This window comes from Melozone crissalis, unplaced genomic scaffold (genome assembly GCF_028551555.1).
Source record: "Melozone crissalis strain CALT ecotype California unplaced genomic scaffold, PUWL_Pcris_2 ptg000027l_1, whole genome shotgun sequence".
Classification (NCBI taxonomy): domain Eukaryota; kingdom Metazoa; phylum Chordata; class Aves; order Passeriformes; family Passerellidae; genus Melozone; species Melozone crissalis.
This window is the reverse complement of record NW_026535805.1, coordinates 76,850,955-76,923,043: the sequence shown is the minus strand read 5'-3', so window position 1 is coordinate 76,923,043 and position 72,089 is coordinate 76,850,955.

The window sequence follows — 72,089 nt, the reverse complement described above, 5'->3', positions numbered from 1 at the left end:
TATAACATTGCTCTGTCTTCCTTTGACAATTAATATGTTTTTGAACTAGAATGTCATGCAAGATCTGTAATTTATTTCTCATGGTGACTTGTACTGATTTCTGTACATCAGCAGCATTAGATTTTATTATGCCATCAGTAAGTAATTGTTCTACTAAATATTGTGTTCAGTTTGCTAAATATGATTCACTGAATCATCATTGAAAACTCAGGATTTGCTAACAATGCTCTTATGAGATCAGAAAGCATTTTCTATGCCATCACAGGAGCATTATTTTAAACTCACGGCTCGTTATGAACAGTTTTAATGTAAGTCTTCCCAGTCATTTGCAAAGCAGATTTTCTGAAGATTTTAAAGTTTGAAATCTCTTGAGAGTATATGAATGTTAATTTAAAAGTTTTTGTTTCTGACTTTTAAGTTACTCCTACACAAGTGAAGTCAACAGAGCACTTTTCACTGATCTTTCTCATATGGCATCAACAAATGATTTAAAAAGCATGCTTGGAGCTGAATTATGCAGAGTAGATATTTTTTGCACACTTTGCCATGGTGTTACAACATGTCATTTGTCTTAGTCACCTTCAGTATTCTGAAATGACTCTTAAGATGACAGTTACTGAAGACATGTGTGAGTGGAATATGGAAAAGCATGTAAATTTTCCAGGAATCTCTCTGGCTTTGGTAGTATTGTTTTTGAAGTACTGTTATTTGTGTTAATCCCTACATTGTCATTTACTCAGATGAAGACATTCTTCAGTTAATTTGTGCTGTGTTAGTCACAGCGTATGTAACTTCCAGTCTTGCCAGAGCAATATTTTCCTTTTTTATTTTCTTGCCATAGTTTGAGAACTGTTTGATATGTTCCTCCTGTTATTCAGAGCCATAAACCAAGTCTGTCATTTCTCTGTGGAACACTTCTGCTTCATCTGAGATACCAGAAACGAAGGTTTTATTCATAATATCTAACATTCCTTAGCTCAGTTGGTTAAAGCATGGTGCCAATAACACTGAGGTCCAGGGTTAAATCCCTTTACAGGCCATTCACTAAAGAGATGGACTTTATGATGCTTGTGGATCCCTTCCAACTCAGAACACTCTGTGATTCTATGAATAGATCAGATTTACTAATTAATGATGTGTAAATATCAAAATGTTAAAAATTTGAAATATATTGTTTCAAAAAGAAGGGTCAGATTCTTCTGAGAAGAAGAGAATGAACTGAGACACATGAGTAGAACATTCTCCCTAGTGGGTGGAAAACATTTATTAACTGTATGAGTCCCTCATTGATAAACACAAGGGCTGGCTTCCTCTGTTTCTTAGAAGGGCTATGAATGGATATAAGGCAAAGCTAGACACAAATTCTGTACAACCACAGGTATCTTTTGGCAAGGGCTAAAAAAGTCTAACTAGAATGTTTTTGGTGCACATTTAAAATAGGAGAGCAGTCAACAAATTCAGAGGACCCAGCAGATATGGTCACTGAAGAAAATATGAAAGCAATTGATAAGGAAACTGCCTGAGATACAATGCACAAGAACCATATGTGGCAGATACCAGAAAGACTTGTTGTGTAGTCAGGATGGTTGAGAATTAGGCCACTTAATCTTCGTATCAAAATCGTAACTTAAATCTTGACTTGTATTATTCAAAATCTAGTCCTTATGGACAAAGATCTACATCCAAATTGTCTTCTTGTAGTCTCTACTGTGTTCAGTATTAGAACCAGATCCTCATCTGCTGAAAGCTCTCTAAAATGAATCACCACACCTCATTAAATTACAAATTAGAATCTAGCCAATAACATTAAAGAAAATTTTTCACACACACATGCCAGAGAGTACATAATGTCCCTTTCTTTCCTTTTATTTTTTTAAAAAACATAAATATTATTAAAACATCTTTTACAGTTTTCCCTCTTAGTTAACTAGCAATATTTGTCATTATGTGCCATTAAAATTACGGTTTGACTGGTGACCTTGCCAGAGACTGCCATCATCTTTAATTTTATTGCACTGGATAACCATGCTTGTCCTTGCCAGTACTATTATGCAGATGCAATGGGGACATTTGATGTGCTGAACCACTCTGCCTCTTTCCCAGGGAAGAGTAGGGAGTTGCTCTGCTCTGGAAGTTCTGGGGAAATGCTGGAGATGTAAAATTTTCTTTTTTTAATGCATTCACATTAAAATGGGGAAGTATTACCAGTCTTACCAGAACAATAGCACTTGCCTTGGCCATTTAGTCTGATCTGAAGGATCATTTGACTGAGAGATTTTTTTGTACAGCATAAGCATATCTGAGGAGTAGCACTAGAGAAAGAATATAGGCTACATCTCCCACAGAGGCAGAAGGAAATATCCAGGGAATAGAAACCTGTAAAATGATTTCAGGAAGTTTTATTTTCATATCCAAACTCTAGAAAAACTTCATTTCAGCCTAGAAAACACAACATGCCATTGTTTAAGCTGCGTTGGATTCCTTTGGGCTATCATAGCCACATATATTTACAAGTAGTAGAGCCAGGAGGTTTCTTTCTATCTTTACCTCCTATAGGGACATTGCTTTGAAAAAAGTTGTCAGTGAGGCTGAGACATAGTCTATGATGATGGTTTTCTTTCTTCTGTCTTTGAATATGAACTACAGCTGGCTAGATGTACACACATGGTACAAGTGGGAAAAAAACCAAACCAGTTTCACCAGTCTAAAGTAACTATATAGCTATCTAGGGAATAAGCAGGTAAACTTCAGCCAGTAATAACTGTGATTGACCACAATTCATTAACCACTGCCTAGACTAACACATGCACAATCTCTGTGGTTGCTTTTCTTTGTCTCCTAGACATAGAAATATAGACAGCCACAGAATCAGTGAAATGCTGAGGAATGTGTCCATTTGCAATCACTGCTGATTGCCTAAGACGAGAAGGATAACCTTGTACATAGCCTATGAGGATCAGAGCAAAAAGGTAAGCAAAGGAAATGCTTGGCAATTATTTCAAACTAACAATATTTTGGGAAATAACATGTCTGGATAAGTAAGTTATTTTCATGGAGGAGTACACATATAATAATTTTGCTGCTGACCTGCTGGTTAGTTTTCAGGAGGTCCTTTCAGTTCTGTGTGATATATTTGCACCATCTGTACATGGGGATTAAAATGTCTCTCCAGAGTGTTTTAAGATTGATGAGAGCTGTAAAGATGACTTTCACAGTGCTTACGCACAAAAGATACACTTCAGGCAAAGAAAGATGCCTCAAGCCTCCAGGGATTCCATGCTAATCAAGGCTTTATTCCAGGCACAACTTGTTCCATGGGTTAATAAAAAAAATCAGTCTACCAGACAGCTGAATGTATGGACCATGTGCAAACAGGCATCCTTTCTTTCCCCTTATGGTGTCATTGTTTGAGATTTCTTGAATAACAAAGTTATTCTCTTATAAAATCATATCCCAGCAATGTTTCTCAACACGACCACAAGCTAGGGCTAAGATGACTAGGATGACTAAGATGACTGAGATTGTAGCACCATCTTAATTTCAAATTATGACATGAAGATCATCATCAAAAGACAGAGGCACATATCATAGCAGGTGAATAGGTTTTAATATCTGCTACATACCATGAGTTTTCAAAAAATACTAGGCAGAAACTTGGTGGGTATCAACTTGAAAACACAATATTTCACAAAGAAACACCTTGATACTGTTTAAAAGCATTCCTTGAGCAGAAAGAAACTTTATTAGGAGTCACAGAAAAACTATTTCTTAATACCACAGAAATAGCCCAAAAAATATAGTACTTAAATGTGGTGCTGAGGGCTAGGCACAGATTTATTCTAAGCACTAAAAGAAATACTCATCCATTAATGTCAGCCAGTGCACTCACAGACTGAATGACTGGACAGGAGAGCAGCTGCTGAGTTTTCCTGTTTATGCACAGCTGCATCCAACCTTTCTGGATAACTGCTCTAATTTATAAAGTGTAGCTCTTTCCTATTAATTTAATGCTAGCTTGTGTTATTTCAGCCAGTTTGCTTTTTCTGTTCTACCAATGTACTAGTGCAGAAGTGACACAATGTACTTAAAATGTCAGTAGTAACTAGGTAACTCAGCAGGTTTTGCTTTAGACTAATAAAATCATGAAGTATTTAGGATGTCCCCATTTAAGTGAACACAGGATATTATTCTAAAGTGGTCATTCATCATAAGAGAAGACTAAAGTCAATGCCCTAGCAAGACCCATGCTCTTCAAGATTATTATGAGACAAGAATCTAAAACAAAAATTTTAACAAATAGGTAAAATTAATATTGTCAAAATTCTCAAAATGTTTCTCAAACCAAGCATTTCACATACCCTTGATTCATCATCAATTCCAAACAAAATGAATATTTATGACATTTATGTCTTGCCAATTACTGTTCATCCACTAAACTCTGGCCTATTTCTCTGTAATTTCAATAGGGGTGATGTTTCACCCCATATTCTTCATATCTTCTGACTAAATCTAAGGTATATCACAGAGCTGTCACTTAGAAAAAAAGGACTTGTCTACTATTCTGCATTAATGTGTCTCTAATTTTTAAATTTTCCCATGATAAGTAGAATATTTCTGCCCATGTTTGCTGAAGTACACATTAAACTGATTATTAGCAAGAGTGGTTATTTTAAAAAATCTTGCTCTAATTGGAAGATACTACTTCATATTATTTGGCTGAGATTTTTGCAGCAAATAGAGAAGTTTCTGTAATGGAGAAAGACTGTAAAATGTGTGCTTTGTAGATCTGTCACCAAAGTTATGTTACTAATCATAAAATGATCATATAATTACACTACATTTGGGCACAATGTTCACAAGTGTACAGTTTCTTGGTCTATCATATAGGACACTCAGGCCTTTAGAAAGCTATGAAAAACTTGAGAGCATTAGAACTAGATGAGGAAAACTCAAACTGAAGGCATTTTCCAGGTATTCCAGGCCATTTGTGGGAGACTGCTGTGGAGCAATAAAGATCTTGCCAGAAAGAGGTGCTAGATCTAAATGCTGTAATGCATGTGACATACAGAGTCATCAACTTGAGTGTCAGAAGTTTTTAAATTTTGTTAGGTGGCACTGAAAAAACGATCTGGTTGAGCACAGCACACCACCAACTCAGCCTGGCTGATTTGTCCCAGAGCTGATGTATCCCTGCTTGTTTACACACAGCAGAACCACAGTTTGAGACTGGACAACACCTTTGGAGACATCTAGTTCAATCTGGGGTCAGCTACAGCCTCTTGCAGAGGGTTATATCCAAGTGGGTTTTAAATAACTCCAATGATGGAGATGCCACAACCTCTCTGGGAAGCCTGTTCCTATGCTCAGCCAGCTTCACATTAAAAAGAAAAAGCATTTTCTACACTTAAATATAATTTCCTCTATTTCAATTAGCTCCCAGTGCCTCTTGTCCCGCCACTGGAAATCCCTGAGAAGATCCTGACTGCATCTTTTTTTACTACTCCTCAACATCACATTCAGAAGACCCACCTGAGCTTTCTCTTCTCTAGGCAGAACAGCCACAGCTCTCTCCTCCTGTCCTTGTATGACACATTACTGCATAGCACTGCCCTGTACTCCATAACATAGCTCTGCCCTGAAGGATATTTTTTTAAATTTAGTCTTACAAGATTCTTAATTTTGCAGCCATATATGCCCTGATTGCTAGGATCCATGTACAAAGGTATTATAAATCCATTTTCTTAAAATATCAGGAGAGTATTATGTGAAAAGGAAATACAGGTTCAGGGCTCTTCTATCTAACAGACCAATATCAGGATCTGCACTGGAAGTTAGTGATTTCCTGAGAAATGCATGCCTGAAGCAGAGGATGTTTCATCCTGTGCACATCTGTAGACTCCTTAGTCCATATGTAAGCAAGGCTATTTTTTTTCTTAACTGATGCCCCGAAAACTCCTTTTCTCTTCATCTTCTTCTTTCATTCTCTTTATTATGGGTTCTTTCTTCAAGCCATGTCTGGCTGTGTCTTCTGGATAGAGTTCAGAGTCTGGGAAATGAACCAGCTATTCTGGTTGGTTAAATCTTTATTGTTCTCTCTTTTGGTTTCAAGTCCATGTTACAGAGGCCTCAAAATGCATTATAAACATATGTACTGTATGTGAATGAATGAGGCTGGGCAGGCAGTTATCCAACAATGACTGTGCCTAAATGCAATTCTGACCCCAACCACTTCACTGCAGTGCTGTAACAGAGCCGTATCCTGTTGGCAAAGAGCCATGACTTTAAAAAAAAGAGTGTGGTTTCAACTCTTTGGGGATTTACAGTTCCTACCAGCCTTTAGTCGCTAGATGTCAGGGCTTTCTCTGGCAGGACCTATCTTAACTAAAATAATGTATTTCTGTAGTTCAGTATACTGCAGGCATTTCTTATCAGCTCTGGGCACCAAATGAATGCATGGGCTATGTTGATAAACATTACCAGTGGAAAGTAATGATTTTTGGTCATGTGAAAAAAATGAGTCTTCACACAAAAAAATGCATAACTTTCAAGCACAGTGCTTAATTAACTGACTAAAGAAAATAATTGAAAATACTGGTCTCTTTGCAGCAGCGTGCCTCAGTAATTGTGGTAGGTCCAGTACTTATCTGGAGAGCACAGTGTGTACTCTGAGCCAAACATGCAGAATCTGATGTGTTACACGACCTCCACTCTGCAACACTCAAATCCCTCAGAATTTAAAAAGACAACAGGTGCCTTGTGGGGAGTGTACTCTGATCAGATGAATAAAGCTAGAAAGAAAGAAAGCAAGGACCATTCTCCAGCCACAAGAGCAATAGCCCAACCTGTCTCCTGTGCCCAAATCCTAACCTTTCCCCTCTCCTGAACCAGGGACTCCACAATCTAAATACCCTAGGAATGGAGCCTGGCAGGGCAGATACTCCTGGCTGGCAGTGGTCTGAGAGAGGGATGGTGGCAATGACCAGGCATTGTGCAGGGCGTTACATTGTAGGGCCAGCCATGTTCTGGGATGTGAGCATGTGCCTTTATTTTACCCAGTTAGCTACACAGAGGGGTCACAACACACCTGGAGTAACAGCCTGGCCAGGACAGTCTGGTGGCTGCTGTCAGGGATGTGTCATGGTGGCCTTGCCAATTTCAGGCTGCCCTTCAGAGACAGATATGCCCACTGGTGCTAATTCAACTGGTAAATGCAGGAGGAACTAGACATGCCTCTTAAGTTGTGAATCATGGAACTGGGTGTCCTCCTGGTCTCTGCACCCACAGCCTGTATTTATGCTTCCATCCTGGCTCAAGTGTGCACAGCCTGTTCCATGCTGTGGAACACCTCAGGCACTGCGCCCTGCCTCAGTAATCCTGTTTTCTGCTGTGTCTGTTTCACTGAGCAAGGTTGAATTGTTCTTTGAAAAATATGTATTTCATCTGTTAAGGTCAGTGAGCTCTCTGTCTGTATGTCAGCAACCTTTAATCCTATTTTGAAATGTTGATCCTTCTGTCCCTAGATTGCTGCTATAACTTTATTGCAGTTTACTGTTAGATTTATGTTTTAATCAGAGTCACAACCTACATGTATATACTTACCATTATAGATGTAATTGTTCAAATTCCTAATAAACTTTATAGCAGTAGTATAGTTTGAGTTTCACGTCTACCCAGGCTTACAATCCCTTTTGCAAAACACATTTTGAAGATCCAATTACTCTAGCATGATTTGTACATTTGTTGAGACGAGAGCATAACCCCAAATTAATTTCATGCAGGCTGCTAAACAAGTGACAAAATCTTCCATGAAGCAAATTCCTTGACTGAGGTGTAGAAGCTTCCAAAGGCTGGTGCCAGTGCCAGGAGTCATTTACAGTCTAAACGTTTGAAGTTTAATATTATTGTATATTTTTTCACATACACCACATATACACATATTCCTATCTATATGGATACAAGCTGTATACATGCTACACATTATATAAGTTCTTCTTCTATTATTAGTTCTTGCATTAAATAATTAAAAAACTTGCTCTTTTCCTGACATAATAAGATATAAATACAATGGTCAAAGAAGAGATGAATAATAATATAGAAAGAAGTATTGTGGGCTTTAAAAACAGAATCCAAAAACTTTCTAATAGGCAGATATGTTTTTAAAAACCTCTGAAATTTGGGAATGGAAAGGCAGCCATCAGGCCTTATGGGACTGTCATCACTATGCATGGGTTTCCCTTCCCTCTCTAGCACATGTGGTCCTAATTGCTGTGTTGGCGAGACCATGGACCTGGATTCTTCATGAACTGGCTGTAACATTGGCAGACATTTACTCATCCACTGTTAGCAGTTTTTAATGGAAAATCTGTATCCATTCATGCTAGAAAAATGCTTGTGTTAAAACAGAGGAAAACTAAACAGAGAAAACCAGATATCAGTAGCTTTTCTCGCTGCCAAAAGTGGATATTCTACTACTTCATTAGCATTTACTGTATTAAATTTGAGGACAAACCAGTGAATGCAATCAAACATTTAAAAATATTTTGCAGAACTGCACATTTTTTAACCATATTTCTGAACTTGCCTATGCCCTAAATTGGAAATTATACAGCATGTGATAATAAATTGACAACTTTTTTATAGCTGACTCAAACTTATAAGCAAGACTTACTGAAAGTTGCAAAACTGCAGCTGCCATATAGGCTGATTAAGGCACATCTCCTTAGAGAGAAATAAGCACTTCACTTGTGGTTGTTGTACATAACATACAGCTGTTTGACCAGGGGAATAATAATTCTCAGTTAGAGGCCCCACTTTCCTCCAACTTTTCAGGAGTTTCCCTTCACTTACCAGGAGTCTTCCTGCATTTGACAGCTCTAAACACTCCTTTGGTATTAAAAATTTCTTATCTTGACTCTGCTTAGGAGGATATTTATTCAACCATAAGAAAATGGGAATTTTGAAGTATTCTTCCAGGTCTGTCACTCACTGTGGTGTGAGAGATAACATTCAAATCTCAGATACATTAAGTTGGAGCAGAAGCTCAAGTCTTGTAACAGGAGCAGAGGTTGAGTCTAGAGCTGAAAATAACAGAATAAGAAAGAGTAATTGCACTGGCGCAGGAAACTCTGTATGCATGACAGGAAACATGAGCAGCATGTGTTAAAAAGGGCAGATTGGGTTGAAAAGGATTTACAGCTGGTGCCCTTCAAGAATCAGTCTCCAGGACAATTTATTATTTCAATATTTTTTCCCATTTTCAATACTGAACTTGGGACAGCTAGTAAAAATCTTGCAACAAAATTTGTTGATGAAACAAGCATCATCAAATACAGATAGATAGATAGATTAGATAGATTAGATAGATAGATAGATAGATTTATTGATTTTCCATACCGGGAAAAGCTGAGGGATCCTGGAGTCCATGCAGCAAAGTATTACCAGAAAAAGATGGGGAAATATGCTCTGTGATGAAGAAAATTCACATTGGAAGGTGTCCAAAGAAGGTCAACGAATCTGGTAAAGGGTCTGGAGCACAAGTTTTATAAGAAGCAGCTGAGAGAACTGGGGTTGTTTAGCCTTGAAAATAGGAAGGTCAGGGGAGACCTTATTGCTCTTCTACAAATATCTGAAAGGAGGGTGTAGCCAGGTGATGGTCTCTTCTGCATAAAAAGCCACAGGATGAGACGAAATGGCCTCAAGTTGCCCCAGGTGATGTTTAGATTAGACATTAGGAAAAAAGTCTTCACTGAAAGGGTGGTGAGGCTTTGGAACAGGCTGCCCAAGGAAGTGGTGGAATCCCCATGCCTGGAAGTCTTCAAAAGGTGTGTGGAAGAGGTTCTTGGGGATATGCTTCCATGGTGGTGCTGGGTTGATAGTTGGATTTAGTGATCTTGGAGGTCTCTCCCAAGTGAAATGATTCTAAGATTATTTGTGTGGAGGAGGGCTGCCAGATTTTGCAACTGAGATAAACTTTATTTGCAAAGGGATAGTAAAAGAGATTTGTTGTCTAACCTAGAAAAAACAGAATTTAGAATGGCTCTGATTGTTAGCTCTAGGTAACCAGGCACAAATTCCAGTGAAGAAAGAAACCATATAAGTCAAAGGGCATTATTGCCAATGGGTGTAAAATGGCAAATTAATATTTTCAATTAATGGATAAAAAAAGCTGTTTGGCAGTCAAAGTAGTGTGGTTCTGAAAGTTTTCTCAGTCATATAGTCTCTTGGATAAAATAGCTGTAAAATGCAGCTTGATTGATCTGTAAAATAGATCAGAAGACAGAACTTCCAGCTATGTCAAGGTTCAATTCAATGTTCTAAATTCTGCAGCTTTGGGAGCAGAGTGTGAACTTGGAACTTGACTGCCCACTTCTTTTCAACACCCTTTGCCACCACTACTCAATCACAATGTATTTGTTCCCACCACCTCTAAATGTCAAGCTGATATCTTATCCAATGATGGTCTGTATTTGGTGTTCCCGTATCTTGTTCTAACATGTACTCTGGCCTCTTTGTAAGATTAGACCATGCAGTTAAACTGGAAAAAATGTGCATACATAGTGGGTTTAGACATTCAATTCCTTTAAACAATCTGGTCCAAAGCAACTTGTCCAAGACAACATGGGAAGCTTGTCTCAGAGTAGGAAGTCAAGTCTAATCCTAATGGCCATTTTTCTGGGAGAAATCTCTGGGGACTTGGAAGAATTAAGTTCCAATCCCTTTGCAAGGTCACTCTTACAACTTAAATGAGAAATGTTTCTTTAGGTCTAAAAATTATTTTAACAATATAGTGATAAATAGATTTGTTTCCCATTTTAACAAACTGCTGTTTCCCAACAAAATACAATTTATTGAAAGTCTTCCAAACAGATTTTACTCCAGCATACTAACCACTGGGGTGTAGGCTGTTTTGTATTTTAAATTAAATATTTGAAAGGATGTTACTTTTATTCTATTTTAAAATGAAACCAAATGTTCAAACTTTAACATTTTTCTTAAAACAGTGTTCTAATTTTCCATCCAGGAACATTCTAGCTGCCATTTGATTCACTAGGCCATGTTTCTTATGAGTAGATGAAATGAAGTGAATTACAAAATTCTCGGCAAAGCTTGTATCAGTATTTCTACCGCATTTTTATGACCAAGGCTCAGCAGTAGCTTCGAAGTGAAAATGAATTCTTCACTTGAGGTAAATAGATTGAAGTATTTGGTACTGACATTTCTTTCAAAATTCTGTTATTCCTTTTACATACTCACTTTTGCACAATCACTTTCAAATTATAAAATATACATACGTAAAAATGGAAACATAATAAAAGTCTTCAGAACAAATAGAAATACTTTCTTGTGTCTCATTTTGTCTCCTTATAAATTTACTGCTAATCATCAGCTCTTCTTTTGCCAAAGATGAAATGAAAACATATTTAGTAATGAAAGAAGTCCAACAATACTTCAGCAGAAAGTTGCAGCTCTCTTCTTGTACAAATTAAACATCAATGTCTACTAAGTTGCCAGCAGGTAAAACTCCACTTGGACAAAGGAAAACACGAAAAATATATTCTGCTTTTGTATTAGCAGTTTTTGTATTGAATCCTGGGATACTGAATGCTCATTTTCAGGACTAATTTCTTTAGTTGTGAGGATTTAATCTTTAATTTTTAAATGCCAAATCTAGCCTTCATGTGAAATAAGTAATCCTTGTTGCTCAATGTTTTCTTGGATATTAAACTTCATTAAAGGTTGTGGCTTGTTCTCTTTAAGATAGTGTACCTATCTTTCAACTGATTCCTTGGAAAATACATACTCACAATAATGCATTCTTGTTGCCTGTAACAACACCTTTTGTGCCTTAACCACAATCACCTATCATGTGATATCTCTATATGGAAGCTGATAGGTAATCTGTCTATATAATAATTAATTTCTGTGGTTTTGAAATATTTAGCTTGGTTAAATTTCTTTTCACTTTTTTCTTTTAATTTTTTTACTTTTCCTTCTTAAGGCTGTGGCTTTTCAATAGTGTGCTTTTTTTTTGCATTTTTCCTTGTGAATCTTACCCTCTAATATTTGTGCAGTGGGCTTACTGTGGCTGGACACTGGCTTCCCACCAGCACCACTCTCACTTCCCTCCTCAGCTGGACAGTGAAGAGAAGATACAACAAAAGGCTCAAGAATAAATATAAGGGCAGGAGAGATTATTGACCAGTTACAGTCATTTGACAAAATTAGTTCGATTTGTAACCAGTCAAGCAAGAGAAGTTTTAAAAATAAATAAAAGCAAATCTTAAAATGAATTCTTCCACCCCTCCCTTCTTCCCCAGGCTCAACTTCACTTCCCATTTCTCTACCTCCTCCCACCAAGCAGTGCAGGGGAACTGGGATGGGCAGTTGTGATCAGTTTATCATATGTTGTCTCTGTTGCTGCTTTATCCTCACAGAAAGGACTCCTCGCACTCTTCCCCTGCTCCAGTGTGTGCTCCTCCAGGGGCTGGCTGTAGGTGATCTTTGTCCCCCCCTTAGTCCTCCATTGCCTGCAGGGGCACAGCTGCCTCACCATGGTCTCTACTACAGGCTGCAGGGGAATCTCTACTCTGGCACCTGGAGCACCTCTTCCTTGTACCTTTTCACTGATCTTGATGTCTGCAGAATGGTTCCTCTTGTTTATTCTCACTCCTCTCTTCTCTGGTTGAAATTCACTCCTGCACAGTAAATTTGAGGAACTACGACTGCCACTCAGCATTCATCAGTGACAGGTCTGTCTTGGAGCTGGCTAACATTAGCTTTATTAGACACAGAGGAAGCTTCCAGTATCTTCTCACAGAAGCCAACTCTGTAGACCTCTTGCTCCAAAAACCTTTCTATGCAAACTAATACAATTTGATATATGTTTATACCCTCATCTTTTCTTTTTAAGCAACTGGCTGAGATGTAGCACAGCAGTGCTGGATAAGAGGCAGTGTCCCCTCTAGGAAGTGATGTTCTAGTGAAATTATCTGTATGACCACCTTCAGTTCAAGAGGTGTCTGCTGCCTCCTGCAAGCATTCCTTTCCGTGGGCCTGGTGACAGTGGTGGGTCATAGGTATGTGTTCTCTCCCTCTGTTTTGGAAGCTTAATGCTTCAAAAAAAACAGAAAGAAAGCAGTTCTTGCACTTCAAGTCCAAGGATGAGTTTGGAACTGTAAAGACTGTCACTCTTATGTCCCATTGCACTAAAATTATCAACTCGGGGAATGAAAAGGCTTCCCAGAAAAACACACCTCTCTTGCATGTTTCCAAGTCCGAACCAGTAGAAAAATACATGCGCACAAGCAACATGGCTGAAAAATGCCAGGAGAAGAGGGGCTTTTCTGGCCCTATTATAGATGGTAGGTTTTTTCTACATACAGTGATACTGCAAAATTATTCTGGAGTATAGAAGCCAAAAGCGAAGTCCCTTAGCAGATAAGGTCACTGCCCATCAAATGGAAAAGATAGTGAGGCCTGACTATAATCCACATTTTGCAGTCTTGGCATCATGTTTCTGGAGTTTTCAGTGGTATGCAATGCTCATGTATTGTATATTTGATGGTGTGGATCCTATATCTGGTGATGTTGATAACCTCATGTTCCAACAGGACAGCTATGGATGGGCAGAGTAAAAGAGTCTTCATGGAAGAGTAAAAAAGGTAAAAAAACTCTTCAAAAAACTTAGTCTTAAAGGCTTTGATAGAAACTATACAAGCCATCTTTCTCTTCTTTTCATTTTGTTGAAATCATCATGAGTCAAACTTAGTGAAGAACTTTAAAAAATATGGTGTAGCTGTAGAATGTAAACAGCTATGCTGCAAAAAATGGGCAAAGATTTTGGTTAAAAGAGAATAGTCAACACTTGTCAGCATTAACTGGGAGCTACGGCTCATTCCTTCCAAGTTCACAGCTTGGCCTTGCAAGGTGCTGAATATCTTTGTCAGTGCAGAAGGGTGGTGCTGAGTAAATTATATGCTGAATTGGTAGCACTGCTTAGTATTAAGGCTGCAAACATTTCCTGTTATAAGACCTTGCTGCTTATACTTTTGCCAAACTAACTGTTTAGGTTTAAATTTTCCGTGTGCGGCATTTGCCTTTCTGAAGAAAACTTTTGGAAAATTTCAGCCAAAATATTTCTGCTGTGAAGCAAGAGAAAAACATGCTATTTTTGCAGTTAACAAAATAGTCTTGTAACCTTTACTTTGGCGGCTCTTGTGCCCTCCTCATATGTTAAGCAGGAAATTGGCATCTGCCAAAAGGGTGGTCTGTGTGTCACTGATGCACTGCTTACTATCCATACCAGAAGCCAGAAGATTTATAATGTAAATCTTGGAAAAGTCCAATTTGAATTAACTCACTAGCAGTTGGCTAAAACTTGACCACAAAAATGCCAGAAACTTCTGTTCTTATGGAGCATACTGACATTTCAGGCTGTTTAATTTCTTTATTGATGATCTGCATGAGGGGATCAAGTGCACCCTCTGTAAGTTCACAGAGGACACCAAGCTGGGTGAGAATGCTGACCTCCTGGAGGGTGGGAAGACTCTGCTGGAGGATCTGGACAGGCTGTATTGATGGGCCAAAGCCAATAGAGTGAGGTTCAACTAGGCCAAGTGCTGGGTCCTGCCCTTGGATAACAACCCCAGGCTGTGCTACAGGCTGGGGGCAGAGTGGCTGGAAAGCTGCCTGGGAAAAAGGATATGGGGGTGCTGGTTGACAGCAGCTGACCGTAAGCCAGTGTGTGCCCAGGCGGCCCAGAGTGCCAATGGCAGCAATAGTGAGGCCAGCAGGAGCAGGGCAGTGATTGTTCCCCTGTGCTTGGCACTGGTGAGGCCTTGCACACTGTGTCCAGTTCCAGGCCTTGGATTCAGGAAGGACTTTGAGGTGCTGGAACAAGCCCTGAGTAGGGTCATGGAGATGGTGAAGGGTCTGGAGCACAAGTCCTGTGAGGAGCAGCTGAGGGTTTTGATGGTGTTTATACTGGAGATAGGAGGTTCAAGGGAGACCTTATAAATCTCTACAGCTGCCTGAAAGGAGGTTGCAGCTCGGTGGGGTTCAGCCTCTACTCCTAGGTAACAAGTGACAGGATGAGAGGAAATGCTCTCATATTGCATCAAGAGAGGTTTAGGTTGGACATCAAGATAAATTTCTTCATTGAAACGGTGATTTACCACTGGAAATGCTGCCCAGGGAAGTGATGGAGCCATCGTACTTGGGAGTGTTTAAGAAATGACTGGACGTGGCACTTAGTGCTAGATTTAGTTGACATTGCTGTCTTTGATCCAAGGCTGAACTTGATCTTGAAGATCTTTTCAACCTTAATGATTCTGTGAGTCTATTCTTCACATTATTATTTTGCAGACTGGGCTGAGGCCAGACATCAAACAGGAAAGAAAGAAGTTCTCTTCTGCACTATGAAGTCATGTGTCAAAGAAAATATGCCCTATGCAAAGATACACAGGGCAGGTGGCGGATATAGGGTGCCTCAAATGAAAGTGGAATAAGCAAGAGAGGTGGATGATACTGCAGGGCAGATATGAGCAGAGGAAGGGAACTGAGACTGATCAAAAATCTGTGGCTTGAAAGGAAGGAAGGAAATACAGAGTCAGAACAAAATACATATGAATTGTAGATTAAAAGAGATTGGATGCCAGGGTTGCATTTCTTGTAACTAAAAATCAATGAGAAAAATCAAAGGATGTTTGTGTTACAAACCAAAAACCTATGAAACTGAAGCCTAGGTGAAAGTCTTATAAATGATTCAGACCTCTGAGGAAATTAGTGTTTCTGATAAGAAAACAACTTCAATACCAAGTCTCCTTTAGAGCATGGGATAAGAGGTTCTACAGTGATCTGTCAAGGCCACTGCCACTGCATGTCATGTTTCTATACAGGTGGTCTACGTATTCAATTATTTCTAACACTGAAATTTGTTGTTTAGAGGTGGAACAAAACTTCTACCACAGATTTAGTTGGATGCACCTTTTCTTGTCCTGTAATTTCATAGTTTTGCATATCTGTAAACTGCATTTGTTCTGCAATCTTTGAAGATTAAAGAACTGTCAGAGTAGTGAGGGACAAAAAGAAACAGCTCTTGTGAATGTTATCTAAATCCTAGATGAAATTTATGCTAATAAGTATACCATTAAATATTGTAATAATAATGAACCCTTTTGAAAAGTATTAGGAAAAAGTTAGCAATTATAAGAATAGGGATTTTTGCAGTGGTTTCCAGTAAGAAATTTCACTCTCTATTGCCAATAAATGTTAATTTTGACTTATTTAAAACTCAAAGAAAATTCCTGGTGTCAATGTTGGACATATGATAGATGACTGTATTATATGAATAAATAATGTACCTTCTTAGACTGTTCATGACTGAATATTTATCACAGAACCACAGAATGGACTTCTGGAGCTCATCTGGTCCCTGCTGTATAAATACCCTGCTAGATCATAGCCACCTACAGCCAATTGTTCAAGATGGTATCCAGACAACTTTTGAATATCTCCATGACTTCTCTGGGCAGCCTGAGCAGCCAGTGCTCAGACACCCTGACAGAGAAAGTGTTTCCAGATTTTCAGAGGGAACCTCCTGTGTTTCAGTTTTGGCCCATTGACTGCAGTCCTGTCACTGGGCACCACTGGAAAGAGGCTGGCTCCATCTTTTGTACACCCTTCCATCCCATAATATATTGATAAACATTAATAATGCATTCATACATATGGAAGGAAGTGTTCTCATTCATTAATGTATGAATTAAATTAAAAATTAAATATATATATATAGCATGCCTTATATGTTATCCCCTTCAAATGCTTTGACAATTTAAGCCATTGAAGTGAATGAATTTCAAATGCTAATAACAATAGGATAATTCTGGTCACTTTTTTAAAGCAAAAAATAACCAAACCAAAAAAACAAATCTAGTTATAACTTTTCTTCTTAAAATTATCCAGTGTTTGCTTCTGCATTTTTAATAAATGTATTGCATGCTAGCTTTCTGCCTACATTTTTTTAAATAGGCAAGTGAGCAAAGTTTTGAATAGCAGGAAGCTGAAAGAAAATGTTACTCCATCCAAAAAAATGGTTTGTGCTATGTGTCTGCTTTCTACAACAACATGAGTTGCCACATAAGAGCTTAAATACGATTTTCCTAAAGTTTATACTGAAGTGTTTTAAATTACACTTGCATATGAGCACTACTATGTAGACCCAGAAAACCATTTCTAACTGAAATGAAATAACTTCAACACATTATTTTTCTTATTAAAGGGACTTTAAACAGGTGTTGTCACAAAGCATCCTCAACAAAAAAGAGGCATTGCTCCAGCATCTGCTGCTGTTCTCAGATTTGTTTTCTGTGATACCTTAAAATAACATCAGTAAATCACACCTGGCAGCCTAAATTTTCCTATGAACTTCTCTTTTTCTCTTTCCTATTAACCTTTCTTTTTCTGAGAATGTTGTGTCATGCTCTTTAAACATGACCTTGTTTTCCATTTCTTCCAAGAGAAAATAAATTCTTTTACTTTCCAGAATCAAACCTTGTATTATTTTTCTGATCTGTAGGACAGTGAGTCACACCACAAACTTAGCTCTTCTAGGGCTTTTCCTGGGCCATGATTGGATTTGCCATTAAGCGGACAAAGAAACTCAATCATAGTACAAGTTGTGAGTTTTTCTCACATGGGAATGGAGACTAAGAACCTTCATCTGATGCATACAATCCCCACCAGGATCCTAGAGGAGAGCAGAGCTGATAGTGGACTGGAAGCCATACACCATAACACAGGACTGTCTTTGTTGACCAAGCTCTCCGTCTTGAGGGGAAGCATGTATGAGTACAATCACCAGTCACAGGTCAGTGTGTCTGAACAGCTTCTGGACCAAAGTTGGCTTGGAAGCACCAGTCCAGACTGGTAAAGCTTGGTCTGTCTCTCTCTGTACCTCAGTATACATGCACCTTAACTCCATCTTCAGTAAAGTTGTATTTTTAATAACTGGAGAAATATTAATATTTTCTTCAGTAAATTTCATATTTTTCTATGCTTCTGAATCAATCAGGCTTACTTGTTGTTTCAGGCCTCCATCTCAATAGGCACCAGCAACCAGATGTGGAGCACGCATCTTTGAGTCAATAGAAAGAGATGCTTCAGTTGTCAACAAGCAGTCATAACAATAATTGAAGTTCAAACTCTTTTATTGAAGTTTTATGCTAAGAGTAATCCAACACATGTTCTTCATAGTGGCTTTGGAATTTTATTTTTCTTAGGCACTTGAAGTTTCAAATCAAATTTATTTATACTTAATTTACATGTGGCATTTGATGGCAAAGCCATGTAGAGGCTCTTTGAGTTCACTAAAGCTCAAAACAATCCCCACTCTGAGGAAATGAAGGGCAGCATGTTAGCTTAGCTAGAGAAAGGGCTATTCTGGTGCCTGGTGTTAGCCAGGATAGCATAATAACTCATGTGCCCTAAACTTATGTGCCCTTTAACTTCTATAAGGTCTGTTTCCAGGTGTGAGCACATTTAGTGTTCAAGGACATTGGTAGATGTGCCAGTAAATCAAATATAGCATCATACATTGGACTGGAGGTTGGATAATCAACAATGGAACATTATCCATCCTCCAATCTTCTAAATGGGAAAAGGATCATGATGAAAAATTAGCCTGTGATCATAGTATCAAAAGCTGCATTCATAAGCAAGCATAATTCTTCTTTTCATAACTTCTATGCTTGGTTTTGCAATAATATTCTTTAGAAGTTTGATGTGTGAGCAGTGCACATGTGGGATATGCATATTTACCATGAGTCATCACAAATACATATTTTTTAAACCATTAAATAGTTATGAGAAAATAAGTGTAACTGTGTTATGTTCAATATAGATACCAATGCGTACATGTGGTTTTGCATTATTTACAAAGGAGATGCCTTTGATATTACATAAACAAGAAATAGTTTGCATCTGTAATGTCACTTGCATACATTTAATGCAACCTGGGGCTTAGTGTGGCTGTCTGTGGAAACAACCCTATATTAAACCCATCTTTTTGCATTCTGGAAAGTATTAAAATCAATTAAACAGAAGAATGGAGTGAAACTGCTCTGTGGCTTATGAGGAACAAATATTGCCAGCTGAAATGCTTGGCAACCCAGCTAAGTTTGGAATACCAGTACCAACCACAGGCATGCATTTCATCTTCCACAGGACTCTGTTGAAGAGGAAGGATTGAGAAGTTCTTATGAGACTAACTTTTATATAATATTTCTTTTAAAAAAGAAATCAATATCAAACTATCTTGTTGTCACAACCTGAAAAAAATTATGATTAATCAGTTTGGGATCATCATGGTCTTCACTACACACTTTGAAGGGCCAGTATCATTAAGTGTTGTGAGAATTTTGTTTAGTCTAAGGGGAAGTGACTGGCATTAAGATTTTTTTCACTGTTTTCAAGTAGAAAGAATTTAAATTGTAAGAACATCACCATACTGTTAGGTAGACTTTTTTTTTTTCCACAGAAAAGCTCTTCAGGCATGGGTATTATATTTTCCTATGTATATGAACAAAAGAAAAAAAAATCACTAATGACAAGAATAATAATTAGTGCACTGACATCCTTCAGACAAGGAATTAGCTACCCAGAGCTATTGCTTCTTTAGTAGCAATTAAATAATGAGTAAAACTCCCCTTATCCTCTTCTTGCTCTCAAAAGGTGAAGATGGTGAATCTGACTATAACACAAATGGATTTGATACAAAATCATTTTCTCAGGTTTAGAATGAAGCTAGTTTAACACACCTGAAAGAAAGCGCTCTACTCTTCATATTATTTAATCTAATATGCACTTTTCTCTCAGAAATGGATTAGGGACTGATTGCCTATGCTACTGCCCTGAAAGATTTGGTGTGGTATCTGTGATGGGAAAATTGTGTTCAGCAAGAAAGAATAGTCTAGAAGTAGGATCAGACATCAAACATCAACCCAAATGCAGACAAAAGAGCACATCTGACTGGCATCTGATACCAATCATTGCCTGCACTCTTTTCTCACCCTTCCCCCTTACAATGTGATTCATGCAGTGCTGGCAAATACAGGCTACCTCATTTGATATGTTTTAATTACTATTGTAATTGCAATATTTGTTTTTCAAAGAAATTGAGTGTTTCCTTTTTATACTGATTTCTTTAAACAAAGATAATGTTGTTTTCTCCAACTTTCTGACATTTCTAGTAGATGATGGCTAATCATTCTTTCAACTCCACAGAAAATGAAAATCATATACATTTTCCTTTACCTTTTGAGCTGTGATTACTTGCAATCATCTTACAGTGCCTAGAACAGAAAATGGCAACATTTCCTTAAAAATTGGTCTATTCTGTATAGGCAAATGGCAAATTACTTTTGACTAGAGAGGTTCCTATGGCAGAGTATTGACCACACTTTTCCATTATCCTTTTCTTCCAACAGGAAATGTAGCATGCCAGGGCAGACTTTCAATCTTTTAAATTATGAATGTGGTACCAAATATATAAAATTATAAGGCTCATCTCAGTGGATACGTGTGTATTACTTTTTCTACATTATACTCTAAAATTAGAAGTAAGTAAAAAATTCTACATTTTTGAAAGAAAACATAATTTTTTTAAGAAAAACGTAACCAATGTATAATTAGAACTGCCAGAACATGCATAAAAACATCATTTTTATGTTTATGTTTTTGGCAAATTGTTCAATGAAAAAGAGGTTAAATTTCATTTTAATGAAAATGCTGACAGCAAACTATGTGACTCATCTGCAAGGGTATCTATGAGAAAATACATAATTTTTTACTTCTCAATACCTTTAAAAGTAGAATAGGTGTTTCTAAAGTGGCACAAAAGTTCAATCTACAAAAATTTGGAAACTAATTATTTTCTTTATTTTCCTAATTGTGCTGGAAGGGCAAAATATATGAAAAATTGCTACTCCTGTGCTCTGCTCTGTACAGGACTGAGTAAGAGACACCTTGGTCTGATTAGATTATGCTTTAATAGTCTTGGCAGACACAACAATAGAAAACTGTTTATATCTGAGCTCTGTTGTGTGATATTGGAAAATGTCTCATCAGTCTCAAGACATGTTGCACAAGTGGGTGTCAACGGGAGTGAGTACTGGTAAGAATATAAAGCAGTTTCTGTAAGCAAATTCTGCTAAATTAAGAAAATAGAGGTATTTGTGGTAATATCACATTAATCAGACTTCATCTGAGCCTAGAGGTTTGTCTAGCCTAGCTAAATGATCTGGAGGCCTCTTGCCTTCAGTGGCATATGCAGGAACCATAAAGTTATTTCTCTCCTCTCAGACCAGCCACTAAGTAGTGATGATTGTTCAGGTGATGGCAGAGAGGATCTGGCCTGAGTGTAGAGTACACTTCAAATCCATGTTATGGACCTGCAGGAAATTGTTACAACCACTCTATTACTGTATTTTATAAGTGTCTGGCTGACAGCTCACAATCGACATCCCTTGCCCTTGGGGGAGACATCAACTGGTCAGATGTCAGCTGGAAACTCAACACAGTGAAGATGGAATCTAGGACATTGCTCGAGTGTGTGGAAGAAAAATTCCTGACATAACTGGTAAGTCAGCCTGCCAGGAGCAGTGCCCTGCTAGACTTGCTGTTTAGACAGAAGGGCTGGTAGGACATGCAGTGTTTGGAGGTTGTTGTCTTGGGCATGGTGATACTCAGTATTGGGCCAGTCTTGCTTAATAACTTTATCGATGATCTGGATAAGAGGATCAAGGGCATGTTCAGTAAGTTTGGAGACAACATTCAGATAAGTGGGAGTGTTGATCTGCTGGAGGATTGGAAAGGTCTGCAGGAGGATCTAGACAGGCTGCAGCGATGGCCAAGGACAGTAGTGTGGGGTTCAACAAGGCCAAGAGCTGGATCCTGCCCTTGGATCGCAACAACCCCAGGCTGTGCTACAAGCTGGGGGAAGAGTGCCTGGAGAGCTGCCCAGTGGAAAACAGCCTGGGGGTGCTGGTTGACAGCAGCTGAGCATGAGCCAGGGTGTGCCCAGGTGGCCCAGCAAGCCAATGGCATCCTGGCCTGTATCAGCAATAGTGTGGCCAGCAGGAGCAGGGCAGGGATTTTCCCTCTGTACTCAGCACTGATGGGGCTGCACCTGAAATCCTGCATCCAGTTCTGGGCCTCCCACTGCAAGAAAGACATTGAGATACTGGAGTGCAGAGAAGGGCAATAGGGCTGGTGGAGGGTCTGGAGCAAAAGTCCTATGAGGAGCAGCTGAGGGAGCTGGGCTTGTTTATGCTGGAGAAAAGGAGGCTCAAGTGACACCTTTTGCTCTCTACAACTTGTCTGAAAGGAGGCTGTAGCAAGGTGGGAGTCACTCTCTTCTCCCAGGCAGCCAGTGACTGGACAAGGTGAAATGGCCTCAAGTTGCACCAGAGGATGTTCAGGTTGGACATCAGGATAAATTTCTTCACTGAAAGGGTGGTTAAGAATTGGAAGGAACTGCCCAGGAAGTGGTGGAGTGACCATCCTTGGAAGTGTTCAAGGAATAACAGGATGTTTCATGAGGCACTTAGTACTGTAGTTTTACTGATGTGGCGGTGTTCAATGAAAAATTGGACTCAAAGATCTTGGAGGTTTTTCCAACCTTAATGATTCCAAGATTCTATGATAATTCAATGCATACATGCTTTTCTGTCTCTTTAGGATTGTTTCATATGGTAAATGTACAACCATCTCTAGAGAAAGATTATAGAAAATATTTTTTTCTCTGGAGTTGCTACATATAGAGAGCAAAAATGAGAGCTGGAAAAGTAGAAAAAGCAAAATTGTGTCTTTAGTCCTCTTATGAGCAACTCAAAATCTTAGCTACCTATTTAAGCATGGTTTTCTCTAGTTGTTTTCATATTATTTTTCAAGCATGCTCTTTGGAAAACGAAGCCATAGAATATTCAGAAATGAAGCTGGTGTTATTCAAATTAAATTAAGAGCATATGTGTGAGTCACACCCTGAGTAGGGAGTTAATTTAACTAGTAACAATATGTTAAAAATATTTTAGTGAATAGTTAGCTCAGTTCCTTCTTTGCATACCCTTATGTTAGATTAAAATACTGGCAGCATTTAATCTTTTAATCTTTGTGATTTATGGGGTTGTTGCTGTCCAATATGAAAACCATGTCCTAAAAACTTGAGAATTGTACATTTCCTCAAATTCTCCATATTTCACTTAGACAAGACTCAGATGATGTCAGTGGAACTGTTCATTAGGATAGGCCTGTGGTCCTCAAGGCTTTGTAAAACCTGAACTTGGTTAGCATGTTGGTGAAACTAATCCTTTCCAAGAAAAAATGGAAGCGTAAGTGAAGCAAGTAGAATTTTACTCGGAATTCATACATATATATCTGATGGATTTGTTAAGAAGAAATTTACTAGGTTATTAAACATCAGGCTCAATTGCTTTAAAAGTCTGACAATTGCTCTCAGGAATTAACATATGTTTTAATCCAGCACAAATTCATTCTTTAATGAAGTTAAAAGGAGAACATATTTCAATTTACAAGCATGTTGTATTATCAATTATTATTTTTCAGAAACTGAAAATATTGCTGGTTTTGTTCAAAAGGGCAATATTTCAGAGTAATTTTTTCATTCTGCACTTCAGCCAGGACATCTTTCTGCTTTTTATCAGAGAAGCACACCTTTATAAACAATAGCGGTCTCAAAGGTTGTTTTCACAAGTTGCCTGATTTAGTTTTAGCATCTTGCCCTACTTTACTTGCCTACAGATATGAACTTGTATCCACTCTTTTGGAGTTGAAGGTTCTTGCTTTCTTTACCTTAGAATGAACAGTTTATTATTTATATAAAGTAGAGCTGTTTCTAAGACGTGGAAAAGGTGGCAAAGAGCTGTAATTCAATAATTAAACATAAATTTGGAAAAGAAATAGCACTTCAGATCCCTGCTCCAAAATATACACAACCAGGATCTTAGCCTGCTCCTCACATTTGAAGTCCCTAGTCATTACACTGCTTCTTATTTATGATTTTGGAAAAAAAATTGACATACTGGAGTGTCTTTAGAACAGAGATGCTAAAATAGTAATAGTATTAAAGTACATGAAAGGAAAGGAGAGTTTGAGGAAGCTGATTTTGTTCATTTCACAGTGGAGACTTTGGAGGAAATCTTATTGATGTCTACAACTATGTAGAAAGATAGTGCAAAGAGGGTGAACCCAGACTCTTCTTATGGGTGCTCAGACAGAATGAGAGGAAAAACTCTGAAGATGGAAATTTTGCACTGAATATAAGGGGGAAAAAAAATCTCCATGAGACTCTGGACCAGGCTTCCCAGAGACAGTTTTGTTCCTTGAAGATATTCAAAGCCCAAATGGACAGGGCACTCAGAAGCCTGATCTGTTTTGTTAGACTGGATGATGTTCATAGATCTCTTCCCATCTAGGTGGTTTTATGGTTCTCTGGAAAAGAAATTACAATAGAATTGAGAAAAAAATCTGATTAAAAAATGTTTCACTGGAGTATGCCTGCTCCTTCTATTGAGATATTAGAAAAAGAAAGAAGAGAGAGATGTGTTCTATAAATTGAGTAAATCCTTCTTTCTGTAATATTAATTCAGACAAGATTTTTATAAAAAAATAAATAAAATTAATTAATTCTTCCTGGAAACACTATCTTATTTGCTTTTTCAGATGAATGTGAAATTAAGTCATGAAATATAGAGCTCTTAACCAAAAATTCTGAAATAATTGCACATTAATTTGGCATTTCAGATTAGGCTTATGCCTTAGCATTTAATGTCTATCTTGGTATGTTCACACTCTTACTATGTCCAAGAACTGTGTCATTCTATGATATATACCACGTATGTTCCATGTGTGTAACTTGTTTTTGTTCAGGTTTTAATGTATTTTTCTCCATATCAGACACAAAAAAGTGAAATATAGATAAAACTAATGAAAATGAAATGCGTAGGCCAAAGCTTTCATCAAGTGTCAGCAATTTATGAAGACCAAGTTGAAAGTGAACATAGGCAGAATTATGAAAAAGTAGCATTTTTATTGGAGCATTTAAAACTATTGAAGCCAACATTCCTTCACTCTGGTGGAAGTGGATTAATTCCCAACTCTTATTTTAGTAACAGATTTTTCATCCAGCAATATTAAAATAACTCCACACCTCACAAATCCTCTGCAGCAGAATTCTTGCCCTCCTCCTCTTTCCTGGCATCAGCAGTGCACTTTTTTTCTCTACTGAGGTTCCAATCTACTTAGAGAAAAAGAAAGGCAGACTTCATTCAATCTCTGAATTTTCATTTGAGTGATCCCAAATTCTTATTCAAGTGCTGATTTACACAAGTTGGGATGGGGGAAAGAGATACAACAATTTATAGAATTAGATAATGCCTTTGAAATGTGTGCACAGCATAAGAAATCAGCACCATGTTACACTGCAGACCTTCCCCTGTTGCCAGGTAACTGAAGCAGGGGGACATTTATATTTTTACTGAGGACAGGGGTGTGATCATCATATAATGTAGAGCTACCTAGTCTACCTGTAAATCCTGTAAATCCTATAAATCCTATAAATCCAGGCTGCTGATTTAAGGGAATTAAGGGTGATGCAATGCAAAGAGAGGACAGCAGTTTGGTGCATAATTTTTGAAAGCTTCTAAATGCATCTTAGACTAACTGTGCTTAAAGTTAAAGCTATTTTTAAGTGCTGGACGTCTTTAAATCTAAATATGATTTCATTGTCGCAAAAATTCCAAATTTGGTCTGAATTTACTGATTAGTTGTGAACAAATTTGTTTTGTATGTCTACATCCACATAAATGTGTGGGAGAGCAAAATGTTAGATTGGGTACCACTGTATACAGATTTTCTTTTCTCCTTCAACCAATAGATTTCAAATATATCTTTGACATGTCTGACTTTACATTTTGATATTTCAAAAAAAGGCTTGCTTCATCAGTTTTTTATCTGGTCCTAGCTGAGACTCAGAAATAAATTCTATTTAGATGCTTAGATCATACAAGTAAGTAGAATAAATGATATTTGTGTTTCATTTTCTTGCTTTTGTCTCTCAAATACACCTGCAGTTTTCTGTGTTAAATGTTATGAATTACTGGCTGCGATTGCATTTTATTTGCCCTGGCTTAAGTTGAACTGAAAAGCAGCAAAGCATTCCTCAGACAAAAGTGTGAGGAATATATAAACTTGATGTCTTGGACACTAGAAAAAATATCCATACCTGCCCAGCTCATCATCCATTGGTTTTACACAGTAACAGAGAGTCTGTATGATCTGTGCACATCATGAGAGCTGGCATTGTAGAGGACAGTGTAGGCAGAAGTGTCCTCTGTGACATTAAAAGTTATCTGGCATGCAGTAAGAGAGCTTGGTGGCAAAAGGCAGGAATGCACATTTACAGCTTGAAGGTCAAAGAAAAATGTCATGCTTATTTTAGCTCTTAAGGTAATAAAACCTCAAAGTACTTATTTCTCGCTGTTATTTAAAGGAAGCTGGGGATATCTAGATGTAAACATCTGAATTTGATCAGATGAATTTGACTTGTGTGCTGCGATGAATGCTATTTAAAGTGGGTGTAAAAACATCACAGAAAAGGAGATCACTTTTTCTCTTAGAATGGCATATAGCTTGGTTGTTAAGGTATTGTCTTGAAATGAGTTCAAAAATGCAGTATCTGGACCTATTTCTCCAAGTATGAGTGAAAAGTCTAACCTTGAACTAGTGACTAGAAGGGAGAGAACAGCAGCAGCTTAAGGAATTTTTATTTTGTGAATCCTCCCTTTTTTGTTTTACTTAGAATATATGAAACCTTTCATCTCAGGCCAATATGTTGCATTGTATTAAACAATTTTTACTGCATTTTCATTTCAGCAAGGATGAGAAGCAAAAAATATTCGTAGTTTGATCCAAACTTTTTTCGTCTTGGCTACAGAGAAAGCATTTATTCAAACAACATTAAAGTCCCAATACTGATCTCATACCGGACTAAATCAGGAATCTCTTCAATACAGTTATTTGGCTATGATGGTATAAAATGGTGCTATATGAATGAAATCAGAATCAGGGCTTGATAGCATCCCCATGTAGAAGAAACATGCTGAAACCTCATCTAGTCAGAAGGAAATGAGTAGCAAACCTTGTACCAAGAAGGTATTCCAACAGAAGTTAAATGTTCCACACAAGTTCCCATGTGAAAACATTCTTTCCCCCCCACCAAAAAAAAAGGAAAAAAAAAATAAAAGGAAAGAAAAAAAAGAAAAAAGACAAAAGAAAATGGCTTTATTTCAGGCTAAAGCTAAATCAGCTGAGCTGATTTTAGTTTTATTTGCAAATTAATTGTTTGGGGTTGAAGTATTTTTCAAATAGTGTCACAGGCTGGTTTGGGGACAAAAGGACCTTAAAAGTCATCCAGTTCCAACTTCTCTGCTGTGGGCAGGGACACTTTCCACTAGAACAGGTTGCTCAAAGCCCCATCCAGCCTGGCCTTGGACACTTCCAGGAATGGGGATCCACAACTTCTCTGGACAACTTGTTCCAGTGCTTCACCACCCTCTCAGGTAAGAATTTCTTTTTAACATCTGATATGTAATCAACCCTCTTTCAGTTTAAAGCCATTGCCCCTGGTCTTATCCTTGGAGCCCTCTCTGCTCCAGGCTGAACAACCCCAATTCTCTCAGTCTTCATGGGAGAGGTGCTGTCACCCTCTGACCATCTTCATGACCCTCCTCTGGATCTGCTTCAACAGGTCTGTGACTTTCTTGGACATATTCCAAGCGGGTCTCACGAAAGCAGGGTAGAGAGGCAGAATCACCTCCCTTGACCTGGTAGCCACACTGTTCATGTCACTACCAAAGATGCTAAACAGTGCCATTCCCAATACCCGACCTTGATGGATGCCACTCTTCACTTCATTCTCTTTGGACATTGAGCCATTAACCACAAGTCTCAGAGTGTGACCACCCAGCCCGTTCCTTATTCACCAAGTCCTCTAGTCAGAAAATCCATGTCTTTCTAGTTTAGAGACAAGGAAGACATGCAGGACAGTGTAATAAATAAAAATAATGTAAAATTAAATAAATAAAATAATATAAAACAATGAAAAACCAAGGATATTACTTAGCTAGCTTAATGATCTGTGATGTCACTTCAAAAATATGAGGAGCAGTGACATAGCAAGACAAAGCAATACTCTGTTTTGAAGGTTTGGTCTGACAAACGATCCTTTAGGGAAAAGAGCAAAAGGATTTAGACAGAAAATAAAGTTGAGTTAACACAGATGGGGCATAAATCACAATACATTGTTTCTTTCTATTTTGGGCAGTTGATCTCATAGCTACATCTTCCCAATAACAGGGAAAACATGGAAAATTACCATGATTGTGTATTCCTCATTGATGAAGGCTTTGAAACAATTTTGGAAGGAGTTGTGGGAATATAGAACTTTAAGAGTCTGGAAACAAGACATGAATGAATGGCTAGCAGCTAAACAGAAACATGAGACAAGCTATATGAATTCAGATTAAAGGTCTGTTTTGCTTAGTAGCCTTTCCCCACCAGTGGCCCTTTGAATGGGCTTCCTGTCTCCTAAACGTCTCTGTTCACGTTCCACAACCACCTCTGCCATCTTTTGATCCTGATGATACACCCTGAGCTTTTTTCTGGAACAGCAGTCAGTTTGTCCTCAGTGCCATTCATGATGGTGTAGACCTTTCTTATACCACCAGTGCCTTGTAACCACAGACTGGCAGTCTGGGTGGCAAAACCAATCAGCAGCAGGAGCCCCATATAGCTACAGAGATAATGTTTTCTTTGTGTTTAAGCTGGCCTCAGACACCCCTTCAGGGGGCAGGAGGGAAAGCTGCTGTCATCGTGTGGAGTCAGACAATGAAGAGGAAATCATTCTCCAGACCCTGAAGTTCCCTGAGTTCTTTTAGCACTTGTGGCACATGGAGTGTTTCACACCATTGGTTCTTTGCCTTTCATGTGGTCTCATGTTATGTAATGCACCTTTCCTCGTTAATAATAATCACTAGAAGACACTTTCTCACAGTTTCTTTTGTTACTGACTCTGAAACAATTCATGTGGGGCAGGGAATACTCCTTGTTACTTTTTATTATATGATTTGGGACACTGGTCACTCTGCACTTTCTGATAACAGCCCTAAAGGAAAAAGTTAATATAGAAAAAACATTCATTTACAAGAAGCAGATTTTACAAAACAAAGCAGAGTAAACAAAAAATAGCAAAAGAAAATGGCACTGGGGTCTTTTTCACAAAAAACTGTAACAGGATGAGGAAAAAACTATTCAACTGTAATTGAGAACTAGAATTGTATCTATGCTAAACCTTTCTATCTTCCTTAAGTTTGTAGGAAACAGATGTTTTCTTACACAGTGATGGTGTAAGAACAGTTCAGTGTCTCAGCACTCAACCTCTACACAAGTTTATAATTTGCTAAAGAGTAGTTACTATATCAAATTATCCACTTTCTAAGAAATTTTTGTTTTTTCACTAAATTGTAAAGTATATAACAAACTTTTGAAAAGGTTTTGACATTATTACAGCTTTCTTTTTTTAGGAAATAAACTCAGAAAGACTTTCAAGCACATAAATTAAGATTTCTTGAGACACAGAAAGGAAAATCTCAGATAAATTTTACACATTTTAATTTTAATCTAAAAAGAAACAGTTAAAAACATTCTTATAAGTTTGGGTTGTTTTCTTTTATTTCACAGAGCTATCAGATGATGCTAGCATACATTCTTGAAGTATGCTCAAATCACACTAATTTATACCAGCTGACAAGATGATCCAGTGTTCTGGAAATCTTATTCAACTTTTTCATGTCCTCAGCACAGATTTTTCCACAAAAATACATTTTCTTGACATTTTCTAGGCCTTCAATATACCTAAAAATAGAAGCAAAATCACACATTCAGACTTTATGATAATATCTGTTCTCGTAATTTTAAGAAAAATAAGTATGTATTAATTGTTTCCTTCAGTTGCCAACTGAAGATTGATGTCATCAGAGCTAGGATTGTTGTGGTTACATTGTTCTGAAACTGACTTTATACAACAATTTCAATTCTGGAGCTCTCCCATATTAGTTTTAATGCACAGAGTAATCAGTGGAAAAGAAGTTAAAGATGTGTTTTGGCTTTCCTAGCTTGTATGAACCTGGTATTTATAAAGGCCTTTGTTTTTCAGCAAGAGATGCCTTCCCAGCAGTCAATCTAGCCTCACACTGGAAAACAGAAAATCCACAATCCAAATGCATTGGCACTGTCGTCTCCCTTCAACTATTAAAGAGGGTGTGTTACTTTAAAATTCTGTTCAATTGATAGAATTTATAAAGACCAGTGTTTTCTTAATAAACATTGTCAGGTTCTGTTTCAGACTGTCAGCAGGTAGCTAAGTAAAAGTTATCTCATTCCTGCAGAAATAGTGTTTGGTAGGGGCTACATGATCTTCAGTCACTTCATAGAAGAGAGAAGTGGATAAAAAAAGCTTATTTAGGGCTACATTTGTCACTTCAGTTCTCAGCAGCTCCTGCATCATTGAGAGTAGTTTCTTATCCAAATTTATGCTTTGCAGGGCCTCAGAGTGCTTTTTAAAAGCATATGGGCATTTTGGTGCAGGTATGTCCATAGCGCGGTAAAATTAGTGTCAGTGGTGCTGGAAAACTGCAAATGAATTGAACTCTCATACGAATGGATGCAGGGTTTCTCAGTGACATGAAGCAACCTATTTTCCTTATTCCTAATAAACATAAATAAATTCTCTTTGTATTGTACAATTTCTATTTTGTGGAGTCCCAATGAACAGTGTGGTTTTTATTGAGTCATGAATTGGAAGAGTGCTTTTTTGCTTTAAAATTTCTTTAACCAGAGTCAGTCACAGACTAGTTTCTATTTGAACTCTCTCTAGAGTTTACCAGATGTTCTGTTTGGATTCCATGTTACTATATTGTGTTCACTGAAGTTCACAGATGGACTTTTCACTGAACTAATGAAAACTTAATGAAATCCATATATCTATTTAGCATTTGAGAATACAGTATAATATGATGCTTTCTGTTGCTGTTTGTCATTCATGCTTAAATTGGCAGGACAAATGCAAGCCTTCAAGAGACTGTGAGTTTGCAAACAGCCAGAAGGTTTTGCTTCTCTTCTTTCCTGCTGTGTGCCCCTTGTTATCTTGTGGCAGCAGATAACTCCACTTTCCATGGTGCCTAGGTTTTGCTTCTGTTTCAGCTAGTAAAATAGGAAAGCAGAGGGTCAGATAAGAGGTGTGTTCAAAAGCATGGGTCAACAGAGTTGGTTAAACTGGAGGGTTCCTGATTTCAGGAACAGAAATCAGTGAGGAAATGAATAAAAAAGAAAACCAAAACAGCCAAAACAATCCAAAGCCCAAACATTTAAAACAGTTTCTGTTGAATAGCAGTTATGGACAGATAACCCCAAACACTACACTTCCTGCTGTAGGGTGTATGAGTACCTCACAGGCATAGAGAGGTTTGCAATATGAAGTCTAACCAGAAGCCAGTTCCAAATGCTGTTCCCCAGAGGTTGATAGTGTTCAATGCATGTAAGGATGGAGTACATCCTCTGAAAGTTTGTGGGCAATGCTGTATCATGGGGAGCAGCCAGCGTGGAGGAGCTGAAGACAGACAAATCTGGACAGGCTAAAGAAATGGACAGAGAAGAACCTCATGCAATTAAAAAGAAATTGATACAAAGTCCTCCTTCTGGGATAGAATAACCCCAGCAGTGCAGGCTGGGATCTATGTGGGGAAAAAAAGAAGCGTTGTAGATTTCCTGAGTTCCTAGCGGTCAGCAAGTCGAGCACTAACCAGCAATTGAAATTTGCAACAACAAAGGTTAACTAACGCTGAGTTATGTTAGCAAGAGTGTAGCTAGCAGGTGGGAAAAATAATTTGCTTATTTTCCTCTTGTCAGCTCTTGTGAGCTACTTGTAGAAGTGTCTGGGTTTGGACTCCTCAGAGCAAAAAAGACATTGACAAACTGGAGGGTCGAGGGCAAGACAGCCATGCAGATTGTGTGACACACACCGAGGGATTGAAACAGCTGGGTTTGTGCTTCTTTGGAGAAGACAAGGTTAAAGGAGAAATCTCAACACTGGACTCATCTGTCCAGGAGATTTATAGAGAAGATAAAGCCAGACTCTTCTTGAAAGTACATAGCAAAATAATGTGGGACAACGGCCACAAATGGAAAATTTTTGTTGGCTATTGTTAAATAATTTTTTACAATATAGTCAAGAGCTAAAACACATCATCCATATAGGTTGTAGGACCTCCATCCTTAAAGACAATTGCAATGCAATTGACGTTGACTGGGCAACCTGGTCCAATTAGGCGGATCCAGCACCAAATCTGGATTTACTCAGAACTCCTTTCTGGATCTTATCACAATGATTCTGTGGTTAAATTTAGGTCTTTTTAACACCTTAATGTGACATTCACCTTTTAGAAAAAAAATATTCTGAGAAAATAATGATTAAAGTCATTACAAGTAATTTTTCTCTATCTCCAATAGCACTTTGAATCTGCCTTGTGGAGGAAGGCAGTGTTTTGAAAGCGGACTAATGACTATAAGTTTAAACAGAAAGATTCTTTCCTTATGAAAGTATTTGGAAAATTCTGGAATAGAATATTCACAAACTATCCAAGTAATGAAAATGGAGGGTCCCGTAATCGTACTGAATAGAATGCATCACTTCTTTTCTAAAATACTCACATATCAATTATATTATGTTTTCAATAATGGTAATAGGGATTTCTGCATGTAATCTTGGGATTGTGACCCTGTAACATAGAGCTGCAGCTGTTTTCCTTTATAACTGAAGATGGACTCTAGGCAGAAAAAACCAGCTGTGTCACTTTCTCACCTCAGCTTAAAAGAAAAAAGAACATTTTTTCTTCTAGGAAGGTGCACTAGAGGAAATTTTACGTCAGATCATTTTCCCACAGGAAAATGGGGATTTATGAACACCTGGATTCCCAGCTTCTTGGCTGTTCGTGAGACAGAGTCTTATAGTGCAGGTCCTTGGGAAGCACCTTGGTCCCATGACATCCTCAGGCAGATGCAGGCAGCCACGGCCCAGGGTGCTCCCCAGCAGGCTGTCAGAGAGGGAGCGAGTCTGGAGAGCACAATGGATTTCAGAAACATAGACGTGTTCCTGTAGTGGAAACAGAGAGTTTGACTTTTCATCCCCTTCCCAACAGTTTTCGAAACATAAAATCATTTGCAGAAATAAAGTCAAGCTTCCCAGCCAGCTGCATGTCTATGCTGAAGATCCATCCAGTCTTGACTAAGCTTTTCAGTCTGGTCACAGGGAATGTAATAGTGGCTGTGTAACTTAGGAACACTCTCCTAAGACAGAGCTGTCTTCAGATTTTCCAAAGAAATGGGCAATGAGTATCCCAAAGATGGTACAGGTGTCAGAAAACTGCTTTCTCTTATTTTTTAGAAATACTAATGACTTCATAATACATTCATCCAGCACTGACTCATGGAAACACAAGACAACCTGAGAAAAATCATGAAAGTAAATGAATATTACAGTTGTGTTACATTCCCTGAAGAAAACACATGTTCTCTGTGTTCTCTGCTCATGAAGTGTGGTTGGGGGAAGTGAGCACATTTGACTCCATCCATATATCAGTGTCTGAACCCATTCTTTAAAATGTTTGCTACTTTACGTTATACCAAGAGTAGCTTTTGGAAATTATTAGGCAGTATAATATATAGTGCAGATGATACTAAATATGATGAACATTTGAATTGTTGCAGTCTGACAAGAAGAATTGCCATAATGAAGAGATAAAGATGTTTAATACATAAATCAAGTTCAAACATCAAAATTTTTAGATCTTGGCCAGGTCTAAAGAGAACATGTGTTATTCATACATCTTTGAATTACAGACATGTGTTTGCACACCTCTGAGAAAACAGATGACATTCCCATATCCAGTTTGAATAACGGTATATATTTTTGTCTTTGAGCAGGGCTTTACTTCAATTTGCCCACAGCATTTTTCCTCTTTCTTTGCATTTGTTTTCCATGTTTGGTATGTAAGTTATTAGGGCCCATGCAGGAAAAGGACCGAGACAGGTACTGGACAAGTGGAGATAAGAGCTTCTTCCCTGAAAAGGTAATTCTCCAAACAGATGAAATACAAAAATCCATCATAAGATAAAGATATGGCTGATCAACAGAACATGTAAGCAGATCAGTTTCAAACACCCAACTTCAATGCTTTAATTAATTTGGTCTGATTTTGTGCTTTACATTGTTAAACAAGTTTCAGCGGAATAACATCCAGAGTGCTTTGTTAGCTGCAAGATGGTGGAAAGGTGTTGGAGGTGAAGGAAGTTGGGACAAAGAAAAGGGCACAAGGGCTGGCATGGTGAGTGGGAAACCTACAGGGGTAGCAGTGCCTTAAGGTCCCTGCTGAAGGTGACTGCCTCTTTCCCTATTCCAGTTTATTTCCTGAGAGTTGTCTGATTGGAAGGAGAGGAACTTTATAAGATATAGCTCAGTAGAATTTGTTGTCAAGATCTGCATTGTGGCCAGAGAAGATATTTTTAAGTTCAGCAACTGCTAATGCAGTGACAGTGGATGCTCTGGCTTCCAGGACATGCGCCATAAAGAACAGCCAATTTTATGTGCTCCCCTGCTGCCAGAAACAGAGTGGTTCCTTCATGGGTCACTGGTTTGTCCCTGTCAGGCATTTGTTAGGTTCCTGAGAAGGTGGAAAGGGATAGCATATCCACTCCAGAAACTCCTGCAAATCTGGAAGAATGTTATGTCAAAGTGGCTGATGACTGGTGTCTCATCTTTGTCACTTGTGTCACCTGGCACTGAGGATTCAGGAGTACCTGCTGCCTTTCATTAGACCACCACTGCCTCAGTTTTTAAATACTTCCATGAACTGCCCAGTTAGGAAAGAATAACTGCACCACTCTCATTGGCACTTCTTCTGACAGCAGGGACAGGTGCTGCCTCATGGGAAGAGACACTCTGATTTGCTGTACCTCTGCAACTCACGCTGACATTATTGCTGGAGAAGTGCATCACAATGGGTCCCTGGCCTGAACAGGAACATGTCATTCCCTTAACCTCCTGACTGACGTTAGTGCCAGCTCTGCCTTTCTCTTAACCATGCAAATTATAAGCTTGAAGGACCAGAAAAAAAGAAAATCCTCCATTACTGTACTTCTTTTCCTCTCAGAAAAGAAACAATACCTAAGTGCTATGGGGCATGCTTACAGACATTGTCTGCCCATCAAAAGCATTTCAGAGAACCCTATAAGTTACAAGGAAAGTGTAGCCAGTTTGATGTTATCTCTCCATTTCAACTGCAATTTTTTTTCTGTATGTATAATTTGTTCACAGCAATTACATGAACATGAAAACAGAGACAATCACCATTAGATAAGATTTAAAATTTCATCATTAATCAGCTCCTATTTCTGGCCATTTAAAAGCATTTAGACTGCCTTTTCTATTTTGATTTATTCTTATTTCCTTCAAAAAATCAGTGGTGATATTTTCCACTTAAAGCAGTGGCAGAGTGGAAGTGCTGCCTGTGGTTAATCTCCTATTCTTGGTCATCATGTTAGCTGGCTCCCAATTCAGTTGGAGCCAGCTTACTGGCTGCCCTAATGGGATTTCCAGACCTGCATCCTCTCCTTATGGTGGTTGTTCCTCACTCACCCTCACAGCTCCCAGAAAGCTTGGCAAAGCAGGGTCTGTCCTTCAGAAAAGCTTATCAAAAATGGATTTTAGGGAGGGAGATAAATCTCAACTTCTCTGGTCTTTAAAGTAAAGGAATGACCTTCCTGTCTCCAGTGACCTCTCTGTTTCTCAGCTCAGGCACAAATCAGTGATCTCAATTTCAGCACTGAAGCTGTCATTTGAGAGTGGCTTGGACAGAGCAATCACATAAACCCTAAAACATATTTTCCTGTGCCAGATTTGGACTTTTAAAATATGCATATTGAGAAATTAGGCTGACGATGTGCCAATTCACCATTATACAGAGACACATCCAGAAACTCAAAATTATGAGTCTGTGAGGATTTGTGAAGTTATGAGAAACAGGCAGCAACAAAGGAGGTACTGATTTTCCATATTGCCTTCAAAATCTTTCATGATGAGTTTTGAAAGGAAATATAAATTCTTAAATTAATGTACCTTTTACCTAAGTAACTAATTTATTCCTGGGATTTAAAGACAGACATCATTTGTCATTAAATGATAATCAAAATAAACTCAAAAATCTGAAGAGCCTATACTTATGTTGAACTCAAAGGACACTTCAGATTTCTAACAGTGGCACAAACACATGACTTAGGTTTTATTGCTTTATCCCTCCTAAAGATTTTATGTTGGTTTAACAGACTTCACTCAGCATGCAATCTTAAAAAAGGTGACATGTCTTGATGTCTGGTGGTTTACTTCAACAACAATGAACTCTTAAATCACAGCTGAATATGGCCAGGCACAAAGGAAAGGAATCAATCTCTGCAGCCATTTTAGTCAACATTAATAATATTAACTCATGATTGTCTAGAAACACAAATTATATATTTCCAGAAATAGTAAGCTGAGACACAAACTCATGAATTATCTAGTCAATGAGAGAGCCACAGAAGACCAAGCACATCAAGAACGTGTTACTTTCATTCACATGTAGCAAAACAAACGTAGCCAAAAAAGGTATATTTTTAACCTGCAAGGGTCCTTCATAATTTCCTAAATATCTATTTCCACATTCTTCATGTTTACAGCACTACAAATTAAAGCTGACACTTTTGCAGCAACCTGTGCTGTTTTTTCCTATATGCCTGAAATAGTGACAAAATATCATTAAGGCCCGCATTTTCGTTCTAATGGCTGCTTTCAACTGCAGCTTTCCAATAAATTGTTAACTCTGCAGGGCTTCATCTCTCTAATTTTCCAGTGACTAATTCAAAAAAAGAAATCTGCTCTCAGTTGTTCTCATTGTTACTGGTCTGGATTATTAGAACTAAGTTATTAACATCTTTCAAAAAAAGTTTGAGAAAGAGTGATAACACAGTATCCATTAGTAACATTAAATAAAAAAAGGCACTAATGAGAGACATCTTGTGGAGTTAAAATTTATTTGCCTTTTCAGAGCTTTTTTGTCTTTTAAGGGTTATTTCCCTTTCTAAAAGCTGTTGATACCTGATAACGTCTATCTCTATAATATCAAAGTTTGTCGGAAGAATGATCGGCAGAATGACAGGCTCCTAGAAGCAAATGAGGGAATATTTTGCCCATTAACAAATTTACACAAAGGATTTTCCAACTCATAAACTGTGGCCACAGCAAAGTTTTTGGAGAAAGAAGGGAAAAGTGCTTCACAAAATTATTCTAGAAGGTCTTAGAAATTTTATGAGTCTTACAGTCATTCAGAGGCAGCACATTTTCAGTGGCTGCTCCACTCTATTTTGTATAGGTCTATACATGAATTTGTAAAGAAAGCTGGGAGTTTTTTTTATCTTCTCAGCACTCCTTTCACACATCTGCATCTTTTCTGTAATCTTACTCTATAAGACTGAAAATTGTTTTCCAACCAATGTCATACCAAACCTGAAGGTAGCAAAATATTACTTCCTTTATCTTATATATGGTAGTCTTACATTTGCCCTGTTTTGAGATAAATCACACTTTAGATGTGTTGAACCCAAATATATGTGTGTATGTGTATGTGTGTGTGTGTGTGTGGGTGTGGGTGTATGTGGGTGGGTGGGTCAAAAATTACATTTTTTAACATCATGTTAGACAGGAAAGGTAAATTTCCTTTTGTGTGGTGCTGCTGACAGCATTGCTATAGCAAAAAGAGCTGTCCTTTGTAGAGTATAGATAGTCTTGTTGGTCTGGGCATTTTTATCTGCAGACCCAGTGGGCAGCCAAGTAAGTGAACCAGACCATAAATGACATTTCCTTCAATAGACACTTTCCAGAGTAAAAACATCAGGAGTAAGGTGGCCGTGATTGACATTACCCCGGAAAATGAAACTGGAGGTGATAAACACTGAACTTTCTTAATTTCTCTCTTGTGATTTGGCCAAAAAGGATCTATAATTTGGATTTGTCACTTCTCATTCATTTAATATTAAAAAATTTGCCTTTTCTAATGTAACTGGGGCCACAGGCCTCCCTGTTACTTTACAGGAGATGGAGTTTACACAAGAAAAGCTGACTCACAAAGAAAATAGGGTCACAAGCCTCTACAAGGCAACATAGCACAGTGATTAAATGCAATGCCATGATGAAATTGTTTTTGAGTTTTTCTTAAAAATATGTCAATATGCTTTAAAAGTTACAAACACAAGGGTAGCATTGAATCAAACAGATATAACTTTGTTTTGTAGGTGTAGCTGATTTCAGCTGAGGATCTCCTAGTGCCCTCAGGAAAGATGTCAATATATACTCCAGCATCTACCACATGAACTACTTTGATTTTGGCCTTTTACATATATAACAAAAATAAATCTGCTATATTTACAACATCTATTTAAAGATCATGATGTTAAATCTTTTTGGTACAGGGAAGCTGGACCACCTGAGACAATTGTAACCTGAGAATCTAGGGAAAGATTGAAATGACCTTGCAGTTCTAACAGCAAGATGTAGGCATCTAGCTCCCCCTAGAATCAATGGAAAGCAGTAAGCACCTCTACATTATTTCATGGGTATTTGGTTAAATATCTACCATCGCTACAAATGAGAGCATGAAGACCCCTTCTGAAAGGAATACAAATGTGTAGCATGACCAAAGCTCATACTGGAAGGATTTTGGAAGATAAACTGAACCAACAGAACATTTCAAGAGATGGTTTCATAGAAGCTCACAGAAGCAGTCACCATTCTATTAAAATAACTGCTTTAGAAAGAACATATTTGTACCCTTGCAATACATTTCCCACGTGCTGCAGTGAATGCCATTCCTTTGAGAAAGGAGCCCGTATCATTGGAATCAAACACTGGGGAAATGCGACGGGGGGAGGTGGAGGCCTCAGCGGATGGCAGCTCGCTTAACCCAACCGCCAGATGAAAACCAAATGCATTAAGAGCTCTGACGTCAAATGACAGGCATCTTTCCAAGAGAAATTTTGTCAGAACTTCATATAAATCAAAAGACAGATTGCGAAGCTTTTTATTGGCAATTGCACTTGTTCGTGAGGTAAGATAAATTCATAGGCAGAAGAAAGGTAAGCCAAAAGGCGTCTTCATTTTGCAGACCTTGCCTTGCAGCTCTGGAATTTCCTGAACTGACAATTGTTAAGAAAATCCAGAGATGGTGTGTTCACATCCATGATTAGTTGCATACTAAAATAAATTGCAATCAAAAGAAGGGCTTCCTAAGTGGATATTTAGATGGAATTCCAGACAAAGAAAAGCAATGGAGAACGTTTTAGGCAGGATTTTTGCCAGCTTTGCTCTTTGCCAGCCAGGACCTTAAAGCCAGGGAAATTCAGAGTTGTTCTAGACTACTTGTGTTTTGGATGCATTATCCTGAGTTTTATAGTGGCATATAGTTCAGCCAGGAACGCAAATTGTGGTCTTGGGTTCAAAAACTCTCTGGAGAGTTTTCCAAACTGTTGCTGCTATGACAGTTGGAGAACAGACAAATGTTTCAGCAAGAGTCCAAGGGACAGTCTGTCCTCAAAATCCCTGCTGCCAATGTGACTTCATTTGCCCAAGCCTTGATTTCTTCTCCAAGAGAGATAAAGGAACTCAAAGACAACAGATAAATACTGCAGTCTATATATCAACAATTATCTTTAAGATCACACATATTTATTGCTTTTTGAATATCTAGTCAAGCCTGACAGTTTTAAAATACTGACAAAATATCTGTGCATGGTACACTGGATAAATATTCTCTCATATTTTTCTATTCAAAATTATATTGATAAACAAAATCTAGTAAAGAACTAGTTGGCAGATACTGCCAAGGAGTGATTTATCTTTTCCTCACAGAGACATCCACTCAAGGTGCCTATGTCTCTCCTTTGACTGAAAAAAATCTATGGAAAAAACCTGGATTTAGTCAATGAACTTCAGGTCTGAGGTGTGTCTTTCTATTATGCCCAAAGGTGTTGATGTAAAAAGATCATAACATTACCTTCATGCTCACATGTCTTGCATATATCTGTGTTTTCATATTTGAGTGTCAGTGCCTTTGTTGCTTCTGTCAGGTTCTGTGAATTAACTTGGTTTTCTTCATCTATTTGAAACAAATAGGAACAATTGCATGATTTTTTTACCTTTACCTAGTTTTGCCAGGTATTTTGTTTTTGTCCTAAATTGCAGCTAAATCCTGAGTATTGAGGCATAAACCAACAGTCTTATCTAAATAATGAATGTTTATGAAAAAATCCCAAAAGTAAAGTGAAGAGAACCTTTATGTTACTATTCAGTAAATATTTAATGATCTAAAAAGTATCATTTTTATTATTATATAATCCCTATATTTGTTATTATTTTATGAGCAATAAATCTGTGTTAGAGTTAACTTCACAAAGAATTTGCATCAGTTCAAAAATTATGATTGATTTAATATAATTTAAAATAATAAATATGCTGAATGTACTGTAAAAATCTCTAGTGTTTTAAAACACAATATTAAACACAGAAAAGAAGGGTTTGCAAAGATTTCAGCATATGCATCTTTCTCATGGGAAGGGAGTATGCAAGAGAATACAACAAGGGTGTATTCTAATATTGCACTCTTTCAACTGGAAGATTACTATAGTTTAGGTGCATGATATAAAGCTGTAATTAAAAAAAGAAAAAGGCATTTTGGTCAACTACTCAAGCACCAAAACGAGGTGTTTTCTACAAAACAATCTGTATGGTCCATGGTATGCCTCTTGTATGAGCTCATCTGCAGTGCTTAATGTAGACATGAAAATTTTCTAGGTCTTACCAACCTCTCCAATAACATGAGGAACTGGAGTGCCTTAGGTGGGCCAACAATACAAGATCTGACTCACTCAGTAGTGTAGTTTTTGGATTTGCTTGTTGAGGAATTATGAAGTTCACAGTATCAGCATCTGAACTCTGATCAAGAACCCTTGCTGAGAGGAACAGGCAATTTGTATTTTTGGAACTCTTCCCTGGAACATTTACATTCTTCACAGTTTCTTAGACATTTTTACATTAGTTGCAAAATATGTTCACCACATATGTTTGGTAGCTTTGTACCTTTTAACTTTAGCACCTGTGAGACTAATCTGGTCTAGGAACATAAAACATGATTTTCTGGTGTAGATAAATTCCACGAGGAAGGGTGAGATATTTCTAGTCTGCCACAAAGCTCCAGTGTGTCAATGCTGAGACAAAGGGGACCACTGGGAAGAAAACTTTGGCTTGGATGGGTATGCTGGGCAATAGGGGAGACTCAGTCTCCAAGATGTAGGATGCAGGTTGACTAATTTGTCTGTATTTCAGTTTGTTTGGTATTAACTTACACATTGGAATTGTATTCAGAAGTGTTTGAGTTGATGTGGTACTGCGGACTCCACCTCTTGGCTATTCAAATCCAGAATATGCTGAAATGGATGATGGTTTCTTTCCAGTCTGCTCAGGGGGATGCAAGTATGCAATGGGCATAAACAGAAGCCCTTGGGCCTAGATATCAACTTCTAGATCTAAACAGTTTTCCAGACCTCCAGACCTCGAGTATAGCCATGCTGACATAGCTATTTCCATTTGAGGCCACAGCCTCTATAGTCCACTCTCTCTTGGGATTTACAAAAAGTACAGCTAATGTTCCAAGTTCACAGACAGGGAAGTGAGGGAAAAAACTAACGCTGTTCTCTAAATCTTTCAGGTATTAACTTTCCACTCTTATGAATAAGCAAAATTGACAGACTATTGTATCTTAAATACAATGCCATGTTCTAGTCTGCCCGTCCATTTCTTTTTCCCAGAGCATGTTTTCTCAGCCATGAGAGATTGGTTTCAGCCCTTTTATGGCCAATGTCTTTGAATCAGGTTTATGAATGCAAAGAAGCAACCTCAAACCTCTCAAAACTTACAGAAGGCTCTGCTCTGAGTAAAACACCTTGATTCTGGGATGCAAATACAGCTTTCTACAGTGATCAGTACAGTTCATTTTGGAATTGTTTGTTTAATTAGTTAGATGAGCATAGTTTATAATTTCTTACCATTTCTTTCTTCAAAATTAAATTTTCACATTTTCCACTTCAATGCAATCAACATGCTGCAAACATACAAATGCTTCAGCATCTTTATTGTATTTATTTATTGTATATGTTCCATACTGTGTTCTTCTACTATCTGGAATCTATTTTTTTTTCACAAACAAGGAGTAAAAGCTGCTGGCATGTAAAATTATTAGAAAAAAATATTTCAAACCAAGTGAAGCATGAGAAAAACTAAATAAATTGGTCTTTGTTTCATGATAAAAGGCCAGCTCCTTGAGATGAGTTAATAAAGATAGAAAAGTCAAAGAGGATGTAATAGTCTTATCTTGGATGTACTGATGTTTGTATAACCACCCACGAGAAAATTTCAGTAATAAAGATCCATCACTATATTCAGCATCTGAATGTAAGAAACTGTAGACTGGGCTAAAAACCTCCCAGGGACCTTTCCCGTCTGAATTACTCCACAATCCTTCATTAAGTAGTAATTAAGTAAATTACAAAGAGTAGCATAAAGGAAATGTGATCATCTGACAGTTATGCTGGTATGACTCACACCATGAATGCACGCAGTGATAAGTCCCTTTCCCACTGACGTCAGTGGGATTCCTGCTTTTAGGTTGATTTCCAATAGTCTCTTACTCAGCACGAGAATGAGGAAATGCAAAATGTTGACTCCGAAAAAATGTAGAAATGGGAAAATATGTGGCACAGGAGATAAAGTAGTGATAAAATATGTTCAGTCCAAATCATCTTTCTAGTCCTATAAAAACCTTTTTCATTATTACAAAATGTAACATTGTTTCCCAAATTAAGGAATATACCTAAAACATTTACCTCAATTACCAACAGCTTTCTCTGTTTTGAATAATGTCTTGTCTTTTTTGAGCTGTATCTCTGTAGAATCAAAGATTCTACCTTTGGAAGAAACATTGAAATCTTGTAACAGAAATTGTGGGTTTATACCAAATATTCTATCTGTATACTCCTGCTACACGTTTTTTCTACAAATGAAATTAAGTAACCCATTTTATTTCTTCCTCCTGTGAATAATTTTAAATTTAGAGGGATTTTAAAGACCAATTCAGCTATAGTACTTCCAGGTTGTTCTTAGGTAGTTATGCTGCAGTGTCTTTGAAGCTATTTTCCCCCTTATTCTTGGTCTGAATATTAAAATCTTATGGTCAGCTTTGAAATGTCGATACAAACTTTTGCATACCAATACCCAAAGCCTTCTCTTCCTTATATGGTTCATTGCAGCCTGAACTGGGCTTTAAGAAATCAGATTTTTTTTCTCTCATGGCATTACAGAGTCCATAAGCTCTTCATTCTCTATGCAGGAAGGGCTGGAAGTGGCAACATTGCCAAATGTGTCTTTGAAATTACACATCATGTTCTACCCAAGAATGTGATCTATTTTGAGAAGAAGTAAGACTTCTATTCCTATTGCATGCCATTAACAGGCAATTGCCAGAGCCATCCTTTGCCAGTGTAGAAATAGGTGTACCAGAATGAAGACAGTCCCACACTTCTGCTTCTTCAGGCCTGGGTATAAATACGTGTCATCAACAAGTATCTCATGGTATGTCCTAGGAAGTCTGTGCTCTCAGCACCTGTAAGCAGTCAAATACCACTGTATGGAAGGATTGCTTTTCAATAATATTTGTGTCATATTATTTATGATGTAGAAATTGGATTTAAATATGCCTTAAGATTTATGAATAGTTGTTAAAGCAAGAATGTTTCTGGGGTGTTTTTATGACTGTAACACTCACTGTTCATGTATTAAAGAAGATAACTATAATAAAATGATACAATGAAGAATTTATTTCTCAAGGTGCAGCAGTTCATTGTGGTTTCCATTTCTACTCCCAGAAATACTTGAGGCTAACAAATGTTCCGTTCCTGGCATTTGTGAAGATAATCTACCTCAGAAAAAGTCAGCATGGTTTTTCAGCTTGTCTTGTGCTCTGGCACAAAGAATACACTTTCCTACTGCAAGGATTTCCAGTTTTAAGAATACAAGGAATGCTTGTGGTTCTGACAGAATTATTATGTTTGTAACAGTGTATCTGTCTTAGAGAGATTAACAGCATGTGAGTTCTGTAAAATGGGATTCACTGAGTTTTGTGATTATATACAAAATCTTTTTCCATTCAAACTCTCTGTTAGAAGATTATAAATTTTTTTCACTGAAAGGTGTTTCTGATTGCATCAAGATTCCTACAATTATCATAATATGCATTTAAGATAAACTGCATCATCTTTCAGGAGCACTGATGTTGGAAGCTATGTAAGCTTTGCATTTGACAGGCCTGTCATTGTTTGAAAGATGATTTAACTGATCTCACTTCAGAGGAATATTTTAAGTATGAAATTGCACATCTGGACAGAGTCAGAACACCTGGAAGATATTCCCAAAGAACTGAAATAAATTTGAAGGGTTTTTGATAGACAGTGTGCAAATGAGATCTGAACTATGACTTCTCCATGTCACAAAAAAATAGAAGTTCACCATAGTTTAGCCATGATGACCAAGACAAACCTTTTCCCTGCTCCAGTTCTTCTTTCTGGAAATATTTTTGTTCCTACTAGAAACTTTTTTGTTTAATTCTCTTCTTTTTACCTGGCACTCTTCTTCATGTCCAATTGTCCTACTTTCCTAAAGGATGGAAGTAGCAACCATTATTCCCCTAGCTTCTCAAGATGTTCCTTACCTGAACATTTATGGCCATCTTGAGCCTACTGGGGTAACTAATTTAATAAATGGTCTTTGGCTAAGAAACAACAGCAAAGATAAAATAGATCTCTTTTTGCAAAGTGATGCTATAAAAAGACTGAAAAATAAAGCAGCGGTGCCTCAACCAGACTGAAGGTCAGCTTTTCCTTTGCTGCTTGACTTTTCTATCACTGAATACAAACAGCAGTGTTGGACGCCTCAGTATTTTCCACAAAGAACATATGCATTTATAAGTACATTTGAAAGAAACAGTATATTCTGGCTTAAAGAAAGCACAGTACTGCCAGCATTCTTTTTTCCTCTCTGAGGCAAGTCATGTTCCTGGAAGCACAGAAGTGTCAATTTAGCAAAGGTCACCATGACACACATTTTTGATTTCTTCAGTGATATTCTTGCTCATCTCCAGTTAAGACACAAGTGTTTGTCATCATAAAAAGCTAAAAGATCAGCCTTACCACAAGATAACAAACTTGAGAAAGACCTTGACCTGAAAAAGATTTCTGCTTTTTCACTTTATCTAAAAAATATGAATGCAAAAAACCTATCAAAGTTAAATGCATTTCAACCAAATGTTTGTTTTGGGCTTAAATTTCATTTCTCATTTTTATTACACCATTATTTACAATTTTAAACATTCCCAGCTAGTAAGGTATTTAATGCTCTCCATCATTCTGTGACTAATTATTCCTTTTCCTGGCAATTTTCCTTTTTTCATTTGTTTCACTTTCCCTGACGTACATATGGCCAACATATTCAAACCAGTCTCCTAAAGTCTGCTAAGGATTCAGTGAAATGAGAATATTTAGATGATTCTATGTGCTCTTTCAAAATGTCAGCATCTTTTTTCTTTGGATACTGACATGGAAAGGTCATAGGCCAGAGTAAACATTAACCAGAATAAATAAAAAAATAAATAAACAAACACTCTTAAGAATCTATAAAGTTGCTTGTATTGGGTCTTCTAATCCGTATCTCAACTGCAGCCAGAAGAATTTATACCTTCCTCAGTCCTGAAAACTTTGTTTCAATTACTCTTCAGGAGAACCACCACTGCAGGCATTCCCCAGTTTCCCAAACTCTCCAAGGTATACTTCTACTCCCTGTGGTAAGAAAATACCCTGATATTTAAACTGTTGCAGTGGGTCTCATACACTGGGCAAATTTGTACATGCAAACAGACTTTTCAGAAATTTTGTATTTATAAAATTGTTATTAAATTCTTTCTCCTCTCCTTCATCTTTCACCCCTTGCAGGTCAAGTTCTCTAGATATTCTTCCCCTTTTTTTGTCTATACCACTTCTAGTCAGTGTGCCCTAATGCACACTGAAAAAGGCCTGCTTAAAATTAAAATTAACAGCTGAGGCCTTGCTAATGGTGATAAAACAGAAGTTTATTTCATGTCTCTTGAAAGCTATGTTATAAAATATCCTAGAACATTCTTATCTGGCATAGTTCATTCATGTTGAGATTGAGATCTATTCCAGCTGTCAAATTTGCTGAAGAACAGCTACTTAAATAATTGTTCTCCTGTCATAATAATATTTTTTGCCTAAGTTATTGCCTTGCACTTTTCATAGAGAACATCATCCCTAATAAATCTCATTCTGTTATTTTAGACTCCTCATTTTGCCTTTTCTTTTTAAGGGCATATGTGAGACTAAAGCAAGTATGACTTGAGTTATTAATGAAAGAGTGACTTCTGTAACTGACTGAGAAGGCCTCAAGGACTGAAATATTTATTACTTAAAACTTCAGACATTAATTAGATTAAACTTATCCAAAAATGACAGCGTAATAACTTGCCTTAATTCATGTCTTTTTGCCTATAGTAAAGAGCAGCACTCTCAGACTTAAATATTGCCCTTCTAACCCTTTCTACTCATAATTCTGTAGTAAAATACTGCTCTGAGCTCTCTGAATGGTTACACTTAAGTTCTGTTTCTAATACTAATTTAGGCTAAGCTTTTATTAAGTAGAGTCTCTTATCCTTGGGCCTTGGCATCAGGACCTCTGATTTCCACTAACTGTTTTTTGGCTTCTTATCTGAGAGAATTATGATAGATGGGGAGAATTGCTAGAAATTACCAGCAAGACAAAAGTAGGTCTTTTCCCAAAAAATATTTAATTTTAGATACATTTCAATGTTTAGATTAAAAAAAAAAAATGAGGAAACTCTCTTCTTTGCATTGTTTTAATAAAATATTTTGAAACTTCACTAGTTCACTCCCGATTTTTCCAAAATTAGCCAATTTTTCTACTATGGGAAATACCCAGATGAAACACTGCCTTATAAAAGAGAAGCTTCTTTTCAGATGATCTTCTTCTAGATACTTCAAATTAAATTCCCATCGGTTTCTTTGGACTAAACATCTACACCAGTCTGAATGCTACCTCTTTTGTGGTAGGAAAGGGTTCACCTTTAGGAGCTATCTTGGAGATAAGTAGCTGTCAATTCCCACAGCTGCCAGAAGAGACCAGAACAATTTTTCATCAGCAAACTATGTGGTGGAGATCTGATAAAAGCTCAAGTTCTCAGCTTTCAACCACTGATTTCTCCTTGTTTGCCCTTATCCTTGAGTAATCATCCAGATGCAAAGCTTACAGTGGAATGAGGACAGCTAATGCACCAGAGCTGGAATAAGCATGGAAATTATCAGGGCCAGGTCCAATTTTGGATGACAGCACCATACATCTTGCTAGTATAAGCATTTTTATAGCAACATTATGATGCAGAGCTGCAGTTCATTTCCCCCACTCATCTGAGCATGTCCAACATATTTGAACTGTTTAGTTCAAGCAGCTTCTTCAGAAAAGGATGGATAGAGGACTGTGAGCTGGCTGAGTCCCAACATGGCCAAGACCATGTAGAAGAAAAGTCTGGGTGTTCAAGGGATACCTTAGCCTTGTATGATCATGAATTGTAACAAAAATATTTAATTGTGCCTTATTTTAACTCCGGGTCTTTAACTGTGTATTAAGCCCATTATATACATGTGTCATGTTTTGGCTGCAGAAGGAAATATTATCCTTCCAGTTAATTGCTTTGATAAAATATTTGTTTTGTCCTAATGCTTTTAATGTTTAAATTTTCCACTTATTTTTAATAAAATTTTGTCCATTTTTACAATCTTGGAAGATTAATAAGGAACCTCTTATGAAAATGCATATTTTTCTGCAGCCTAGATTAGGAGGATTACAGTTATATTTTATAAAGACATATTTACACATTCAAAGCCAGAAGGAATATCTTTTAATGAACTAGAATAGTATGTTAGTAGCCTCCTTTTTTGTTTTATTTAACTACAGAAAGATGTAAAAATGTCTTGAAAAGTTATATTTATTTACTTCCAAATTAGTAACTTCTTCTGGAATAATATGCAGTGTTGTACATAACACCACTTCTAGAAAAGAGCAATATTCAGTAGTTTCTTTCTTTCATACTCACATTCCCACATACTTAATTTATGTCAGCTACAAAATGACACATTATTCAATATGTAATAATCTATTGCCTGTGAGTTAGGATGGATCCCTGCTCCAGTTTTTTACCTAGTTCATAATATTTATTTAAAGGCTAGACATTGGTGAAATGAGTGTGGAAAAATGAGAAAGACTTCAATAACTTCTTACTCTAGAATGGGGATGGATCTCAAAATCTTACAGGTTTTCATCAGAGCTTACGTTGAGCAAGCTTGTATTTCTTTGTTCTGATTTTATTATTTATTATTTTTCACAAAATAAAAATGTCTACATAGCCCTCCAAGTCAACCTAGAATTAACCTAACATACTTGATATTCCCTTTGCTGTGAAATACTTAAGATTCTTTTGCATACTACAACAAAGACAAAATAAATCAGTCACAGACAGTCTTGCTTCCAGATTGTTACAAGGACTGGCAAAGGGAACTGCAAAACCATATGGCCATAAGGCAGCTCCAGCTAAAGTTGTTCTGTGTGTTTATGTGTAATTCATCACGAATGGGACGCAGTGGCGATAGCAGCAACAGCCCTGTCCTAGCTAGACTGAGCCACACACAAAACCTCACTTCCCGTTTTCCTAGCAGAATCCAATGTCTCATGTTCTCCAGAATGAAAGACATCAATAAAGGGGTCTCATCTGCAGCTGGTAAGAGCATTCTTTGCACCAAATAACAAGCAAGAGCATAGCAGATCCTCTTTCCAAAATAAACATATTTGCCTTTTCCAGAAAACACTTTGTGAGATTCATAATGTGATCTTTTTCTTTGTATGAAAGAGCAATATGTTGAACAAATGTGTTCTTATTTCACCAAAAATTAACTGAGATCCTAACGAAGAAATAGCTGAAACAAACTCGCAATTTTAGGGAAAGGGTAGGGGGAAGAGATTTCCCATTTTTTCCTCTTTTGCTCTGGTGTGAGGCAAAATATCAGCTGGTAAGTGCTGAACTGCAGAAAATATGTGCACAGGTGGGCAAAGAATTTGGGAGTATTCTGAAGAGGTTTTCAGTGTGTCCACATGATGGGCACCATCATTGACTCCATCACTGGAACAAGCTTTTAAAAGTGGAACCATATCAAAGGGAAAATTGCAAGTACAGCTGATGCTGCCTGTGCCTAGTGAAGAGCCAAGATGAGTTTTCATATGGTTTGTTTATCTCCACCTATTAGGGGTTACAAACCTCTATCATTTGGACAGATATTTTCCACCATGGCACAGATGGTAGAGGCTGTTCCATGTGTTTGTGGTTTTTCAGCTTAACTCTCCTAGCATCTGTTTCAATATAACCTCTTGTTCATGTACACAAAACATTCTACGAGGTGCTGGTTAAATGGGAATTATTCATAATCACACAGAAGGGGGAGCAAAATCAGAGAACAAAATATAAAATTCTGATTTTCAGTCCAAGCACATGTCAAAGTTGGACCAGCTACTGGGAGTGTTAATAAACTGGAGTGAGATGAAATTCCTGTAAACACTATATGTACTTCCTATATGTTTCAAGGCTCGTGAAGGAAAGCTATTAATGCAAGTCTTTCCATTCAGTACAAGATCTTTTGAGAATTCCTCTTTCTATATGGGCAATTTAATATGCTTTTACTCATTAAAAGGTTGGAAATTTCTATTGCTTGCCAGACAAAACTTTTGGAGAAGGTACTGGAAATTAGTTTGGAAGGTATTTTGTGGCCTGGAAATAACTACTGATGTTAATTGCCAGGTATATATATATTTTTAAAAAGTAAAATAGGAAGAATAGACTTACCTCCAAACTATACAGGATTCACTAATAAAAGAACAGTCATTTGAGGAAGTTATTTACATTTTTCTTTAGCCATCTAGAAGACAGAAGCCCAGATAAGGAGATGGGGCTTAATCTGTGTCCAACATAATGGAATACACCTCTTCCAAGATGACTACTAGAGTCAGTTACAGCCCAACTTTGCTACTCTGATTTGTCCTCTTCAGGCACCATTATTTTTCTATTTACAATGGAGACAGATACTTTTGGGATTTTAGCAGTTTTTTCCCACCTCTGTTGGACTGCAGCAAAGAGCAGTGTTGTCCTGAGCAGAACATCAGCTGTGTGATGGCCATGAGATATCTTACAGAAATGGCTCCATCAGGCATAAATAAACCACCTCTATCCCTTTGTTTCTTGTCCTCCAAGACTGCATCATTGTCTATACTTAGAGACCCTGGAAAGAAACTAGAGAAGAATCAAACACGTCCCACATTTGGCTTCTTCTCTAAAAATTTGAGTATTTGAAAAACAGATCTTGACTGATAGTGTTTCCAGATATTTTCTCATTCATATTATTACCACTTCTTTTTGAAACGTAATAGTATTCCTTGCAGAAATTACAGAAAAAAAAAAAAGGTTAAAAAACCCAACTGCATGTTAAGTAGGCTGGCAAAGAGCAATTTTGATGGTGGAAGTAAGTAAAGCATGATTTCCAGTTGACGGGGGGGCAGTATCATCAAGAAGGCCCAACAAGGTCTATTGCCACAGGTAATTGCCTCTTTGTGTGGAAAGTGACTGTACAACACAAGGCCTGGCTACTCGGGTCAAGGTCCTGCTTGAGCTTTGCATTTAGAAGTGTAGATCTAGATTTCATTACAGAGTGGTGAAATTATCATACAGTTATCTGTAACACTACTTTAACACAGGCCGGAAAAAAAAAATTCTTTAATATGTTAAAAGTATGATCTGAAAGTTGTATCACACTTGTAGGAAAGGACAAAGATATCACCCTTGTGTACCCCATTTTTGTTAAAAGAATCATAAACTGTGCTGATGGGGCACCTTGCTGCCCAGATTGATTGTGGAATCTTGACTTTAAATTACTGAAGTAAAAAAAAGGAGGTTACATTTTGTAAAGATTATATCTCTCATTTCAAAAAGTTAAACAACTGTATTACAGCTTGATCCTGTAGATCCTTCTGCCCCTAGTTATTCTTCCTGACCCATATTCTGACCTGTTTAAGCTTTGGTTTAATATCTCAAAGAATTCCACAAGGACTTCCTAAAATAAAGGAGTATTTAAAAGCAATACACATTAAAAGTGAAGAAGATGACCCAGTAATTTACAAAACTATTCTGGTATGGAAGCAACTGGTTTTTCTGAGTAAAATGTGAGGGAATAAAACAATTGCTAAAAATCCTTTTTCTCCGTAGTTTCTCATGGAAGACAATGTATTTCTCATATTCAGGACAACTAAAACTATAAGCACTAAATATGAATTTAAGATTATTTCCTACAACTTATTAAATCTGGAGGCTTTAGTATATGAATATGGTGTTTCTGTTAGATTTGTCTATTTCTGAGCTAAAAAAAGGGGAAAAAAAAGGCTGTAACACTGCAAGGCAATCTTTATCTGGAATCAAAACGGGTTACATAGCAGAGCAAAAATGTGTAGACACCAGAGGTCAGTGAAACCCATCTTGTCAGCAGGGACTGCGTCGAAGAGTAGGACAAAGGTGCAACTTCAACCAGCATCTGAAATTCATTAGATTTCCAAATGTAAATTCCTATGCACATAGGGAATTTGAGCTCTGAGTGTCTATGATATTCTGTACTTATATCACACCCCCCAAGTCATCTACTATTTTTGAATGCTTTCTTTGCTTTATTTTGGCTTTTTCGTCTGGACTAAATATGTGTTACGTAGGAATTAAAAACATATCTTCTAATTAAACTGTAAAGAAACACAATGTTGCATCTTAGCCCAAACCTGCAAACATCATTAAAAGCAGATAAAGAAACACAGGAGGTACATTTTTCTTCCTTAATATAGGAGGTGATATACAAATTTTGTAGTGTTCTTTTTCACACAGCCATATTTCCTAAGGAATTACACCCCATCTGGTTGAAAGTGACCACAAAACAGATCAAAGCCACAGAGAGATCATGGCTGGAATGTCACTCTGGCCCAGAACAGCAAAGAATAGCTTTTCAGAAGTATTATGAAAAGTTCCTAATGCCCTGCTCTTTCTTCCCCAGCTGTCATCCCCCTTTTTACTGGATTTTTCCCCCCTCTATTCTTTCCTTCTCCTCTTTTTACAGGTTTTCTTATGGGAAAAACAAATCAAAGACCTCTTCATTTGAATCTAGCTTTTAAAGCTCCAAAGCACAAGTGAATCCAAGATCAGATACAGTTAATAAACCCCAGATATAAAAGGAATCATCTATGATAGTCCTCATTTAAATTCCTCCATGATTTTCTGCTTAGGAATACAGCTGTCATCTTTCATCTTCTCTTTTTTCTCTAGACTCTTCTGTCACTTATCTTTGATGATGCAAATCACTGTAGCTCCAATGAAACCAACTCAATTGTACTAATTTAGAGCAGCTGTGATGTTTTTCAGTCCTCTGCTCTGTACTTTTTTGGCAACACTTTATAGTTTGGGTACTTAGACATTTGCTCTACATTAATTTTGGCAAATTGATTTTTTCATTTGAGATTGCTTATAACTTTCTGCAGTTTGAAGATATACCTTTCCTCTTCTGCTCTCCTCTGATGAACATTTTATTTTGGAACATCCTGTAATTCTATAATGAAACCTCTTCCTTTGGGAGAAACCAGGCCTCTGTAATAACTATTATGACCTCACTTCCATTTGTCATGCTTGTGTCCACCACTGAGCTTTTTTCTCTGTTTGCCTTTAGTTAGAAGCACTTAATTTATTTTCCAGTTTTGTCAAAAAAATAATAATGAGTTTCTGAGTTTTTCCTTTCTCTAACTCTGAATATTTTTATGTAGTCCTATGAAATTGAAATATTAGAAGTGTTTACTCAAAACAAATATATCCATCTCTCTCCATGTTAAAATAGAATTGTTTTCCTCTCTCTTCACCAGAAGGAATGAATTCTTCCTTAATTTGTTAAATTTTCTTTATCATTCTTGGTATCTTGTTATGCTAGAGCCGGGGAGCTGTGGGAACCCCATGAATCTCAACAAGGCCAAAGCCAAGGTCCTGCAAGTAGGACAGGACAATCCCAAACACACACAAAATCTGGGCAGGGAATAGACTCAGGGCTGCCCCGAGGAGAAGGACTTGAGGCACTTGCTGCATGAGAAGCTCAGCATGACCCAGCAGTGTGCACAGAAAGCTGAATACGTCCTGGGCTGTGTCCAAAGCAGCGCGGCCAGCAGGGCAAGGGAGGTGATCCCCCCCTCTGCTTCACTCTCATGAGCACCTGGGGTGCTCTGGGACCCCAGGGTAAGAAGAAGGACGTGGACCTCTTGGAGCAAGTCCAGTAGAGTCCACAAAGATGGTTAGGGGGCTGGAGTGCCTCTGCTATGAACACAGGTTGAGAGGCTTGCGGTTGTTGAGATGAGAAGGTTTCAGTGAGACCTCACTGCAGCCTTCCAGTAGGTAAGGGGGCCAAGAAGAGAGCTGGAGAGGGGCTTTTTCAAGGGCATGTAATGATATAACATGAAGTGATGACTTCAAAATAAAAGTGGGTATTTTTAGATTACAGATTAAGAAGAAATTCATTACTGAGAGGGTGGTGAGGCACTGGAACGGGTTGGCCAGAGAGGTTATGGATGCCCCACCCCTGAAAATGTTTAAGGCCAGGTTGGACAGGGATCTGAGCAACCTGGTCTAGTGAGAGGTTTCCTTGCCCATGGTAGAGGGGTTGGAATTAGACACTCTTTAAAGGTCCATTCCAATCTAAAGATTTCTGTGATTCTATTTGCTCAACAGTTCCATGTTTAAGCAGGCACATTAGGTTGAATATCTGCTGTTTTTCTCAATGATAATATTGTTACTGTTGTTATTGGCAAAATGAAACACATTTTATATAAGAGGCTATGAATTTAATACAAGTATAACTAATTTTACAGTCAGATAAAATTCTTAACTAATATGAAATTCCTTTTAATAAAGTAGTTTAAATTTCTGCCCAAAACTATCCCAGAATCTACCCCTTTCTCATGGTATTATATTCAACCTGCCAGTATGCCTCTGGGTCCTAAGCTTGACAATTTCTTGACAAATTCTTTAAAAAAAGAGAAAAAAAGGTAAGAAGGTCCGGTGCTTACATAAGTTAACAGCATCTCAGTCTTTGCCAGAAGGAGCACGATCTTACTATGAGGGTTTCTTTCTCCTCAGGAGGTGCATGATGTCCATAGCAATCCTTTTTCTTCCTCCTTTCTCTTGTGGTTCACTTCTGTTTATTTTCTTTATTTTAAGACAGCCTACTCATATGTTCTTTATTTTTAGTGAATCCCAATTAGATAGTGCTTGTGTTCTCATTATTTCTACCATCTGTACCTCTTTTCCAACTCCAAATTTTGCACCCCTGTCTATAGATGGACAAGTTTGATTTGTGCTACTAATCTGAGAGATCTGCTACCATCTTGAGACTGTGTACTTCTGCACAGCATTTTATGCTAGTCAGATATAGTATGTTTCATACAGAATAGCTACTTGTAATTAGTATAAACTGAATCTGAACTACAACAACCTTAGACAATGGTTAATTGACTGCTAGACAGGTGCTGCCACAACTGAAACAAGATAACATCATATCAGCCCAAGAAAAGCCTTGGTAAATTCAGAGACCTGTGTTGTTGAGCTAGTACAAAAACAGGAGGAAGGACACTGAATTTTGATTTCTAACAAAAAAAAAAAAAAAAATTTTTTTAAAAAGAATAAGATATTTTATTCAGCAATTGTCTGAAATTGTAAGTAAAAATTAATACATTGATAGCACCTCCTAATAAAAGGCAGCTATAGACAAAAAATTAAATAAATGCTGCCTCTTTGCATCATCATTGTACAGGAACATCTGCTCAAACTGTGTTTCCCGTGAGGAATAAAGCTACATGCGCAAAAGCCTCTTTGTGATAGAGTGGATTAGAAGATGGAAAAAAAACCCCAGTACTTTCCCCCTATAAAACCAGAATTTAGCCCTTCTAAGATGCCAGGAAAATGGCTCATGAAACCAGAAAACCTTGCAAAGGGTATGAAGGATTTGAATAGCTCCAGTGTGTTTGGTATATTGGCATCAAAATCTTGTTTCCACCACAACTTCTGCCACAGATCACCACGCTTCTTAAGAAATATGGGGCACTTGAAGCCACATTAAAGCAGGTTTGAGTTCCAGTGGAGAACTGTAAGTGACAGAGAACAAATGAAGCAACAATAAGTTATTATTATCTTATGTGAAATGGCAGGAAGTATGGATGAAGGGAACCACTTTCTTCTCTGCTGTAATAACCACAAATCAATTTCCTGGTACTACTCCATGAAGAATCATAATTACACTCTTCAGTAATGATTGTTCTGGTCCACAACCAATTACCACACTCATTCCAAGTGAGATTCTTATTCTTTACTGGCTACTCTTTCTAAATCTCTCAAAAATGAGGCAGGGAGTTCTGGAAGTCCTGCAATATACCAGGACCACCTCTGCAACAGATCTATATATTTCTTTGATGACACAATGTTACCCAGAAATTGCAAGTAGCCTTAAAATAAAAATGCTGTGCTGAAGGAAATCATCTTCACATTGTCAGAAATCCATTGAGGGAATCAATCTAAGTTTAGCTGCTGAAGCAGTGAATCTCACTAAATCATTCTCACTGTTTGTTTCTCACTCCATCCAGGGCTTTTAGCAGCAAAATGAAGCCCAAATTTCACTGCCACTTTGGCTGCTCTAGCATGCTTGATCTAAAACCTATATGGAGTCTACAGAAAAACAAAGGCAATCGGAACACTGGGATTAGATTTTATGCTTATATTATTATATAGAAGGAGGTTTGGTTTCTACTTCAAGAAAACAGGTACCTTATTATGGATGACATTTCCAAAAGTTGGCTGAAATGGGTTTGAGTGTCTGGTATATTAAACCAGCCATTTCCAAGCAGAAACCTACAGAAGATAGGGTGGAAAAATAATTTCTGACTGATATTTCTGTAGTGATACTGCCATTGAACTGCAAAAGTAGTAAGAAAAACGGGTCAAATACCTCCAGGTTTCATTTGCTACTGCTGTCTAGGAAAAAAGGTAAAAGCTCCAAGGTGGGGAAGTGGAGGGGAAACAGCACCAGAAGAAAGGAAGATGATGTTCCCTCACTTATTTTGGGTCAGTTTGTCTGGTCATTTTTAATTTGTTTCAGAGACTCTGTAAGCAGGATATATGCAATCGAAAGTGAAAAGGAATTTTTAATTGATTATCACAACAAAAAAAATTTAGTAACTTTAACAAGGTGACCCAAAACTTTAACAAGGTGACCTCTAACCAACCACAAGCAGAGACTCTTGTTTTTTCCACTAGTATTGTATCTTTTCAAGTTGGTATTTCTCCTCTGGTCTTTACCTGAGGTCCTAGGCTGGCAAAAGGAAAAGGTTGCAGTAGAACTTACAGAGACACCAAGGAGAGATAAAGGTGTAGAAGCAAAATGTATGTCGGCCCTCAAACATGTTTTTTCAGGTCTTACATGGATTAGGTATGAATTTGAAATCATGCTCAAAAGCAAATTAAAACCAAGAAAGTGTAAATAATGAAGCTAATAATCTGATTCTGCCAAGTCACATTAAGTGCTTCATGTTATGCTGAGAGGTTAGGTAGGTTGCAACCAAACTGTACACAAAAGGATTTATTTTAGTTGAAGCATTTTGCAAGTATTACAAACTTACATATTTTGAATATCTTCTTGATTAAAGATATGAATTATAAGGTTCACTGCAATAACCTCAGGTAAGCATATACACACTTTAAATACTAATGTTTGGTACAGCAGGCGGGAAGTATTCTTGTTAATTTATTTAGAAAATTCTGACTGTCTTGATTGTGACTTGAGTGTTGCCTGTCAGATAGCAAGCCTGGTCATCTACATGTTGAGAATAGTTTCACTGATGTGTCTCTTCTTCTCAGACTCAAGTAGATGGATGTTGAGAGATTCATGTTCCCTTTTTCTTTTCTTTGTCAAAATTATTTGCAAGAAACACCTTAACACATTTAATTTGATTTGTACAATGTTCATCTGTACATTTATGCTTCCAGGTTGTTATAGAACGGGGATGCCTTAGATTTGGATAGCTATTAGGATTGTTTCTTATGAAAAGGAAGAAGTGAGAGGATGCTTTATGTTCTGTGAAACTCTTTCTCAAGAGTCAAAATTAGTGTTAAAATTTTTTATTATCTTTCAGAGGAGAAAGAAATTATCCTTTATCATGGATATGCATATTCTACACCATAAAACACCTGGACTTACTGATTGATGGACCATGACATCCTTGAGGCTGTAGTCCTGCTAAGCAGAATTTGTATTTAATTTTATGTAGCCAAATTCCATGAAACCCATGTACCTGCAGGGAAATTCAATTCCTTTTGCAGATCCATAAGTAGCTGTTTCTGTGTCTTATTTAGTTGTGCAGTACCTTAAAGTCCTTTGAAATCAATAGCTTCCATTTTGGCATACAGCTGTGCTCACTAGTGTCTGTCTTTTTCTATCATCTCGTTTACCAAAAAAGGAGAGAGTATCACTTCCCTCCAGTTCTTCCCAACAGCATTTTGAAACAGAAAAGGAATAAGTAGTTCACAAGAAATTTTTTCTCATTCCAGTAGGATCATACGTAATTTGCCCGAAAAGGCTGTGGTCATTGCAATGATTTTAATTAGAGAAAGATGCTCTCAAAAATACCTTTGAACAGTGCTTCATTCTTTATTTGCTGAACAAAACAAAGTTGTTTTTAACCAAGTCTCAGACCCAAAGAATTAAGTCCATATTATTTCTGTTTATAAATCATTACTCATAATGATTTTCAGCCAGTAAACTTCCTGATGTTAAGGGGTAGAAACACGTACACATTAGTCTGCTCCAGATACCACTGCTCTCTATTAGCTCAACAGCTTCTGGCTACTCAATATACAATTTTATTGCAAAATTTGGGGTGCTTTGTATTGAAAAAACTAATCAAGGATCACTAATATTTAATTTTTCTGATTATGTTGAAATTTGTTGCCAGAATTAGTATCTGTTCTTTTCTCATTAGCTTTCCTCTCTTCCCACGTTGCAAAATAAAACTGTGCTTTTTTAATATTCTTTAAAATTACACGGATGTTGATGGCATGGTTACAAAATTTAAACTTACACAACTTCCCAGTTAAATCCAAGATTTTTTGACCAGTGATAATTCCAAAATATCACAAATTTATAATTATGCAGTAACACTTCCAGGATGCTAATGAACCCATTGTAATTTCTACACAGTTTCTAGCTCAATGTTGCACAATAGCTTGCTTTACTCCTTAAATCATTATGTTGCTTGCTTTCAGTCTTGCTTGCTGTGAGATTTATTAATCTCTCTAGGGCATTACTAGGAAAGTTTTGGTCCTGCTAAGTTGAACAAGTTGCTAAAATGACAACCAATTCTCACATCACCTGCTAAAATCCTACTTCCCATCTGCTTTGGTTCCTGCTGCTGCTGTTTCCTCTCTTGTTGGACAAGACAGGGATTCTTAGCTGAGAAGGCAATGGTGTTTGTTGGGAAGAGGAGATCCCTCCCTGACAGCTTCTCACCACAGCCCTTACCAGTTTTTTCAATTTCACCATTATCACCCACATTTAGTGATAATTGGTACCAGGTAAGAGTGTGTCCGGCTTTCTATGGCTGATTTGCAAAATAAATAAAAGCACATACAAAACTTGCAGGGATCCTTTTGGACTGTGAGCCGTTTGTATTACTGTACTCATTTCATATAGTAAAATTCAAATAATATTAATTAATTTTAATTCTAGAAATCTAAAAAACCACTGTTAAATCTCACTTAGGGAGGACTGTAGACAACTGTTTTGTCACATAGATGGTAGGTAATGGGACTCCTACCCAGAGGCTGTGTCCAAGGCAGGGAGTACTACCAAGTGAGGGGAACAGTCTGTGGCCTTGAATGCCTTTATTCAAATTTATGTGGCCAATACATTTTGGGATGTTTATTTTTATTGTAAGTATGATATTACTTGTCTTTTGTACATCCATTGCAGTCCTTAGATAGTCAATTTATAATCACAGGACGGCTTCGTTTGGAAGGGACCTTAAAGATCATCTCATTCCAACACCCCTGCCATGGGCTGGGACACCTTCCACTTGATCAGGCTGTTCCAGGTCTCATCCAACCTGGCCTTAAACACTTTCAGGAATGGGGCATCCACAACTTCTCTGGCCAACCTGTTCCAGTGTCTCACTCCTGGGTTTCTGTGGCTGAAATGAGGTATTACAAAGTCTTTTTTCTCCCAGGCCCGCGGTCAAAGACGAAGTCGGGATTCTTCGGCTCTGCTTTTCAAGGTTGTTTATTTTCTCTTTTCTATGACATTCTTTCTCTGACCTGTGGAGATCTGTCCAGCAGGTCAGGTTGTGGCACACACTGACTGCCCTTGGGGTGGTGCTAGATTTTTATACCAAGAACTACATGTACTTTATTTACAATAATTTTCCAATACCTATCACCTGTGTTAGGCAGTCTATCTCTACTCTAAACCAATCCAAAAGTGTCACCGTCACAACAGAAGATGAAGGACAAGAAGAGGGACAGGACACACCTAGATTACTCCATCTTGCCTCTTGAATCCCCATTCCAAATCCCTAAAATTCTACTTTTTCACCCTGTGACAAAGTAACTATTATTCTACTCAAACTCTTGTGGCTTGTAAATCTTCACACAAAGTTGGTGATTTTTTCCATGGGCTTAAATCAAAGGCACAGGTGTTTTTGACTCTGTGCCAAAGTCTCTGACCCCCTTTCCAGGATCTCCAGTCACCCAGGGCAGCCAGAGGAATGTCCTGGGTTCCAACATCTCACCACCCTAACAGTAAAGAATTTCTTCCTAATATATAATTTAAACCTACTCTCCTCCAGTTTGAAGCCATTTCTATCATACATACAATAAGTGTAAAGGTGCTAAGAATAATTTAAGAAGAATTCATTATATGCTATTATATTCTGTTCTAGTAATATGTAGTCACATTTTATTGCTACAATCATTTCTTCATCTCTGATTCCAAGTATGGTAGCTGAAAATGGCATATTTCTCGTATAAATCACTTCTGTTACTCATGAGGTCTCTTGAATCTGTGTATTTAAATAGTTCAAATAGGGAAAACAGTGATGTTTTGACATTTTAGTTTTTTGAATATGCTTTGATAATTACTAGTAGCAGAAAGCTTCCTGTGTTAGGCAATAAAACAAAGAAGTTTTTCCATAAGCAGAATGTCATGTATTATCAAACTGAGTCCTCTCTGTTTCTAATAGTTTTCCCATGTGTTTATTTAAAGGGCCTTACTGAATCACAGCTTGAATATTTTGATCCCAATTTAGTTTGGGCCTTTTATTAGATTTGGATGAACTGTCAATTTGTATAATTGATATTTATTATTATGCTGATCCAATGGTAGGCATGTGGAAGAGAATATTAAATTTTTTAATTGTTTAGATGATATTCACTAGAATATTCATCACAATTTAGATAATAAAGACTAGAGATCTTATTATATTTTGTTAATGAAAACATGGAATAAATCTCTCAGAGGCAAAACGTTGACATTTATTTTTATTCTTTGTTTATATTCTGTAATTTAACTCTAATTTAATATTCAGATGTCTTCTTCATACATTATGAAATAGTTGTATTAAAATCCACGTTCCAGTTACATTTTACACAAATACAGCTTAAGACATAGCATTTAAACTCTGTACTCTTTAGGAAATGTTTACTTGTTCCCTATGTAAGCAGTGTTATACATAAGGCTCAGGACTTATGTCTCAGATCCTGATGTTTTATAATGGAGACTTTTTTTAAATGCTATGGGATCTGTGTGTTTTCCAATAAATCCTTAAAAATCTTCAACTCAGGTCAGAAAAGTTTTAATTTTTTTTTATACAATTGAGTTCCTCTGTATTAAAGTTCCTAGTCATATTTAATCCTTGTTGACCACTGCAATATGGCTCCAATTCAGTAACATATTTGGAAGGATTATCTCCTAGTTTGGAAACAGTGTGGACACATGTTGAAGACTGCTCCCTTGACAGTTTATGTACACATTTTGCACGTAGTTTTAGTAGACCCTAGGATAAAAGTGGACAATACCTTCAGAAAACACATAAACAATTAAACATCTGTGTCAAAGCTTGCAGGAATCCTTGAAAAACTGTTACATCTAAATGATTTTTCAAACTTAATAAAATTAAATTGGAAATGGAAGAGGAATTAAAAGACAAGAAGTTTGACACATATTTAGACAGAACAACATAGGCACTATAATTCTCTGTCCTACTTAAAGGAATTTCATGTCGCAGCCGTATCCTGTCTTGTGAATTGTCTTCAAAGGTCACCACTATCCCTCAGTTTATTTGAAATATTTTTTACTAGGGTGTCTTTCTCCTTTGTTTTAGATACAAGTATTCAGTTTGTCAAGAAAAACATGAATTAGTATCAGACAGAATATTCATGAGGCTTAATCTCTTTCCCAGCATCTTTAGGCAAAAAGAGAGTAAAGATGAGACAAAAACACAGACAGACAGATTATCCTTTGGAGAATGATTCAAAAAAGAAGTTTAATTTAGATTTGTATTTAAAAATAGCCCTTGTGAATAAGCCTTCTTTATCCGCCCCTACTACTTCTGAGATAACATTGACAAAATTTAAGGTCCCTTTAGATGAACATTAAAGACTCCTTCCAACCCAAACCATTTGGTGGTTCTATTAAAAAATTAAAACACAAAAAGAAAGGAGCCAAACACTAGCCCAATAGAGGCATATAAAACTATGTACTTAAATAATAATGTAAGCATGGATGTAAGTAGAAAACAAACATGCACAATGAAGTAATTTCTCATAAAATAAGAATTTCATTTTTCCTGTGATTCCCCCTTTAAAGAAATCAGGCCTGATCATTCTTTGCAGGATTCTGAAGCTTCAGTCAGATTGATATGCTGTATTAGCCAAAGATACAAAATTTTTCTGTAAACCCCACAGACTCATGGAGCTAAATCCCTACCTCACTCTTTGTTCAGTTTACAGCAGTACCTCTGCTTATTGCTATGTGACACTGACTGTTTTAATAGAGGCAAGAATTAATCCAATATGTTTAGAAAAGAATTTAATTTCTCCATTAACATGAAAAACTAATAAATATTTTTTCAGTCGTTAAGGTTTTACAAAGGGATAAATTCATGAAAATCAATTAAAAAATCCTCAAAAGGAAGAACTCTGGATTAGCCAATAGTTTGTAGTTCAATAATCATGATGAGACCTTTTATTATAGTATCCTTCGCTCATGGGAGGATTATATGTCCTCATTTTCCTTTCTTTTAATTTCCCACAAGCACGAAACATGGCCAATTTTCCCATTGGCAGTCATGTTACATTGTAAAATTGCTAATTGGTGATTGCGGGATAAAAATAAGTCTTCTATTACTTACCTTTCCTTCTCACTGAATTTCAACTACTTTCTTTTCATACAACACAAACTTGCACTTCATGAAGTTACCTTTCCATACCAGTAATCTAGTTAGTAGAAGCATAACTGCTTCTCAGATACTGGACACATACTGCTCATTAGATACTAAAGTTGACTATTCTCCATTCCTTTTGTTGAGTTTTGAGGGTTTGTATTTGACCCTTCCCAATGCCTTTAGGATGAGTCCTGTTCAAGCTTGTGACGTTGCCCATTGTTGTACTGGAAGAACTAAACACCTGCAAGGAAGCACTTTTGCTCAGCAATTGGACAAATGGATCCTCCTAAAATATGAAAAATTATTATTGGTAGTGGATTTCTCTTAATTGTCTACTTCAGGTTTCCTGGTTTTTCCTTCTGATACACTCAGCACCCCTCACTACCCTGGGCTTGGACATAACAGTGCAATGGACATTTATTTTAACCTGATCCTCTTGCAGAGAAAATGCAGCCCACATCTGTCATGGCTCAGACCCTGAAGAACTGGGATGAGGTTTCCACAAAGAGGTGTTTCAGGGAGAGAATTTGGCTTCACAGGGGTGTTTGCTGGAAGCCACGACAGGCAGTAACCAGCTAGCAGAAGGGAACATAAAATTATAAGTAGGAACTAAGTCTTGCAACAGGGTGATGCTGTCACAGTCAATAGAGCTTTATGGAGTTCTTGTGAAACACAACAGGCACAAAGAACCAGGGCACAGACAAAAGACCAAAAAAACCCAAACCAGTGGAGTACTTAAGAGAACAGTTGGCCAAACCCAGCATAGACAGATATGTCATCAGGGAATAATGTATTTTAAAAATCTTGATATATTTACTTTTTTTCATGAAGAATTGATAGCCCATTTTGCAAAAGCTATTTTACACAATGTGTCATAGAGGCTGTGCTCAGGTCAGCCGTGTTTCTCTTCCATACAGTTGTTTGATAATCATCTGCTACAAATGCTTCACAGCATATGGTATTCCCAAAAATGTTATTTCAGCTCCAATAAAGAAAGCCACTTGCTGTTCTTGAAATGCCTTTCCAGACAATGAAACTCCAACTCAGCAGTTCATAAGGCATCAAAGACTGATTATTTGCAAAAAATCACTAGGAGCTATTTATTTCCTTGCCTGTAATAGTTGTGAAAGTTGGAATAGTGTTATACAAGTTTGCAAAAGGGCTGCACTGAGAGGATTTTGAGGGCTGTGCATCTTCCCTTGCTAGGAACGTCAGTGGATCCCAGGACTACTAATGGGACTTGTCACTCTAAATCTTTCATTCCAGTTCTGATACCTCTGGGATTCTTCAGTAATGAAATACTTTTTTGACTGCAAGGACACTGAGTATCCATTCTAATTTTGTATTTCAAATGTGAGATGTTTGTATTTTTTTCCATGTGCAGGAGATTGCACAGATTCCTGCTGGATTTAGGGAAAGGACTATAACATCTGCTTGTGCTGTGAAAAGATCCAGCTACCAAAGTGACTACCAAATGCTGAGCTAAGCTCTACAGTTTCCACAAGTCATCTGTTTCCAGTAAGCTTCTTCATCTTTGTGGCACTTATTTTTTCAGGAAAGGCAATCTTCCCACTGGCTTTCCTCAGAAATCTGTGTTTTGACAATGTTAGAGGCAGTTTGAAAGCTTAAACATATTTTTCCTTGTTTGTCTTATATTTAAGTAAACTTGGATTTTAAAACCACAACCCAATTAGATCATTACACTCCAGTGAGTTGTATTCCCTGGGAAGCAGTATGAGTCAGAAATGCAAACTGCTGTTTTTCTTAATGCATCCTATTTTTCAAACAATATTTCACACTAGAAAATTCCTCCTACTTCACAATCGCAGAAGGGAGGTATGGGATATTCAGAAGCCACCTAGAGCATCAGGATGTCAAGTTTCCATTAATTTTAATGGAAATTGGCACCGTCTCCCTTCAGGTGTGTTTGAACACTTTCTCTTTACAACATACACTGCAGACAGCTTTTGGGTTATTTTTCTTAAATCACAATAATTTTAGTATTTCTCACTTTACTCATGTCACTTAGAAAGCAAAGAATATATTTGTTTACACTGCAAACATAAAATTGCATGAAGAAGCATATTTATTGGAAATTATTGTGGAAAAAATATGGATGCTTCCTAGACACACTTTCCTTGCTTTGAAAGTGTCTTTAGTCTTAGAGAAGAAGAAGACAGATGCATAAAAGCACTCCAGGCTACCACCACTGTCCTCTCATCCAGATGTCTCCACATGGCCTATGAACACTGTATTATTCACAATGCAAGACTCTGGTTTAAAGCAGGATCCACTGCTATCCCAGATCCCAAATTTGTATCTCATTCTTTTTCTTCTCAATATTGGACTTTTTTCACTGATAAAATATTCTTTGAGCAAGTTTAACTGATTGAAGTTAATATTATTGTACTAAAAATTTTTGGTTGTGATGAATTAAGTATTTTTAGAGATACAGAAATGTCACAGCAATTCATGTCATTTTGATGAAGTTTCTTAGAGTCTCCAGCATGGCTCATAAATACAGGAGGAAGTACATTAGAGGCAGTAAAACTTGCTCAGCCCACATAGAGACATAGAGATGCCCATGATAATCATGCATTGCAATGGGCTTGCTCCTTCTTTGGTTCTCTTGCAGAGGGGTATGAGTCCTCTGGATAGAAAGTGAAGTGTGGAATGGACCTTGTACCAAGTAAAATGAACTCATGCCTGGATTTAAGGACAGCTGTTCTGGTTTTCCTCTGTTTTAGGTAAGTGTACCATGCCTGTCAGATCTTACAAAGGCTGAAGGAAAAGATTGGAAAGCTGCCAATAAAATGAAATTAGCTTTTCTAAGGGTGATGCTGCTGGCCTGACCTACTCAACTCACAGCTCTTCCTTGCCTCTCAGTGTGATTCCAATCACACTGCATATTGCACCTTGATGGACACCAAATGTAGTGTTTCCTGTCACTGCATTCCCATGCTTGGATGAGTATCAGAACTCTGGATTTCATACCATAAATGTCTCTTAGTTCATTACCAGTGGTTACACAACACATTGCTCTGCTGAGTCAGTGCACATAGGGGAAATGTTTTAACATCTCTTTCAATATGATGCATGCAAGGTGGGAACATTTTCACCTCACAGATTTAAGAGAGGAAAAGGCTCCATCAGCCAGAATCCTGTGCAACATAATGGCCAGCATTGCACTGCTGGCCATTTGGCTATCAGTCTTCATTCAGTTAAAACCCTTGGCCATACCTAGGACCTTAGAAATAAAGCTGTATGCATTCTTTTGATTCAGTGACATCTTCTATCAAGCATTCAATTGCACCATAGCCATGTTCCTTCTTGCTGTCTTACACATGATCTTATACAAGCTCAAGCTGACACTCACATGCTTTGGACATGTAAATGTCTTACACTCTTTCTAACCTTTTTTACCAATGTCACTGGCCAATGTGTTAATTCTGCATTGGCCTCTGCAGCTTTCATCAAATACCTTTAGGAAGAGACTGCAACAAATCAGATGATCAATGGCTGGGTGAAGCTGCCTGCACGCTGCTACCAATTTACTGGCTACAATTGCAGCTCAAGTCTAAAGGATGTTGGGTTGGGCCCAGATTCCAGTTATGAATGGAAATTCAATGAAATGGAAATTCAATGGAATGATTCCCCTTGACTTGAAAGTGAATTTTCAATCAAGCCCATTAACCACAAAATAAAATGTTCCTTTTGTGCAGGCACAACAAGTACTTACTGTTGCTTGGCTGGTTTGTTTCCTATGTATCATATTTTTACGTTTACTCTTAAGAAGGTTTTCTAATACCTCAGGCATGAAAACATTGCTTCAAAATATTTCTACTACTGAAAATGTATCTTTCCATAGAAAGATGGCATGGTATGGGGCTGTGTTGCTTGTTTTGAGATATATAAGGCATGCAACCTAAGACTAATGAGTACCTGAGAGAGGCACTGATGTGCAGATCTTCCAGTTGCCATCTTCCTTTGTTCACAGTTATTTTTTCTAAATATAAAAGCCTGAATATTGACTATTCTTATCAAACCATGAGAACTAGACCTGCAAAAAATGTTTTCCTGTACATGCTGATCCATGTCTTTTACCTGCAATTCAGAAGGGAAATAAACTGCTCAGTGTTTGTTTCCTCCTTTTTTCTTGCTCAGATGATGCACTCCTTCCACTTGCATGAAAACTATTTAAATGCTTCAAATAGTCTGACAGTCCCTGACCACTTTGTGCCAAAAAAAGAGTTATTCATTAAGTGTAATTAAGGAGCACTTTAGAAAAAATATCAATGGCTTTGAGATTAAAAGAAGACCAGCTAACTGCCGAGTTAAAAAGAAATTAAAAATAAAAAATCACACTATCTGAATGAGTCCATGCTCTGGGGCCCTGCAAGATTCACATGGCATTCTTTACAATGATGATATTGTATTTAATGTCTGTTTATCAGCAAACCTATGAGAAATGCAGTCAGAGATCAGGATACATTTTTAGTAGAAAGTAAAATACTAAATTGAAACTGATTTCTGGTAGGCTGCAAGGGGATGAAGCAGATGGGTTAAAAGTTGTGGACACAAAAATAAACTGATGAGAAAGTACAAATTAAGATCCTTGCAAATAATCTCCTTGATCAAAATGATAACAAACTTGCTTTCACTATGACCTTTCTCTCCTCTCCCCATACTGAAACTTCATTGTTCTTTTTGTTCCCAGAGCATAATTCTCCTGGAGAAGTCTAAACTCAGCAAATGGGAATGTTTCCTGACTGCCAGGCGTGGGTGAGCCCTTGAGCAGTGCCCTGGATAGATGCACGTCAGGGAGCAAAGTGGGTGTGGAACATCCACCCTGTACATGCCAGAGCCTGCTAGAAACAAATAGGTTCATAGGAAGGGGCCTGTGATGCACTTCTACAAATCTGCCAGGTGGAATAAGAAGGAATTGCAGACCACACTGTACTTTGCTGAGAATAAGAGAATAACATTAAAATTAAAATAGGAATCCTTATAATGAGTTACTATATTGTCAAAGGTGAGAAATTATGTTGAGTAGTCAATTGGTTGAGTAATATGATTTTGTTGTTTGTTGATGGCTATTTTAGTCTTGTAATGAAAAAGCTGAATAAAAGAGCAGCATATTGTGAGAAACTAAAGTACAAAGATGTTGTGACCCAGGAACAGTCACTGAATGAGGGGCAGATCTGGGTGGTCATTGTTGTCATGACCCCACTGAACTTCACAGAGGTATCAGCATTACATGAAGAGTTCCTCAAACCATTAATTGAATGCATGACAAAAAATCTAGTATTTATTGGTAACAAAGTAATCTTATAGAAAAGTGTAAATTCAGTACAATTGTGACTTACTGATAAACTTAATAAAGGTGAGAATTTTAAAGTGTCTGATTTATTCACATAATGATAACAACTTTTACCCACTAAGGAAAGTAAGACTTGTGAGACAAAATATGCTGAATCAAAACGAACATCTTGAGTAGAAAGGTAATGTTGTCTATCTGCAGCATAAGCAGGCTGAAAGTGAATGTGAAATTGAAAAGGTTGCAAATGTCAGAATGACAGGAGACTGATGAAAAAGCATATGCAAAAGTTAGAAATAGGCACAGAAAAATTTTTATTTATTCCCCATTCTACATGAACACAATGAGAAAAAAATATACAATTAAGTGCAGGAGAAATGCATTAAACACCTCATTCCAACTCAATATGCTTTTGCTTGCTTTTACAACTGCCCTCAATTCTGTTCTTCAGCCTGTTTTCAATCAGATCTAAGTTATTTTGAATTGGAAATGAAATTTAACAAGATATAGAACTGTTTCTACAAGTATTCAGTCTCAGACACAGGCAAATATTGAGTTTATTCTCCAAATTAAAAATTTTATTTTTAAACTATGAAATGCCATCAGCTGTGACACTTTTTATTTTATTCTGTTCATTTCTCAGGGTTTGGCTTTCTGGAAGTGCTTCTGACTATTTCATTTTCCTTGTTCAAGACATTTCTCAGAAGACATGTTACTTCAGTGCAATCCCTGGCTTGCACTCTGTCTTCCCTCTCAAAAGCTAACACAGCAGGCCCTTCCATGTCTGGCCAAGGACTAAAAAGAAAAACATTTTTTCTGAAATGAATGCCTTCTTGATTTACTTAAAGGATTTCCACAATTTTTAAATACATTTTTAAATAAAATGTACTACCTACACCAGTATATCCTAAACCTTTTCTTCTCTTAAAAATTAGGACATGCTTCATTTAAAATTGCTGTCTTTCACTGGACAGCAAAGTACTTACAGAGGCACTGCAGTTTCCACTTCTAGTGGCATCTTCCTCTCAAAGGTTAGCATATATATCTAACATAGATAGATATAGCATATATATCTAACAGCATGACTGGTTTTTCCTTATCTTAACATTCTGAACTGTATCAAAAAGTTGTTGGGCTTGACTTCAAAGTTAACCCAGCATGACTTACCCAGAGAAGCTGGGGATGTCCCTATCCCGGGAAATGTTGAAGGTCAGGTCTGAGATGGGGCTTTGAGCAGCCTGGTCTAGTGGAAGGTCTCCTGCCATGACAGTGGGGTTGGAACTAGATGGTCTTCAAGGTCCCTTCCAACTCAAGCCATTCTATGGTTCTACAGTAATTCTATGGCTTCAGGGCATACTCCCTTAAGCGCTTTCTGGCCCATGCCTCATGTATAGAGTGTGATGCTTTTAATTTTCGAGATTATTATTAAAAGGCATATGAATATTCTTATTGTTCTGGAAATTATGTTCTGGAATAAGCAGGCATAGCTTAGGATGTTCCATCCTTATAAACAATTCATGTATTTACAAAGAAAGTTACACTTTAAACCTGCAATCTCATAATTTTTGCTTTTGCAGGCCTGATCTTTGTATAGATTTAGGCACACATTTAACACCAGCAATTAGGAGACAAAATGCACTATAATGCACTTACTTCTACACCATTTTAAAAAAATAGTAGAAATATTAAAACACCTTCCCAGGCTTTTTCTGTGTGCTACATGCTACTTAGAAATAAAGGTATTCAACTTTTGTTGGCTCTGAGGGAAACAACAAATAACAGCTTCAGGTGCCATTGCAGATTGGTGCCTAGAATTCATGAGTGCTTGTGCCAATTTTTAGTATTGAAGTTGGGGATTAAGGGAACCTGAGAAATCCTCTTTACCAAATAGATGCAAAAAAAAAATCTCTCAGCTGAGTCTCACAGCTGACAAGGGCTCCTCTGCACAGACTAAGAAACATTGATCAGCTCATGCACAAATTCCATCTGATGAGCTGTGCAGAACTGACTACTAGAAATTTTGAAAAGTTGGATGAAGTCTATGGAGAAATGCTTCCTCTTTCCAAATAAGTTTCCCATATCCACCAGTGGCTTGAATCCATTGAAAATCAGTCCAAATGCCAAATCGTTGACATCACTTCTCTGCCGAAACCTCATAAAGTATTTTTGGCTTGATATAGAGTCATATACACTAAGGAAGACTTTGACCTAGAAAATTATTGCCTTAAAGTGAACTGAAAATACAAAAGTTCTTCAAACTGTCCTCATCTTTCTGCATCCTTGCCTGATAAGTGCAACAGAAACCCTAAATAAGAGCAGAGGAAAAAAGTTAGGAAACCTGAAATATAAGAGCAATTTCTTCAGCAAAAAATATTACCATGGTATTTCAGTCTAAGATCCAACTTTCAATAAATAAATAGAATACAGAAACACAAGTGGTGAATATGAATTTGAATTCTTAGCAGAATTCTCATTAAAATCTATTAGTTCTATCCAAACTGTTCAGCTAAACACATTTGCATTTACACAGCAAAGAGTTGTAAGAATTTCAGGAAGCTTGACTCGTTACAAGGAGTTGTAGAAATTATCTCTTTTCTCTAAAAAAAATATATAAATTCACTGCCCCAGTGTGTTCTACAGCACCTTCAACTTCCAATATGTGTACAACAAGTTAACAATATGTTGAAGTTCCCAAAGAATTTATGGGATTTTCTGTATGAGAAGGCATAAGAGAATAAGATGAGAAGAAGCGTGCAGAGCTAACTAGTTCCTGATGAGAACTCCAAGAATGTTTTGGAAGTGTACGTGCAGATGGGCTCTAAAAAGGAAATAAATCCCTAAAGATACTCTCAACATACTACAGCTTGACACACCACTATCTGAAGGAATTAATAACAGGAGTTTAAAATTTAGGGTCTCTCAATCACTTGATCAACAGGCAAAAGTCAAAGGGTGCCCAATCAGGCAAGATACTGAGAAGAATCCAAGTCTAGGCTGGAAGCACATTGTAAGAAATACCAGTGGTCAGAGCATGACATTACATTAACACAGATCCTCCAAATTCTCCAGCTCTCTAAATTAAGTCCAGTGTTTCATGGCAATATCAAAATTCTCTTTGTCTCAAGACAATAAAATATTTAAAACATTGCCTTCTGATTTTAACTGGTTTAATTTGTTGATTAAAATTTATTGTTAGTTTTTTCCAGTCTTGAATATTGTCATGAGAGTAGTTGTCAACTAAGCCGTAACAGTCAATGTTGTTTGTGAAACCTACTATGCATTTTTACTTTTTCTTTCCTATTTGTGTTTTATATACTGCTAAAATTTGAAACTTTAATTAAAGAGATAAACTTTAAAAGATGACAGGAATGTTCCTAGAAAATCCAGAAGAAACCAGTAAGTTAATTTTTAATAAATTCAGTAAATCCAGCATCAAATATCAAGAGAGTGGTATCTTTTATTGCAGTAGGGCCACAAAGAATTTTTGATCAGTTTAAAAGCAATTGAACAGCTGCTGTCTTCAGCTTTTATTCTGATTGCAACATGCATTCAATTTTAATCCAGCACAACATTTCAGAGCAATGCACAAACAAATATGCATCCTTTTTCTAACTGAGGATACCTTTTCATGGTTTTTTTTCCATTGTCATAGGAAGATTCGATGCTGTTTAAAGCATCACAGGAATCAAGGTAATAAAAAAGGCTTTATGGTATCTGCCAGCTAGTTACTATTTCATTCCTATCATAACACAGTGTATGCTTACTTTTGTTTCTCTC